General features: G+C 32.6%; 2 pseudogenes across 1 annotated transcript; both read right to left on the bottom strand.

Annotated features, from left to right (window-relative positions):
- Positions 1-38,198: 38,198 nt before the first annotated feature.
- On the bottom strand, positions 38,199-41,990 carry LOC149549674 (cysteine-rich receptor-like protein kinase 6; annotated as a pseudogene).
- An 8,219-nt stretch (positions 41,991-50,209) lies between these two features.
- On the bottom strand, positions 50,210-54,835 carry LOC149549673 (cysteine-rich receptor-like protein kinase 15; annotated as a pseudogene). Its single transcript, XR_016354288.1, has 8 exons — positions 54,795-54,835; positions 53,870-54,737; positions 53,051-53,182; positions 52,406-52,545; positions 51,716-51,926; positions 51,262-51,496; positions 50,907-51,057; positions 50,210-50,693 (listed from the first exon to the last, which is right to left on the bottom strand). The product of XR_016354288.1 is annotated as a cysteine-rich receptor-like protein kinase 15 (transcript).
- Positions 54,836-72,089: the final 17,254 nt, after the last annotated feature.

Here is a 72,089-nt window from a genome sequence, read left to right as displayed (position 1 = left end):
CCTAAAAGTTCTCCATTCTAATTTTAAAATATATATTCTTGAATAAATGAAAGAAAAAGAATAATTTGTTATATATATTGACAAAGAGAAAAAGTTTATAAATTGGATTGAGTTTCTACTATTTTTAAAAAAACATTGTAATGGATGTTCATTAATTGTAATTGATGCTTTTGATAGAAAAAATGACATGTTATTTTAAAAGTGATAAAATGTTTTAGGAAAATGTGAAGGACATTAAATTTTCACACTTAAATAAATTTATTTAGAAATCTATTATAAATCAAAGATCAATAAAAAAGGTAAAGATTAATAAAACTATGCAAAATATAAATATTAAGATAAAAAGTAAGTATATATCAAGATCGAATCATCATTTTGATAAGTACTACAAAGTTTTGGTCAATTAATGGATGTATATAGGTTAATTCATCTTTAGTTAAGTAGTTTCAACCAGAATCGTCAAAATTAGATGAAAGGTAGGTGAAAGTGAAATTCAATGATGACTCAACAAAGAATTTCAATATCTTTAAAATAGATTGTATTACCAAAGACTAGAAGGGTCATGTGTATACAAAAATTGGCTATTGGAACCAATAACATTACAGAAGCTAGATTTGTATTATTGGGGACAATAATGGAGAAATGTAGAAGATTGTCATATTTACATGTTTGTCAAGTTGATTTCAAATACATTAGTAACTCTCTATAATTTCAAAATCTCCCATATTAGGGAGGAAGACAACCAGATGACTTAAACATCACATATTAAAGCTCCATTCCTAGACTAAAAGTGTTAAATATTATTCAAAGTTGACTTTTCATTCCAAGCTTTATTTCTTCCTTAGTGTGTGATGTTTAAGGGTGATCGAAGACAATGTAGAGCTAGTTATTGGATCCAACATGTCAGTAACATAAGAGGACAAGGTTGACTCAATTGGTTTCATTGACTACATAAATGAATAGGCTAGAAATATATTTTTGAGGCATTCAAGCAAAGAGAAAAGTAAATGTCTTAATGCTCCACAATTATGTCAAGTTATTGATATGTAAGGCTATGAAGAGGAAAAATTTTGAGAAATGTATTTCTAATATTTCTCATCAATCTATCTATTTTGTGGTTGTGATAGAGAGGAGAATTGCTAAAAAGCAAGGTGGAAAAGTTGTAAAATGAAGAAGTTGGTTCTCCTTCACAAATGCCATAGGGAGCTTGACTATTGATCTTTGTATACCTCACCCTTTTCTTTGTAATGTAAAAACTAAACATTTTGATTCCTTATATGTCCCCATAGGTAGGTTGATATTGGTTTTGGAGGGCCTTGATAATGTCTTAGAGCTTGCATTGATGAATTATTCAAGGTTTGTTGATGTCTTATATGAACTTTTTTGGATGTATATATTTTACATAAATTATAAATATAAATTGTATTTATTGATTAAAAAATGCTACGAAGTATATTAGAAACATGAAAATTCGACATCCTAAATAAATTTTTCTAAAACTAAGCAAGAGGCAAAAACTTTATTCAAGGTTTGTTGATGTCTTATATGAACTTTTTGGATATATATATTTTATATACATTATAAATGTAAACTATATTTATTGATTAAAAATTTATACGAAGTAAATTAGAAACATAAAATTTGACATCATAAATAATTTTGCTAAAGCCAAGACTTTACAAGAAAAGCATTTCTCAGTAAGGTGGCATTGCTTAGACTTGAACCAAAGACCTTCAGTGTGTTAGACTAGCATGATAACCAACTACACCACAACACCTTTTTATTTTATGCTTAGGATTAAATGAAGTAAGAAAGAAAACAATGTTTTATTTTATTAGTCTAAAAAGAATAATATGCAAGTTTAATTGTGTGCTATGATAGCTCAGTTGGTTAGAGCACCCATTTATTAAGCAGGAGGTCTTGAGTTCAACTCTCAATCAAAGCACATAACCTAACATGTTATCAATGACATGTGTAATTACTTCAAGGATTTTGAGAAGATTACAAATGGGTCTTTCAAAACAAGGAAGAAGGATAAATGGGAACTTAGCAACAAAGGTTCATGTTTGCAAAGAGCTGCAACAAAATCCAATGTCTCCTCATGTCCAAAATTGTTGACAAATGTTAGTCATGAATATACCATAGATGATACAAATATCAAAATTTTTGAAGGGGAAATCATCAATGTTGTTTCAAGGATTTTATTCTTAGACATATTTTGGTCACCTCAATCAAACCAAGAAATGTGATCCTAGCATAGCCAAAAAATGGCTAAAACAAAATTGTCCTTGTGATTTCTTACAAGATTAGATTTGTAGTAGTGAGAAAGCACTTTTGAATATAAAATCGCCATCTTCAAAGGGATAATTTTAGAGGTAATGATTGCAATCTGTAAATTTTCTATGAGACCAGTGCATGTATGGGTTTTCAAGATAATGGGTTTGAATATGTGCTCCTCTATTTTGGTACCCATCTTCTTCTTTGAAATGATTTGGGAACATGGGAACTTGGGAATAGCGGTTCCATTATCTAAAATAGATTCTTATATTAGGAGCACAATTTTGACATAGATCTACTAATTGTATCTACCAATCAGATATGCTAATTTTTTTCTATTTTTTATGTTTTCATCTTTATAGTTGTATTTCCTTAGGGAAAAATTCACCCAAGATCAAGGAACTCAAGCAAAAGAAAAATAGTAGACCAACAAGGTATGATCAGAATAACAATATCCACAATTGATTTATTGCTATTCAATGTTATATATATATATATATATATATATATATATATATATATATATATATATATATATATATATATATATATATATATATATATATATATATATATATATATATATATATATACATACACACTAGGAGTGCCTATATATAAAGGCCTCTAAGATGCATCTAGAATGTCTCTAGAAGGTACTAGGAGATAAGAAGTGTAACGCCCCGCCAAGGGATCCAAAAGAATTAACCTAAAGTTTCACTAAGTTTGCTAAACATTTTTTTTTTTTTTAAAAGTAAGAATGTATAACATACACATCAAACACATGGTAGCGGAAGCAATAACATGTAATCATCGACAAACATTTAAATTTAATTAATTCTAAGTCTAACAATTACCACATACATATGAAAGAATAATCAGAAGGTCCCATGTCCATAATATACATTTGATCCGAATGCCTCTTGGCAAATTAATTCAGAATGCTCAATCATCCACTGTACAAGTCACAGGGTATGAAAGGCTTAAAAGAATATACATATGTAAAGATAAAGATACAACATCCTCAAATCCATGATACAAAGTACAATAAAAATATATGAAACTATTCACCATACATGATACACCCATACATCCATAATGATAAAACATTTATCATAAAATCTAACCATCCATCATAATAATCCAAGAACATAGTGAAGGTAAATGCCAACCACAAAAACTCCAGCCACGGTGACCACATAACAGATCTCAATGGTAAGAGTAAAAGCACTACCACCCGACCGCATGGAACCTAAATGGTCCACTCCCATCGCGCTGAGGAGATAGTCTCAAGTCCCAAACAAGGTATCAAAACACAAAACACAAGTACTCTCTAAGTCTGGAAATCCTAAAAGTATGCTAACTCAAGGGTTCCTAAAAAGATCGACATCTAAACCCAGAGGTACCACAAGACATGTAGGAAACCTAATATGCAAGCGAGAAAGTGTCATCGCAAAAGTCACGTAGAAGTTACCCGAGAAATCCCTTAGGAATCTCGAGTCCCTACTGATCCTTGCGGCCACTAGTATCCTCTCGTACTGATGAGGCATACTATGGAATGCAAGGTCATAACCAAGCGTTCTCTCTACCCCATCCTAGTCTATACTAGCACCCAAGGCATGGGAGAGAACATACAATTATCTTGTTAGGTTCATTTTCCCTCATTTAGTGTAAATATTTTCACTTATTAAAACAACTTACAATGGGTTACTCCAGGCAGCCTCTTAGGGCCCCGATCCCCATTGCAAGCCACTTCCCGACACTACACATAGATAACCTACCCTAGGCTCATGAAATCACAAATCAAGAATCATAACAAAATCACCTCAGTCCTATCCAAGCAACTAAAAAACATCATAAAAGATAAGCCACAAAATTTACATCAGTTCTTCATGAGCAACAGACAAGCATCAAATAATAATAATATGATCACGACAGTTCTCTATCAGCAACTAAAGGCATCAATGATAAATCACAAAACCAATGGTTCTCTAATGAGCAACCAAAAAGTATCTCAATAGTAAATTACAATACTGATCGAAGACTCCAAAATGGTCAAGTCAAAAACATGACATCATCAAGAACATAACAAACACTTGAATCCTCTCAAGTGACCGAAAAGCAATCCAAGTATAACTGATCGAGACTCAAAAATGGTTAAGTCAGGTATCTCAAATACATACATCTCAGCTTCACACAAGGAAACTAGAAAGCAATAACAAACAGTAAATACAATCATGTCATAGAGCACTTCATCACATTACCATGGTCAGGTTAAGAAAGATCGCGACCAAATCATCATGACATCACATTCACCACCCCGAGCCTCTAGTAACAACGTAAACTGGTCAACGCTAAACCAACCCCATAACACTCAAAGCACAAAGAAAACATCAAAGTCTCAGAGATTGGATTTGAAAGTATATTATTGAGTTAAGGTAAGGTTTATGTTTCAGATTAATGTCGAATTCAAGTAACTAGGTTTTCATAACTACCCCTTACAATTAACCCATTTCTATAATAACTTCCATTAAGTCAATATTCCAAATCTACCATTTAATCAATTAATATTCATTATTAATTAACTTTAATTAAACTAATTTTAATTAAATTAATCAATAATCATTTGTTCTACTTACTTATTTTAATCTATTTATTAATTGTTAATTTATTAATATTTAACCCAAAATTATTAATAAATTAATATTTACAAACTATGTTAAATGTATTATTATTTAATTATTAAATATTAATAAAGATTAAAATATTTATTACTTAATATATATTAAAAATTTATTAATTAAAAATTTTAATTAAAATAAAATTTGTTTAATTATAAATAATAATAAAAAATTTTATTATAAATAATAAAATTTATAAATATAAAAAAATGAAATAACAAAATAGCCTTTCAAACCCACGTTTAAAGCCCGTCGGCTCTGCCGTAGGTACTCTGTACCTGCCGTCGCAGTACCTGCGATGCAGATACTACTGGCTGTCGGTAGTGGGGGTGGGTATGGGGTGATTCCCTCCCCCCCACTTAAAACATTAATTTATATATATTTGTTTAAAAACAGCGATTTGTTTTTAAATGTATTTCTATAAATATATATATATATATATTTTTTTTTTTTTGAAATAAAATTTAATTTCGTTTAAACATAAATATATATATATATATATACATATACATATATATATACATATATATATATATATACATATGTATATATATACATATATATATATACATATACATATATACACACACATATATATATATACATATATGTATATATATACATATGTATATATATATATGTATATATATATGTATATATATACATATGTATATATATACATATATGTATATATATACATATATGTATATACATATATGTATATGTATATGTATATATATATATGTATATGTATATATATATGTATATATATGTATATGTATATATATATATGTATATATGTATATGTATATATATATATATGTATATATGTATATGTATATATATATATATGTATATATGTATATGTATATATATATATATGTATATATGTATATGTATATATATATATAAATTTATAAATAAACTAACTCAATTCCTCCCTAATATATAATATATAATTATATTAAAGAATTGCCTCTTTCATTAAATTGGTATAGAAATATAGTCGATCCGAACTTCTAATTTAGAATTTCGGTATTAGATTCAACCCTTACCCATTTAAATCTCATGTATACATAAGTTTATTGACAAGCATCTGATAAATTCCAATATTGTAATGTTAAACATTCATCATAGAGAATTCAGATTTACAAATCCCAGACACGAAGAAGACAGGAAAGAAAAATTGCGTAATAAATCGATAATAAAAAACACAAGACCCTACCTGATCCTGATGCTATTATGCAATCTCCAGGAACTGTAAGTGAATTCGCTTCCCTCAATATCCTTCCTCTGGAAAACTTTCTTGGTCTCAGCCTTCTGAAATTTGCTTCCAAAAGTAGTCTCCCAAAAATTCCCGTCCAAATACGTGTGTCCCAAATCCTCCCCCCCAAAGTTGTGATAAGCAATTTTCTCCTCAAATCGGGGCACTAATTGTGCGTTCACCCGAGAAGACTCTTTGCACAACTGAGTTAACTCCAAATTAACCTTTCTTATCTTTTCTTTTAATTTGCATTCATCTTTCGTGAACATTAAGTTGAATTATTAAATAACTTTATTTAATAGTCTACTTGACTTCTATTTTAAATTAATTTATTACTTTAATCTCATGTGCACTTTATGAAATTAAAATAACATTATTAATTTCTATTACTTAATCTTTTAATTTATTACTCAAATTCAAACTCATGCTTAGATCATGCGATCTAAAATCCTTTAATAATTTAATGTCTTTCAACTTTTAATTTATTTTAGAAACTTAATTGACAACATATTTAATTAATTTAAATAACAATAATATTTAGCATTTATTTAAAAATGAACTCCAAATATATTATTATTAAATTAAATAAATATTATCCTGTTCTAAATTTATCTTTGAACTTTAATTTCCGAATTTAATTCTTTTATTTAATTAATTTCTCAATTAATTAAATATTAAAGACAACATATTTATTCTCCATTAAATTAAATCATTAATTAATCTTTTTAATTAGACTTAATTAATAGAAAACACATCAAGGACTCATATAACAGCATACGAAAACCCATCATAGAAAAACACATACTAAATCAAACAAAAAGGGTTATAATCACGAAATTACATCCTTTGATGCATTCGGAGGGTACTTAACTTAGATACTTGTCCTAATTATCAATTAGGACAATTGCCTAAAGGGTTTAGGTTTTGGACTTAAGAGTTTATCTCCCCTCTCTTACCATTGAGACAATGCGATAGGGTACGCTCATCTTGGCAATTCAGGGAAGTCGATACCCGGTACCTGCAACCTACATAAAATCCACGCATGTACAAACACAATATTCTAAGCTAAATAGACAATGGTAGGAAGTGGTGCATCGTGTAGATCCCGACTAGCAGGTGACTACGACTCCCTTCCTTAACCACATCAGAAACACCATACATAAATAAAACAAACACGCACACCATACACATGTAGTATGGGGTAAGTATCCATAAGAAAGCACATGTGATAATAAACCATCTAACTAATTGTCATCGATAACTGAAAATATTGAATAATCATCATACATGCATGAAATATATAGTACCAAGTAATCTCATCATATAATAAATTGAGTGTAAACCAACATCTGATAATCTCTAAAATAATAATACTAATCATCAAACATAAATTGGCCTAAAAGAGTTTGGCAATGATAACAGAAATGCGACTTAGGGGCAGGCACTACATCCACCCCCCCTAGACTTAGGATTACTCCTAGAAGCCTACAACAAAAGAAAAGCTAAGGACTCACTGTGTGGGTCCCATTGGACCCTTTCCCCCTGTAGGAGGATAAGACTCCACTGAGTACACTCTCTGGGCTCTATCCATGCCACCAACTACAAGTTCTGAAGCTGCAGGTCTCTGGCCTGAGAACTGTGGTTTCTCTTGAGGGCAATGAGACGACTTGTGTCCGCGTTGTCCACATGAGAAACACTCTCCATTGAAGCTCCTCTGAACTCTAGGTGCACTAGACTGCTGGAAACTACCCCCACTAGGATAAGACTGAGCACTCTGAGATGGTTGGTCATACTGGATGTGCTTGTTGCGCTGAGCATTGTGATAGTTCCTAGTATTGGAACCACCGCCACCACTCTGTGCTGGAGGATAAGTACCTTCCTGCCACTGATTACCCCCAGTAGGAGGTTTCCTATTGCCACCTGTTCCCTGACCACCCTTCGATCCTGATGCTGAAGGTGCTCCTACAAAACCCCCATGTCCTAAGTTCACACTCTGCTCCACAAGGACAGCTCGATGTACCGCATCCTTGAGGGTTTTAGGTTCAAACACCTTAACACCCCCAATTAAATGGTTGTTCAAACCTCTAATGAAATGTTGTGCCAACTGTGCTTGGTTGTCACTGAATCCTGAAAAGGGCATGAGCTCAAAGAACTTGCGCTCATACTCTATAACAGTCATAGTGTACTGTCTCAAGTTATGGAACTTATCTTCTCTATGCTACTTCCATTCCTCTGGTAGGAATCGCTCACGGAAGCTCTCTAAGAATAACTCCCATGTGACACTGTTCATGGTTAAGCCCAGCTTCTTTTCCTCAATAGTCCACCAGGTGGCCCCAAAGAACTCTAGGTTGGTGATAGCAAACCTCGCTTTGACATTACTGTCAAAGTCCTGCATATCAAAAATCTTGTCAAGGGCAATAAGCCACTGCTCAGCTACATATCCAGAACCCTGCCCATTAAAGGGCTTGACCTTGGACCTCTGAAGGTCCTCCATCTGTGAAGATACAATGGATCTAAGTCGATCCCTCAGAGGGCTCCTAGACCTAGGTCTATGCTCTTGTCTAGCCTGATGTGCTCTATCCTAATCATGAACAGGAGGTAGGCAATCAATGATGGTTCGCATCATTTGCCTCATGTCAATCTCCTCCGAGTCAGCATGCTCCTCTCTATGGTTCTCTTCCTGATGCTCACTGACATGCTCTTCCCTATTCTCTTCCTGAATGGGGCTCTCGTGGATAGACTCATGAGCACTAATACCTCTGCCTCATCCGCGACCTCTGCCACAGCCAAGGCTATGGCCTCTAATGGAAGATCTCATCCCAGATACCATCCTACAATAATATCCAAGACACGAGATGCTAAAATACCCATGAAACATACTACTGAAACACATAGATAAAAGACACATGTTTTGCAACAAGATATTTTCAATTTTCAGTTTACCTATAATTTCAGTTTAAGTATAATTTGAGTTTTGAAGCCTAAGTGTTGAAGTATGAAAAAGAGGTAACTAATAGTTTGCATCGTGTTTCAGTTCAACTAGTTTCAAGTTTCAGTTTGAAAGAGATACACATGATAGTTTAAAGTTTTCATTTTTGTTCAACTAGTTAACACTAGTGGCGTTCCAATATACCCAGAGCTCCCAATGTAGAAACTCAGGCTCTGATACCAGATGTAACGCCCCGCCAAGGGATCCAAAAGAATTAACCTAAAGTTTCACTAAGTTTGCTAAACATTTTTTTTTTTAAAGTAAGAATGTATAACATACACATCAAACACATAGTAGCGGAAGCAATAACATGTAATCATCGACAAACATACATTGTAAGTTACATTTCTTAAAGATCCCAAGACGTTGAGTCACATTTAAATTTAATTAATTTTAAGTCTAACAATTACCACATACATCTGAAAGAATAATGAGAAGGTCCCATGTCCATAATATACATTTGATCCGAATGCCTCTTGGCAAATTAATTCGGAATGCTCAATCATCCACTGTACAAGTCACAGGGTATGAAAGACTTAAAAGAATATACATATGTAAAGATAAATATACAACATCCTCAAATCCATGATACAAAGTACAGTGAAAATATATGAAACTATTCACCATACATGATACACCCATACATCCATAATGATAAAACATCTATCATAATATCTAACCATCCATCATAATAATCCAAGAACATAGTGAAGGTAAATGCCAACCATGAAAACTCCAGCCACGGTGACCATGGAATGGATCTCAATGGTAAGAGTAAAAGCACTACCACCCGACCGCGTGGAACCTAAATGGTCCACTCCCACTGCGCTGAGGAGATAGTCTCAAGTCCTAAACAAGGTATCAAAACACAAAACACAAGTACTCTCTAAGTCTGAAAATCCTAAAAGTATGCTAACTCAAGGGTTCCTAAAAAGATTGACATCTAAACCCAGAGGTACCACAAGACACGTAGGAAACCTAATATGCAAGCGGAAAAGTGTCATCGCAAAAGTCACGTAGAAGTTACCCGAGCAATCCCTTGGGAATCATGGGTCCCTACTGATCCCTACGGCCACTAGTATCCTCTCGTACTGACGAGGCATACTATGGAATGCAAGGTCGTAACCAAGCGTTCTCTCTACCCCATCCTAGTCTGTACTAGCACTCAAGGCATGGGAGAGAACATACAATTATCTTGTTAGGTTCATTTTCCCTCATTTAGTGTAAATGTTTTCACTTATTAAAACAACTTACAATGGGTTACTCCAGGCAGCCTCTTAGGGCCCCGATCCCCATTACAAGCCACTTCCCGACACTACACATAGATAACCTACCCTAGGCTCATGAAATCACAAATTAAGAATCATAATAAAATCACCTCAGTCCTATAGAAGCAACTGAAAAACATCATAAAAGATAAACCACAAAATTTACATCAGTTCTTCATGAGCAACAGACAAGCATCAAATAATAATCATATGATCACGACAGTTCTTTATCAGCAACTGAAGGCATCAATGATAAATCACAAAACCAATGGTTCTGCAATGAGCAACCAGAAAGTATCTCAATAGTAAATTACAATACTGATCGAAGACTCCAAAATGGTCAAGTCAAAACATGACATCATCAAGAACATAACAAACACTTCAGTCCTCTCAAGTGACCGAAAAGCAATCCAAGTATAATTGATCGAGACTCAAAAATGGTTATCAAATATAACTGATCGAGACTTGAAAATGGTTAAGTCAGGTATCTCAAATACATACATCTCAGCTTCACACAAGGAAACTGGAAAGCAATAACAAATAGTAAATACAATCATGTCATAGAGCATTTCATCACATTACCATGGTCAGGTTAAGAAAGATTGAGACCAAATCATCATGACATCACATTCACCACCCCAAGCCTCTAGTAACAACCTAAAATGGTCAATGCTAAACCAACTCCATAACACTCAAAGCACAAAGAAAACATCAAAGTCTCAGAGATTGGATTTGAAAGTATATTATTGAGTTAAGGTAAGGTTTATGTTTCAGATTAATGTCGAATTCAAGTAACTAGGTTTTCATAACTACCCCTTATGATTAACCCATTTCTATAATAACTTCCATTAAGTCAATATTCCAAATCTACCATTTAATCAATTAATATTCATTATTAATTAACTTTAATTAAACTAATTTTAATTAAATTAATCAATAATCATTTGTTTTAATTACTTATTTTAATCTATTTATTAATTGTTAATTTATTAATATTTAACCCAAAATTATTAATAAATTAATATTTACAAACTATGTTAAATGTATTATTATTTAATTATTAAATATTAATAAAGATTAAAATATTTATTAATTAATATATATTAAAAAATTTAATTAAAATAAAATTTGTTTTTTTATGAAAAATAAAATTTATAAATATAAAAAAACGAAATAACAAAACAGACTTTCAAACCCACGTTTAAAGCCCGTTGGCTCTGCCGCAGGCCTGCGGTCGCATGGCCTGCGGCGGTAGGTACTCTATACCTGTCGTCGCAGTACCTACGACGTAGGTACTGTCGGCTATCAGCAGTGGGGGTGGGTACAGGGTGATTCCCTCCCCCCCACTTAAAACATTAATTTATATATATTTGTTTAAAAATAGTGATTTGTTTTTAAATAGATTTCTATAAATATATATATATATTTTTTTTGAAATGAAATTTAATTTCGTTTAAATATAAATATATATATATATATATATATATATACATATATATATGTATATATATATGTATATATATATGTATATATATATATACATATATTTATATATATGTATATATATATATATACATATATATAAATATATGTATATATATATATGTATATATATATGTATATATATATATATGTATATATATATATACATATATATATACATATATATATACATATATATATGTATATATATACATATATATATGTATATATATATATATATACATATATAAATTTATAAATAAACTAACTCCATTCCTCCTTAATATATAATATATAATTATATTAAAGAATTGCCTCTTTCATTAAATTGGTATAGAAATATAGTCAATCCGAACTTCTAATTTAGAATTTTGGTATTAGATTCAACCCTTTCTAATTTAAATCTCATGTATACAGAAGTTTATTGACAAGCATCTGATAAATTCCAATATTGTAATGTTAAACATTCATCATAGAGAATTCAGATTTACAAATCCTAGACACGAAGAAGACAGGAAAGGAAAATTGCGTAATAAATCGATAATAAAAAACACAAGACCCTACCTGATCCTTATTGCGAATTCGCTTCCCTCAATATCCTTCCTCTGGAAAACTTTCTTGGTCTCAGCCTTTTGAAATTTGCTTCCAAAAGTAGTCTCCCAAAAATTCCCGTCCAAATACGTGTGTCCCAAATCCTCCCCCCCAAATTTGTGATAAGCAATTTTCTCCTCAAATCGGGGCACTAATTGTGCGTTCACTTGAGCAGACTCTTTGCACAACTGAGCTAACTCCAAATTAACCTTTCTTATCTTTTCTTTTAATTTGCATTCATCTTTCGTGAACATTAAGTTGAATTATTAAATAACTTTATTTAATATTCTACTTGACTTCTATTTTAAATTAATTTATTACTTTAATCTCATGTGCACTTTATGAAATTAAAATAACATTATTAATTTCTATTACTTAATCTTTTAATTTATTACTCAAATTCAAACTCATGCTTAGATCATGCGATCTAAAATCCTTTAATAATTTAATGTCTTTCAACTTTTAATTTATTTTAGAAACTTAATTGACAACATATTTAATTAATTTAAATAACAATAATATTTAGCATTTATTTAAAAATGAACTCCAAATATATTATTATTAAATTAAATTAATATTATCCTGTTCTAAATTTATCTTTGAACTTTAATTTCCAAATTTAATTCTTTTATTTAATTAATTTCTCAATTAATTAAATATTAAAGACAACATATTTATTCTCCATTAAATTAAATCATTAATTAATCTTTTTAATTAGACTTAATTAATAGAAAACACATCAAGGACTCATATAACAGCATACAAAAACCCATCATAGAAAAACACATACTAAATCAAACAAAAAGGGTTATAATCATGAAATTACATCCTTTGATGCATTCGGAGGGTACTTAACTCAGATACTTGTCCTAATTATCAATTAGGACAATTGCCTAAAGGGTTTAGGATTTGGACTTAAGAGTTTATCTCCCCTCTCTTACCATTGAGACAATGCGATAGGGTACGCTCATCTTGGCAATTCAGGGAAGTCGATACCCGGTACCTGCAACCTGCATAAAATCCACGCATGTACAAACACAATATTCTAAGCTTAATAGACAATGGCAGGAAGTGGTGCATCGTGTAGATCCCGACTAGCAGGTGACTACAACTCCCTTCCTTAACCACATCAGAAAAACCATACATAAATAAAACAAACACGCACACCATACACATGCAGTATGGGGTAAGTATCCATAAGAAAGCACGTGTGATAATAAACCATCTAACTAATCGTCATCGATAACTAAAAATATTGAATAATCATCATACATGCATGAAATATAGAGTACCAAGTAATCTCATCATATAATAAATTGAGTGTAAACCAACATCTGCTAATCTCTAAAATAATAATACTAATCATCAAACATAAATTGGGCTAAAAGAGTTTGGCAATGATAACAGAAATGCGACTTAGGGGTAGGCACTACATCCACCCCCCCAGACTTAGGCTTACTCCTGGAAGCCTACAACAAAAGAAAAGCTAAGGACTCACTGTGCGGGTCCCATTGGACCCTTTCCCCCTGTAGGAGGATAAGACTCCACTGAGTACACTCTCTGGGCTCTATCCATGCCAGCAACTACAAGTTCTGAAGCTGCGGGTCTCTGGCCTGAGAACTGTGGTTTCCCTTGAGGGCAATGAGACGACTTGTGTCCGCGTTGTCCACATGAGAAACACTCTCCATTGAAGATCCTCTAAACTCTAGGTGCACTAGACTGCTGGAAACTACCCCCACTAGGATAAGATTGAACACTGTGAGATGGTTGGTCATACTCAATGTGCTTGTTGCGCTGAGTGTTGTGATAGTTCCTAGTATTGGAACCACCGCCACCACTCTGTGCTGGAGGATAAGTACCTTCCTGCCGCTGATTACCCCCAGTAGGAGGTTTCCTATTGCCACCTGTTCCCTGGCCACCCTTCGATCCTAATGCTGAAGGTGCTCCTACAAAACCCCCATGTCCTAAGTTCACACTCTGCTCTACAAGGATGGCTCGATGTACCGCATCCTTGAGGGTTTTAGGTTCAAACACCTTAACACCCCCAATTAAATGGTTGTTCAAACCTCTAATGAAATGTTGTGCCAACTGTGCTGGGTTGTCACTGAATCCTGAAAAGGGCATGAGCTCAAAGAACTTGCGCTCATACTCTATAACAGTCATAGTGTACTGTCTCAGGTTATGGAACTCATCTGCTCTATGCTACTTCCATTCCTCTGGTAGGAATCGCTCACGGAAGCTCTCTAAGAATAACTCCCATGTGACACTGTTCATGGTTAAGCCCAGCTTATTTTCGTCCATAGTCCACTAGGTGGGCCCAAAGAACTCTAGGTTGGTGATAGCAAACCTCGCTTTGACATTACTGTCAAAGTCCTGCATAGCAAAAATCCTGTCAAGGGCAATAAGCCACTGCTCAGCTACATATCCAGAACCCTGCCCATTAAAGGGCTTGACCTTGGACCTCTGAAGGTCCTTCATTTGTGAAGATACAATGGATCTAAGTCGATCCCTCAGAGGGCTCCTAGACCTAGGTCTATGCTCTTGTCTTGCTTGATGTGCTCTATCCTGATCATGAATAGGAGGTAGGCGATCAATGATGGTTCGCATCATTTGTCTCATGTCGAACTCCTCTGAGTCAGCATGCTCCTCTCTATGGTTCTCTTCCTGATGCTCACTGACATGCTCTTCCCTATTCTCTTCCTGAATGGGGCTCTCTTGGATAGACTCATGAGCACTAATACCTCTGCCTCGTCCATGACCTCTGCCACGGCCAAGGCTACGGCCTCTAACGGAAGATCTCATCCCAGATACCATCCTACAATAATATCCAAGACACGAGATGCTAAAATATCCATGAAACATACTACTGAAACACATAGATAAAAGACACATGTTTTGCAACAAGATATTTTCAATTTTTAGTTTACCTATAATTTCAGTTTAAGTATAATTTGAGTTTTGAAGCCTAAGTGTTGAAGTATGAAAAATAGGTAACTAATAGTTTGCATCGTGTTTCAGTTCAACTAGTTTCAAGTTTCAGTTTGAAAGAGATACACATGATAGTTTAAAGTTTTCATTTTTGTTCAACTAGTTAACACTAGTGGCGTTCCAATATACCCAGAGCTCCCAATGTAGAAACTCAGGCTCTGATACCAGATGTAACGCCCCGCCAAGGGATCCAAAAGAATTAACCTAAAGTTTCACTAAGTTTGCTAAACATTTTTTTTTTTAAAGTAAGAATGTATAACATACACATCAAACACATAGTAGCGGAAGCAATAACATGTAATTATCGACAAACATACATTGTAAGTTACATTTCTTAAAGATCCCAAGACGTTGAGTCACATTTAAATTTAATTAATTCTAAGCCTAACAATTACCACATACATATGAAAGAATAATCAAAAGGTCCCATGTCCATGATATACATTTGATCTGAATGCCTCTTGGCAAATTAATTCGAAATGCTCAATCATCCACTGTACAAGTCACAGGGTATGAAAGGCTTAAAAGAATATACATATGTAAAGATAAAGATACAACATCCTCAAATCCATGATACAAAGTACAGTAAAAATATATGAAACTATTCACCATACATAAATAAAACAAACACACACACCATACACATGCAGTATGGGGTAAGTATCCATAAGAAAGCACATGTGATAATAAACCATCTAACTAATTGTCATCGATAACTGAAAATATTGAATAATCATCATACATGCATGAAATATAGAGTACCAAGTAATCTCATCATATAATAAATTGAGTGTAAACCAACATCTGATAATCTCTGAAATAATAATACTAATCATCAAACATAAATTGGCCTAAAAGAGTTTGGCAATGATAACAGAAATGCGACTTAGGGGCAGGCACTACAAGAAGATAAGCATGACAACTAAGCACATGTCTTATCATTCATTGTAGATGAGAGGATAAGTATGACAAGGTGTATCTCATGTGGAGATGTTCTAGACACCATGTTCTTAATTAGAGTGCTAAATCCTATGTTGTAGACACCATGTACATTAAAAGAGGTGTGAACTCTTGTATTGTTAACATGACAACTCACAAGAGTACACATACTCCTAGGTGACTAATTAAAAAATATTAAAATAATGCATTAACCTAAGTAAACTTAAGTAAAGTGTAAATAGTAAATACGTATTTACACCAAACCCCCCCCAAGTGCGACTTAGGAGAATGCACTTAAGCTTACGAAAAATAGGATGAAATGCATAATGGGTCCCAATTATTAGGCCATGTTAAGTACCCATGTACAAAATGCAAATACAATCTCTCATAAAGTGGAGAAAGAGGGAAAACCTCATGGGAAAAACCCTCCCTGAGAAAGGGAGATGAAAAGATGTACGGATGGATAAAGTAATAAAAACCCCCCATTACGACATACATCAAGTATATACAATAGATAATTAGGAGAAGGACAAAACCCCTTAAGAGGAAAAAGTAACCCCCCCCCCCCCCCCCCCCCACCACCCCCCCCCCCCTCCCCCCCATAAAAAAGAAGGAGGAGACGAGGTAGTCCCCCCTCCAAATGTAGTGTGTTGATCAATGATAGTTGCTCCAATGTAGTGGCTGGTCCATGATCATTGAATAATGTTCCTCCCCTTTGGAAGAAACAATGGTAGAGGTACTTGTGAGATGCTTCCCTATGTGTAGAAAGAATCTTGATGATGAAAGTTTTCTCTGGAACCTACTCAACTATCCTTATGTCGATAGTGATGGCTGCTCCTTCCAATACTATTGAGAAGAAGTGTAGATCTAGCAAGGATGTCTGTAGAACCTATCCCAAAGAACAAAGTGCCTCCTCAAATTATAAAGAGACATCCTGCAACTACTGTACATAAGGATCCACAATCACATCAACCTTTGAAGACTAATCATGTAGAGAATGTACATGAGGGTCAAAGTGAGCCCTCATGACAACTAAAGAATATTTTTCTTCATCAAAGAGAAGATGTAGATCATCAACAATGTCTCCCAAATCTCCTAGGTGTGACTTTACGAACAAACCTGAAATATTTGTCAAGAAGTCATCCACTAGAAGACAAGGTGTAACCTACTATGTAGAAGTACGTGAATATATCATTGTGGCAATGTATGAAGTATCTGCCTCAACAAAGAGAAGACAAATATCATCAATGATGTCTCCCACATCTTCAATGCGAGACTCCATGAACAATTTTGATATGGCTGGAAGGAAGTCATCCCATAAAACTAAAGCAGGAAGACATGGAGTGTCCTACTACACTGAATCTGAAGCATCTATGGATGGAACTAGATCAGTAGTAGCAACAGGAGAATCTAGAGGTGTGATCTCATCTAGAGAGGATGCAACTACAACTGGAGGTAAAAGATCTTTTGGGAATGGAGGAATGTGTGGATCTCCATACAACGCCCAGAGATGAATCCAAAAATTATATGGATTAGTTGACTTTATGTTGTCAACTGAATAGATAACCTCTATATGCATAAATAGAAAGAGAGTATGACAAATGAGGGAAAAAGTGTCACCATTGTATGAAAGTCTTTTCGCATATGGTAGTGCATTGTGCTAACTAAGATATGTGATAACTAATTGACTCCACTGTAGATAGTTGTCTGGTGTCAAGATAATTAAATCTTCCTCTTCCATGATGTACTAATCAATGTAACCCCCAAAATGTTGAAAAAGAAAAATCAATCAACAACACCCCCCCCCCCCCCCCCCTCGCCAACAATGTATGGTTTGGTGCTTTATAGATCGTGTGTGTGGAAGAGGCCACCTGTCAAAATATACAAGGTTGACATCTAATTTTTCTATTACAACTACCTTTTGAGGCTTAAAGTAGGCACTAAGCATTGTAGCTCAAAGGTACAACAAGTGTGAAAAGTAATCAAAGCAAGATAATGTAGAAAAGGCCCTAATGCTAAAAGCAATATTTCTATCCACACAACCCCATAATCTAAATGTAGGTCTAGAAAGTAGATGAAAAATAACACAATTTCAAAAAATAGAACCTATTTTGGAATCTAGATGAGCCCGTACGGAGTGTTTCAAGTTGCAAAATGCAGGATTAAATAGGTACAATCACCAAAAGATGCAATTTCTAACAAATCTCTGCATCAAAACTAGAAAAGAACAGCACCACTAAAGAGTTCAAGAAATTTGCATCTGATTTGGAGTCCAGATGACTGAGTTATGGCCTCCCAAAGTTAGATTGTAGAATGAAAATTGAATCTAGGGAGGGGTCTGGGTAGAAAACTATGAGGTTAAATTTGACAGTCAAACAATCATCACATTAGTTGAAATTTCCCTGGAAATGATGGTTAGATGGTTGTCAAATTTAGTGTAGGGAAATGTTGATGTAAGAAAAAAATAGAGCCACTTGTTGTCATGGCGATGATGTCATGATGATGTCAGCACTATACGGCGGCTAAGTAGCATGTCGTGTGGATGTATGGAAGGCTGCATGTACTATCTATGTGGTAGGGTGTGCCATGTGTTTGATGATTTAGCGATGAGCTGGCGAGGGTTGAGTCTCTTTGTCCACGTATCGGTCAGAGGAGGTCACGTGGCAATAGACTTGGCTCTACATGTCCTGCTGAAGTGGTCTTCTGATGTAGGCTCCACGTGGGAGCTGGCATGTATGCATTGGCACCAAGTTTCAAATGTGCATATGTGGTAGTCTGTAAATGTGCCATGTGGTGGGGTTTAGACCCTATGGCCAAGAGTTATTAGGGAAGCGTTGGATGCTGTGAACTAAGCTTTGTAGGCACCGGTGAAGTCTATGATGTCAAGAATTTGAAAAGTGGCACGGTGGCTAATATTTAATGCCACGGTGGTAGATTGAACTATTGACAGTGCCAAGATTGATTCAATGACAGCAAGTGTTGGGATTTTAATCCCACATTGTTGTAGAAATATAACCTTGTGGTGTTTAAAAACAACAAGCACCATAGGTTAAAACAAATAGCTTGGTAGTCGGGTGATGGAAGGTGCCCAAAATTGTGAAGCCAATGCTAGCCAAATTTAAGCTTAAAAATATATGTACAATGTTGCCAATAAAATATCTCCAAATAAATGAGGAATATTTTGAAGCTAACAGTGAATATTCCCTATAGGGGCTAGGTGTCACTACCCAATTCCTACAAAAGAAAATCTCTACAAGACCAACTGGATGAGGAAAAAAATGGAAAATTAGAGAAATATTTTGACAAAAATGCAGATAAAAATAAATACTGATCTGAATGAAGAAATTGTAGATCTAAAGAACTATCATACTGGGTTTACAAATCAGGCTTTCGAGTGCCAGTTTGCAAAAAAAAAAATTCCTCAAATTTGACTATGGCCTAGGGTACACGAATTTATAGCTAATTTTCACTGAATTGATGTTCTGGATGCAATGGCGCGGTCTATTCTGGCTCTAGATGCTCCCAATGACTGTGATACTCAGGATTTGGGCCAAGGTGATGAAGTAACAAGATAGTCTTGAATGGCTATGTGAATAGAGACTCCACAAGAGCTTTGATACCATATAAGAATTTTCCTTAGGGAAAAATTGACCCAAGATCAAAGAACTCAAAGAAAAGCACACCAGTAGACCAACAAGGTATGATCAAAATAACAATATCCATAATTGATTTATTGCTATTCAATGTTCTATATATACATACACACTAGGAGTGCCTGTATATAAAAGGCTATAAGATGCATCTAGAATGTCTCTAGAAGGTGCTAGGAGATAAGATAAGCATGAAAACTAATCACACGTCTTATCCTTCATTGTAGATGAGAGGATAAGTATGACAAAGTGTATCTCATGTAGAGATGTTGTAGACACCATGTGCATAAAAAGAGGTGCAAACTCTTGTGCTGTCAACATGACAACTCACAAGAGTACGCATACTCCTAGGTTACTAATTAAAAAATATTAAAATAATGCATTAACCTATGTAAACTTAAGTAAAGTGTAAATAGTAAATATGCATTTACACCAACAATAGCTATACGTCATATATAATATGTATGGACATATTATGTGAATTCTATCAATGCTATTCAAATCTCAATTCATATCTAATGTAATGTATTAAACTTGTCTATAAACAATACTCAACAATGTCATAATATGAATATTTGAAATTTCTATATATTATAAAAAAATTATTTATGTTTTAATAGTCATCAGTACTATCTCCTATTAAATCTAAAAGTACTCCATATGTAAAAACCTTTCACCCTTCCTTCCCCACCCTGAAACAACATCATACCCTACATGAAATACCACATAGGTCCATTAAAGACATTAAAGACATTAAGATTTTTCCTACCTAGTGGATCATTCCATCATATACTATCATAGTAGTATGTAGGGAACACTCAAAAGGGTACCATGAACTCCCAAGAAATGTGCCTACACAATGTGAACTCACTACAAACATTATACATAGTCAAACACAAGACAACATGATGTGTTCCCTATGCCCCAATCAGCATGATGGGACAGCACTTCCATTCTATTACTAATAAGTTATCAATATTCAAGTTCATGGTCTTGAAAGATATCGTACTCATTCAAATTGATAGGTGAGAGTGATCTTGGATGTTAAGCTAAAAGTGTGTGCATCATCAAACAAAAGAGACTAGAAAGAATGACTTGTTCAATACAATTATAGATTGTTTTATCGAGAGGTTATAGTAGAACTAGAAGCTATGGAAAGGTTTGAAAAGGTTAGATTGGTAAGCCTATTCCAAGTAATTTAACAAACCATCATAATTTGATCTCAAAAGCTTTGTAGCCACTTTCAAAGCAACTTTACTACCAACTAACACTGCTAAAGCAATTTAAAAATGTGTCTTTCAAAAAAAAAAAGGTTCTATGGTTGGTGGTTCAATTCAAGTGTTTCTATGTTTTCTAAATCTCCTTCAGAGCTTGTAAAATCTACTTCAATTTCTTCCATTGAAACTAGCCTATTATATTAGCTTTGCATAACCATTTCTATTTATTTATTGAGTTTCCTTTTCAAGGACTTTTCTTCTTCCTCTCCATCTAGTAGTTCACATCCATTTTCACATATGCCGCATGAATTTAGTTATTCTTATTATAACAATAGTACCATCAAGTGTTTCATTAGTTAGTCTTGAAGAATCAAATCATGTGCCAATTGCACACTAACAAATTCATCTTTCTATTCAAAAGGCAATATCAATTAAAAGACAAGGTTGATGAGATCAAAGAATTTGAGAAGCAAACATAGTTAATTGAAGAAGTAAAGTAATCTAAATAACTTTAGAATAGATTAATTGAATCTATCAAATATTTTCTTTTAGCTACATTGATGATATCAATAAACATAAAAAGAAAATTTGATAATAGAGTCCAAAATCAAGTAAACAAGAAGATTAATGGAGCAATGTAATTAAATCAGATATAAAAGATATAAATAGGTGATTAAGGTATAGTACTTAGTGCAAAAGTAATCAAAGATCAAATTAAAAAACAGTTTGAAGAGTTAAAGGGGTTTATAATGAATGACTTATATGGGAAAAAAATTGTTGAAAGTTTTGCAAATGAAGTACTAAGCTAAGCATTTTTAATCTTAAAGGTAACTCCATGTTTAACCATGTTTGAGTTGTCATCTTACTCGATTGAATGGCAACCCTTGAAGGCCTAAAGCTTCACCTCTATGAATATCACCTAGATGCAATGAGGTCTAAAAGTTCTATCCATTCTCAATTGTGAAATGAATTCTTGTAAACCATTACTCATGAAACATAGATCAATCTTGCATTTTGCATTTTGGGAAATCTTCTTTATTGTAATTGAATTTCAATGAGAGAACATTAGTTTATAACATTAAATAATTAAAATCAGAAATCAGTAAAGTAGTGAACAATGATAGTCATAAGATAAAGACTGGTGGGATTGTTTTGCAGTAAAAGGTGAAGGAATTAACTGAGAAATGCCCTTCTGTGGTGTTTAACTGAGACCATTCGATAGCATGTGATGTATGAAATAGTGCCTTTAGACTTTTATAAGTTTGTCGCTGGCCATGAATTGAGCTTTGAGATAAGGAGAAACTACAGGTGTACCGATTGGGAGTTAAATTGAAGACCTATCCGAGCTCAACTAAAGTGCTCTAGCAAACTGAGCTATCCGAGCTAAAAAAAAATAACACATTGAATGTCTCCAGTTCAAGTCCAGGCGGCACCAATTGAAAACTTTCAAAATTTTCAGCGATTGAACGAACGAAAATTTTCAGCTCAAATTTTTGTTCTTCCTACACAAACCATTCTGGCACATAGCAGAAATAGACAATCTTATTCAGGACGGGGCCTCAACTGGCGGTTTCAATACAACAGTCTCTTAGTTCGGTTCTCCATTTCTTTTTGGGGCTGGTTATTCTCATGTACTAAAAGTCAAATTTTGTCTCCAAATTTTTCGTTGTATAGATTTTTTTTTTTTTTTTCAAATTATTAATTCTTTTCAATTTTAAGAGATGCAGATCACACAGAATAAATGCTGAAATTTTCAAAAAAATCTGTTGTATTTTCGGTTTAAAAAAAAAAAATAATGTATAGACCTTTTTCATTAATTAAAATATTATACATATTCACAAAAAAGGGACTGGACATACTGGATCACCCCACAAGTTCAAATAGCTCAAGGCTGGAAATTAACTATTCATCAAAAAACATATATAACCAAAAACATGAAACTTCAGGCTGCAAGAGCAATGTCAGCGGAAGGAGAGTCTTTATCATCAAAACACCATAAATCCTTGGAGTCAGTTCATGGCTCAGGAGGAGCCCAACTATCAGCAACAACAGTATCTTTATCAGCCTCTTTTTCTTCTTCAGCCCTGGGAGGAGAAATGGCAAGATCCAGCCGAGGGAAAGCCCACTTGGGGTTACGGGGAGTAGACGGCCAACTTGCATCGGCGACAGTAGGGGCAGCCACCGAGGAGCAGCCCAAGCCCAACCTCTAAGGAGGCAAGGCTGAGTGTTAACAGCCACAAAATCCACCACTAGGAGAGCACCGATGAAACTGCAACCTAGGGGTCTGCGAGCGGTGAGTAGAATTGCTCCAGCTTCATCGGCGACCACTGGGAGGAGTGCGGTCACTAGAAAAAAAATCTAGATGTACTAGGGAAACCGTACAAGGGGCATTTCCCTAGTAAGCAAGTAGCTCTTGCAGGTGACTCACTTCTAGCATGACCTTGTCAGTTTGTACTTGAATTTGCACCATGACATTATTACATATACATGATTTAGAGTACATTGCAACATGAATATCAAGAAAGTTGTGAGAAATAAAACAGCATTATAACATTTCCTGATTGTAAACAATATCTCCATTCTGAAAGCATGCCAAATCTGGACATATCTAAAAGGGAGTCTAGGAGCATCACCCAAAACTACCATATATCAAGTGAAGGCCTCTGGATGAAAAGGCCTAAAAAAATCATAAATCTAGAGCCAGTAATGTTGAGCTCTTCTGCAGAACCAAAAAATATGTAGAAAGCTTTTAGGCTGGCCACAAAAAGGGTATCTAGGATCCAGGACTCCCAAATGTTGAAGTGGAGGGGCCAAAGGCAAACTTGGAAGAGGAGACAACAAGCAAAGTGAGCAATCTTTGGCTTTGTGATGGCATGTCAAACAATGGAAAATCTAAGACTCCAAACATTGCAAAGCATTGACAATATTCTCCTCATCCTCAATCAAAGTGAGGAAAGAATCATTTGCAAAATGACCATTGACAAATTGAGTGGTCAACTCCAATAAAGAAATACCATGCACCAATCCTTGGAAAATGGCATTGGCCAGTCGGTAGCCAAATAGCTACCAAAACATACAGAGAAGGTGCAAGACGACAACCTTGTCAGATAGATCTGAAGATCCCAAAGGCTTTAGACTGTCAACCATTAATGGTGATGCAAACAGAGGCATCCCCAAAAAGAATCTACACCGACTAATAAAATATTGGGCCAAACGACTAATAAAATATTGGGCCAAAGCCTAGAGCTTGAAGCATAGCTAAAATAAAGGTTCATTCAATTCGGTCATATGCTTTGGCAAAATCAATCTTTAAGAGTAGGGCCTACTATTTGGAATGTTTGGTCCATTCCATCCCTTCCTAGACAGCAATAATGTTGTCCAAGATATACAAGGACTTAATAAAACAAGTTTGTTCAGGTCGAACGACCTAAGGGAGAAAATGTCAAATTTTAAGAGAGAGAGCATTGGCAATGATTTTGTAGGGACATTCAACAAAGCAATGGGCTACCAAAAAAAAATTTCTTTAGGATCACCAGCTTTAGGTATGAATTTAATATTCCCTTTCTTAATAATGTTGCACAATGACTTTGAGATGTATGCTCCATGATAAACATGAAGAAAATTGGGGCCAGTGTCATCCCAAAGCACCTTGTAGAACTCACAGGGGAAGCCATCACATCTAGGGGTTTTGTCATTAGCCATGGAGAGGATAACCTCCTTTAGATTTGTAACCATTAGCTTTTTCTCACAAAAGGCATATTGCCTAGGGGTAGGCCTATTAGGAGTAACATCAAGGCAGGCTCGCAGCACTTGATCATGCACAATAGAGGGCCCTTGAGCTATAAAAATTGGCTCATAATGATACAAAAAAGCCTGGAGAATATTTAGCAGGTCAGTGAAAACTTGCTGATCTTCTTAGATGCATTTAGTACCCAGTGCAGAATGTTGAGCCCTCAAAGTATTAAAAAATTCCTTTGAAGCCTGATCGCTGACTTCCAACTAGTGGAGGCGGGCCTTGATTTAAGCTCCTCGAGCTGCATAGTTATCTACAACCTGTTTCTGGTGTCTAACGTTGGCAAGCCAAACCTGGAGATTTGTATCAAAAGGATTCATGGCAAGAGCCTCAAAGGTTGTGCATAGATCGAGAGTAGTTGCTTCATAAGATCTCATGTGGTACATAGCTAGTTGTCTACCATAAATATGAAGAAACCTCGCAGTAGAGAGGATAGCATCATTCCACCATTGAATCCATCCAAAATGTGTATGGGATCGAGGCTCAAGATTATAGACACATAGAATGTGAGCAATAGTTGGCAAATGAGCCAACAAAGAGGTGTTGAGGTAAAACTAGGTATTACTCAACCCAGGTTAAGCTATTTACCAAGTCATAGAAAAGAGAATGGGAGAGTGGTTTGACAACATCACATTAGGTAGGGGAATGACAGTCGAGGCATGTTTTTGAGAAAAGGAGAAAAAAGACTCCACAAAATAATAGCCCTATCAAGTCTCTTTAGAATTCTATTAGACCCAGCTCAAAAATTGGACCAAGTGTGCCAAATCCCATCTGGGTGGTGGTGAATAACATTAGGATCAGAAGGCCTAATTTTTTCCGCATGTAAAACTAGGCCTCTCATTTGCCATCTACCCACCCAAATGCTAGAAGGCCTTCTTTGTCAGAGGCCAACTCAACCTTGTTGATGTCCCCACAAAAAACCCATGTCGCAGGTGGCAAATGATCTACCAACCAACGAAATAGATGTGAATGCTAACCAGCCTCATTAGGAGCATAAATATTAAAGAAATTCCAAAAGAATGATTTTGAAAAGATAGCAGGATCCAAATCACTCTGTGAAAAGGGTCAGAACCATCAGAAACAATAGATGAAATTAAATGAGGGGAAAGAAGAGTAACAACACCCCCTCAACTAGCTTCATGATGAGAAGCAAATATGGCACTATCCGGCCAAATAACACAACAAGCTAAGGAGAGAAGAAATCCAACAACTTTAACTTCTTGGAGACAAAGAACATGAAGATCAAACCAACATTTGGTATCACAGAAAAAATAGTTTCTAGGGAGGTCTATTAGCCCTTGCACATTCCATGAAAGGTAATTCATGGTAAACTAGCTTGCATATCATCCTTGTCCCCTAGAGAGGAAGAACTGTTATGCAAAAAAGAGGGAGACTCAAAGAGAGGTCATCAACAACTATGACGCTTCGAAGTTTCTCCCCATTGTCAAAAAACTCCTCATGGCATAACTTTTGTTGGGCAATCATTGATACTGCTTGCGGTGCGCAAGTCCAAAGAGGATGTGGATTCGAGGTAGTAATACCCATTGTCCACTAGCCTCTAGGGTTTGAAACATGAGGCAAAGGGAGCAATGGAGCAGAGGAGTCAATTGGTATCTGGCTTGAGCTAGGTTTACCATGATTCACATGAAAAGAACTTGCCTTAGCCATTGCCAAACCCTTCCCTTTTTTCACCACCATAGTCCATTCATCTTTTTTGGTGGCAAGAGTGTGCTTTGTTTCTAGAGCTGAGGGATGGTTATGTTCCAACAAGGGACAATCCTTAATCTTATGCTTAACTAACTGACACTGATAGTAGTTATTCAAAACATTAGGTATAACACCTTCTAAGAAAATGTGGTACCACCTATTTGAATATCCATTGAATCTTTGAGGTCCCTAGACAGGTCGACCTCAACACAAACCCTACGTTGGGGACAAGCATTGAAAACCTTGTCTAGTTCAAGGCACACAAGATTGCTGATGTTTTTCACAATAGTAGGTATAAAAGATCCACAAGGAATGGGAAGCCCAGGAAACTCCACCCAGATGAGCACCTTAAGCTTTCAATCATCGAAAACAACAAAATTGTGTGATCAATGTTGAAAACCCAAGAGGGATGACCTAACAGTTCAAGGCCCTCACACAAAATTTTTTTTAGCTTGGCTTGTGTTGCCAAAGTGAAAAAGAAAAAAGCCTTTGGTAAGGCTTTGAACGCTTTCATGGAGAACACCCTGAGCTGTCCAAACCTTGGAAACCCATTCCTATAGCCTATTTTAAAAAGGAGTATGACCCACAAAATACCCAATAAGGGTTTTTTGCATGCACTATCAAATTCCTTGACATTCAAAACAATATAAGGAGAGGAATTACCTTGTGAAACACCTTGGGAACAAACTTGTGTGGATGTTTGGTTGGCAGAGCCATTATTTCTAGTAGCAAAAACAATTCTAGCACTAGCATCAACTGTTGGGCCGAAGAAGGCTGAGCTCATTATGAATGAAATCTAATTCCCATAGTAAATGCAGTATGACAAGTAGTGAAAACTAGCAAGGATTTAGACATAAGTTGTACAAACCCTAGTAGAGCTCATCCCCCAGTTAGATCCATTTTTAGTTTTTTGAATTTCAGTCAAAGATGCATTTTGTCTAGAGGATAGCTGCTTCATTTCTTTTCAAATTTTGCATTCTTCTCCTTGTTGGGTTTCCCATTATTTTATTGTTCTTTGTTGGTTCCCTTGTATTGCTTAAACTCTCCTTTTGGTTTCTATTATGTCCTTGTTGGTTTTCTTTCTTTTATATATATAGAGATACACTACTTGTATATTTTAATTATTATTTTTGTCTTGTTTCTTTCTTTGTTTTTCTTTTTCTTGTTTCCACTCTATAGGTTTCTCTTAGTCTTGGGCCTTTTCATTGTAGTTTTCATGTGACATTGTGTGGGTTTCTAGTTCTTGAATGAGGCTTGCACTATGGTTTTTGTGGAATCTTCGGCATTGATGACCTATTTGTCCTTAGGGGATGAATTCTCAGTTCAGACTTTGGTGGCTCTTCTTTAGTTTTTCTTTATTATGGTTTCTATCTTGTAAAAGGTGAATGTTGACTTGAAATCTTCTTATACAATAATATTATTTGGTTGTGGCAAGCTATAGTGACATATTCTTTATGGTGTAGAAAATACGTGAGAATCTATTGCCACTACACATGCACGCACACCTTGTTGTCATTGGCATAGTATCCATGTTGCTTATTGTCATATTTGAGTACAATTACTCTCTTTCCTTCCTTTTTATGGTGTCAGTTTATCATTGTTAATCTTATAACATATTTGGATGGTGCTTGTTTAAAATAAGATTCCATGTCCTCTAGTTTTTTAATCTAATCTCGGGAGATGTTTTTGACAATTTTAGATATGGTTTAATAAATAGAAATGGATTATTAGTTAATGCTCTATACCCAATTCATAAACCAACTTGCTTCTCAATATATTAGGCTTGTTATTGTATTCTAAGCATTAGAGAAAGAAGTTATTCAACACCCTTCAAACTTTAGTAGAACACTTGTAGGAATTAAGGATCAATTACCAAAGGATTTGTATAATAGTTTGGAGGAGAAAAGGTGAATTTCCATTGAAGAAGATGAAAAGATAAGGGAAGCATCTATCACTCAAATTTCACCAGTGATGAGTAATGAGGAGATGGATTGTATGTTGAATAAGGGGGGAAAATTATAACTAGAAGAGAATAAATATGTTAATGGAAGGGACGAATGAAATTTCTTATTGCTTAAATATATAATATATTAAGCAGAATGATAATTGAGACAAGAGGTCATGAAAGTGTGCAGAAGAAAGGAACCAAGGACTAAGAAAAGGGATGATAGACAATTTTATGATGGTCCATTCATTTCTATAATTAAGGAACCATCACATTCTTTACAATCATCTCTATAACTATTGACAAACATGGTGACAATGACTTTTAAATGATGATAACAAGAAGGACTCATTTGATGATCCAACAAAATTTATTTGTAAGTGAGAATTTAAGGAAGTTACAACTAAGGTAGGACATAGGCACACACACCTCTATATAATTAATTTAAATAACTACAAAATATTTAACAAGCCAGATCTTTGATAAAAAATTATTAATCATAAAATAATAGTGTTACAAAATATTAAAAAGGAAAAACTACAAATTTTGAAAAAAAAAAATTCTAAGAGAGAAAATGCCTTTAGTAAATTCTATAGATGGGTATTAGTGAAATGTCTAGGGAAAAATAGCTAAGTGACTTGCAAGAAAAAAAATTAGATCAAATGGTGGTCTCCTAGCAACACAAGCCAACTAAATTCCACTAGGGATAAGAAAAAATGTATAATAATTTAATACATAATGACAAGGAAGTGCAACAAACTGCTTGTCAATTTATAATGGTTATGGACTCGGAAGGGTTGATAATAATAAAAATTCAAAAATGTGCGAAGAGAACATTTTCCCTTATAATACTACACCACAAGGATACATGATTAAAAATCAATGATTGCATTGTAACATGACAAAATTTATCAATATTCAAACCTCCAATCAATGTCATGATAAGAAACATGCATCCACATCATATAAGAGAACAAAGTTATAGAAAACCATACTATAATCCCTTGAAGAATGGTGGATGAAAGAAGTAGATGAGATATTTTTAGTGAGGAATGTATAAACCTAGACAAAACCCTAGTGTAGAAATATGTGTTTGGATGAATAAAAAAAGGCAATCCTCATATCTCACATCATTGTGCTAGTAGAAAGAAAATAAAATAAGTGTCATATAGTGGCATATACTTGTCATAGCTATAGTTAGAAAAAATTATTAAATTTATAAAATCTAAACTACTCTAATATACCAATTTATCAGTGTGATAAAGTGAGTGAAACATTAAAATATGTGATGGTTCATTGTTAACTAAATTATAAAATAGATTTCATTGTAAAAAGAAAAGATAACATTAAACTATTGATTAAATAATATGAATTGAAAAAATTTAAAAGATTTGTTGCAAAAATAATTTTGTTTCTATCTTTATATATATATATATATATATATATATAATATGCCCCCAAGATGCTTTGTTCCACCCTATAAAAGGAATTAGATTTAATGTGTAATAAAAATGAAAATGAAAGGGTTAATAAGATTTTATTAATCATAAGCATTTTATTATTGGCAAGAGCTCAACATATAAATAAATAAATCTAAATTCATCTAACTTAAATATTGATGTAAAATGATGCATCATTCTTGATAAGTCAATGTATAGTTAGAAATTATCGGGAAAATTAAAATATAGAATTTATAATTCATTAAATTATATATATTATCATTAAATATATGAATAAAATAATTTTAAAAATAATACATGTTATGTATTTCTATTAAAATTAAGAATGTGAAATTGATTGATAAAGGAGATAAGTTTTTCCAAAATTGAATAAATAGAACTTCTTTATTTTTTTGTATAAGTTTTAAATAGGAAATCATCTAAATTAATATATTAATAGTTTTTTTAATTTTTTTTAAATAAGAAAATTTAACTAAAATAGTAGCTAGTAAACTACTATACATATTAAGTAGCCGAGAAATAATTTTTTAGAGCAATGATAAAATATTATCAAAAGGTAAACAATTTGACTATGGTGGATTATATAATCATTTTTATAGATTTTCATTTATTAATCATACTTAATAATAATTAGGTTAGGTTTAACATTTCATGTTAATTTAATTGTTGCTAGTTATTTTAGCTAGTTGACTTTATTTGTAATGAATGTAATATTTTTGTAAAGTAAATTAATTACAAAAAATAACTCCCTAGAAACTAGCTAAATAAACTTCAATATGGAGAACCTCTGAAAAGGGCTCCTATTTAACACATAAATCAATCTAGCCAATCATATAATTTATATGATATATTAAATTCATAAGTGAATTAAAAAACTTAAGAATTATTTCAATCACAAAAAAATAATTAGCTTTCATTGGTGAAAATTAATTCCATTTTCAAAGAAAGTGAATGCAATAGTACATTACCTACACAAAGTACAATGACGGTAGAGAATGAAAGCAAAAAGAAAAACTTTTAGAAATCAAAACAAGACAATACAAATTTTATGGGATTACATAATGATATTGGAAATTTGGCATTATAGAGCATCAACAATCAAACAATAAAACATAAAATTGACTAATGGAAAAAAGTTCCCAAACACATTTATTACTACTATAGAAAATGATTTCTTACTAATAATCTGCAAAAATAAAGAAGTGAGACATGAAATATTCTATGGAAAGCTTATATTTTAGAGGGTTATTGTTTTCATTGAATAGACTAAATTTCTAATTTTATTATGAACCTATATATACTTAAAAGTGTTTCCAAAAGGTTAACAAATGTAGATATACTAGTAAAATAATTTTCCCAAGCAATAAGAAACAATACAGGACCCTTCATAGGATGTGAAGATATCCAAGAGAATGATTTAACAAAGGAAGTACAAACTTTAATTAACATAGCTCGCCTACGACAAAAGATCTCAACCCTTGGAGCTAAAAAATAGAGAAAGATTGTTGGTTCTTAAAGCCTAGATTTTACAATGGAAGGATAGATTAAACAGATTAACTCTAGAAACAAGATATGTACCAAACAATGCTCAACAAAAAAAATGAACCCAAGATTGGGAGTAACAATAGATATTGATGTTAATTGTAGTGCCTACCCTAGTTTACATTCTTCTAGTTACATTGTTTCTATTATTGCCGAACTCTGTTAGGCCATTGTTATGTTGATGGTTAGTAGCATTGTTTTGAGACTATCAAATATTGTGTTACAAACTCAGTTGATATATGATGAGATTACTTAAACTCTACATTTCATGTATGCATGATGATTATTACATTATTCTCAGTGATTGATGATGTTTAGCTAAATGGATTATTATATGTGTTGTCTTATGGATACTTACCCCATACTGCATGTGTATGGTGTGTGTTGTTCTCTTTATGTATGGTGTTTTTGATGTGGTTAAGGAAGGGAGTCATAGTCACCTGCTAGTCAAGATCTACAAGATGCACCACTTCTTGCCAGTGCCTATTTAGCTTAGCATATATATATTGTATGTACATGCATGGATTTGATGCAGGTTGCAAGTACAAAGTATCAACTTCCCTGAATTGCCAAGATGAGCGTATCTTACAGCACTAACCCAATGGTAAGAGAGGGGAGATAAATTCTCAAGTCCAAATCCTAAACCCTTAAGCCATTTGTCCTAGAAAGGTAGGACAAGTATCTGAGATGTTTTATCTACCGAATGCGTTGGATGACGTAATTCATGATTTTAACCCCTTAGACTAATTTTGTATGGATTTTTCTATTATGGGTTTTCATATTTTATTTTGGAAGTCTATGGTGAATTTTCTATTAATTAAGTCTAAAATTAAAAGATTTAATTAATGATTTAATTATTTTGGGAAAAAATTAATATAATATTATGATATTTCGATATCTTGTTTTTAACTAATCAAATGGGAAATTAATTGAGTAAAGGATTAAATAAAAGAAATTAATTTAATAATAATAAAATAATAAATAAATAATAATAATACTAATAGAAGAATTAAAATAAAAGTCATAAGTCTACCTAGGAGTAAGCACACCTCTTGAATGCACGTATGTCTACAACATAGGAGTTAGCACACAAATTAAGCACATGGTGTCTACAACCTTGTGACTCATCTAGAAGGTTGGAAAAGGATCATGCTTAGTTGTCAATGCTTATCTTATCTTCTAGTTGTTTCTAGAGACATTCTAGATGCTTCCTGAGAGGTCCTTATATTCAGGCACTCCTAGTAACTCGGGGAGCATTTTTGGGGTGGATCCACAAATGTTGGAGAAGGAAGGGACTTGCTCTGCAAATTCTGAGGAGAAGTGAATTAGCATCAGTGTCCAAGTAGACACTCATGATTTTTGCATATGTTATTTCGCTTCTTCCACTTCTTTTCTTCTTCGTGTTTTCTAAATGCTTTTTGAGGATTCCATGCGTGAATGTTCCAGTTGTATTTAATCTTGTCATGGATATTTAATTTTCTATATGAGAAACCCCCACATGTGTAGATCTGAGGAATTTATGGGTCTAGGGTTTAAATGCTTATGGACAAACCTATTACAAGGATTAAATAGGTGAATCTAAAGAATGATCATTATAAGGGAATTCTTATTTTACAAAAATTGGAAAATCCTTTTTGTTTAAAAATTATGTATATAAAAAATATATACATATTTACAAATCTAAAAATGTTTATTAAAAATGTTTATAAAAATAAATTATATATATATATATATATATGCCGCATTTAAAAAAAAAACATACTGGAAAAATGTTTTAAATGAATTTATTTATAAAAAAAATTTAAACTGAGGTGCTAGGAAAAACATTTATTGAAAATGTTTAATAAAAACAAAAAAAATTAATTTGAAATGGGAGGGACGAAACTCATGCCCCATGTACCTGTAGGTCGCAGGGTACCTGCCATCGTAGGTACTGCGATGATAGGGGTATTTTGTACCCACTGTCACCGTAGGCCCTGCAGTAGCAGGGTACTCTGTACCTGCGACAGGTATATGTTTTGTTATTTTTAAAAAAAAAAATTATGTTAATGTTATATGTGATTAGTAATATTTCAATTTTATTATTATATTGTTATTAAGATTTAACATCATTAAATATTAATAATTTTTAAATTTTAATTATTATATAGTTTTAATTATTAATTATTATATTTATTATAAATAAAATTTTATTAATAGTTTACTTCTTTTAATAATTAACCATCTTGTAGTATTATAGTTTATTAATATAAATTTAATTTAATTGGGTGTAATTTGTCCAGGATGAGGGATAAATATTAATGAGGGGGAATTATAATCACTTTTATTAAGTTTTCAATTGATCCATTGAAACACGATGGGGGTCATTACCAAAATAACGTATATAAAATATATCCCTAGAATTCTAAGGGTTATGGGAAAAACTTTTATCTATCAAAACAAAAATATGGATTAGGAAAAAATGTACAATGTTCTTCACTTGATATTAACTCCTAAATGGAAATGGAGAACCCCATATTTAATTCAACTAAGTTATTTTAATGAACCAAAACATGTGCTTGCATTTTGTGTTTTCTCTATGCTATCTGTTTTGAGTTTTTGGGTTGACTAGATTGTTGACCAGTTATAGGACATTTACCAGAGGCTCGAGGGTTATGATTTGTGATGTCATGAAGATGTCTTTTGATCTTGATCTTTTTATACCAACCATGGTTATGAGATGGCATGCTCTATGATGTGTGTGGTTTACTAATTGATATTGCTTCCAGTCTTCTTGTGTAAGCTGTGATATATGTAACCATTTATGAGTCATTGATCAGTTGTATTTGGATTACTTTCCAGTTGCCTTGATGGGACGAAAGTGTTTATTTGATCTTGATGATGTCATGTTGAGACATGTATGACTTGACCATTTTGGGTGTCTTTAAACAGTGTTATTATGAGATATTTTTCCAGTTGCTCGATGAGTACCGATGGACACTATGATTTGTCATTTGATGCTTTTCAGTTGCTCACAGAGAACTAATATGTTATTATGATCTTTATGATGCCTTCCAGTTGCTTGTATAGGACTAAGGTGATTTTTTGATTTTGTGATTTCATGAGCTTAGGGTAGGATATCTACATGTAGTGTCAGGAAGTGGCTTGCAATGGGGGTCGGGGCCCTAAGTGGCTGCCAGGGTAACTCATTGTAAGTTGTTTAATAAGTGAAAACATTACACTTAATACTAACTTAAATGAACCTAATAAGATAATTTTTTGTTCTCACCCATGCCTCGAGTGCTAGTATAGACTAGGATGGGAGTAGAGAGAACACTTGGTTGCAACCTTGCATTCCGTAGTATGCCTCGTCAGTACGAGAGGATACTAGTGGCTGCATAGGGATCACTAGGGGGTCAAGGTCTATAGAGAGACTACCAAGGTAACTCTAGCATGATTCATGTGATGACACTTTTTCGCTTACATAGTAGGTTCCTACATGTCTTGTGTGCCTCTGGGTATAGATGTCGGTTTGTGTTGGAACCTTTGAGTTAGTATACTTTTAGGATTCCTAGACTTAGAGAATACTTATGTGATTTTTTATCTTGTGATATGTGATTTGATATCCTATTTGGGACTTGAGACTATATCCTCATCACAGTAGGAGTGGGCCATTTAGGTTCCACGCGGTTGGGTGGTAGTGCTCTTTCACTCTTACCATTTTTGATCCATCTGAGACACCATGGCTAGAGTATTCTTTATTGGCACTTATCTTCATTCTGTTCTTGGATTATGATGATGGACGCATATCCTTATATTGATGATTAGCATATGATAGATGATGTTATTTACTTATAGAATCATCTTTTTCTTTCTTTTGCATGATTATATTTGTTATGTATATATCTTAGCATGTTAGATTTCCTTCTGCATATGTTGTAGTATGTTTTAGGAGTGACATTCCTACTATGATAATACTGATGATCTCTTCGATGACTTGGGATGTTATGCATGGAGGGATGGCTAGGGCCACAATTGTCTAATGATGCTATTTACAGTTGGGAGGAACCATGCACTTAGTTAATTATGTGTTATGATTCATGGTTATCTTTTATGATGGATGTTTATATCTTCTATGATGTATGGAATATGTTTTCATTTACTTTATTGCACTTGCATCATGGATTAGAATAGGATGATGTACTTTATTTTTACACATGTATATTCTTTTAAGCCTTTCATACCCTGTGACATGTACAGTGGATGATTGAGCATTCTGGAAACTAATTTACTAGCATTCTGGAAACTAATTTACTACGGGACATTTGGAACTAAAGTATATTGTTTAAGAACATTGGACTTTTCATTATTATTTCATGTGGATGTGGTGTTAGATGGAATCAATATTAGTTAATTTAAATGTGATTCAACGTTGAGGGATCCTTAAGGAATGTAACTTATTATGTATGTTTATGTATACTTTCAGTTGAATGTTGTTATTGCTTCAGCTACTATGTGTATGTTGTGAATGGTTTAACTTTCATGTTTCAAAAAAAAAAATTGCTACCAAAATTAGTGAAACTTTAGGTTAATTCTTTTGGATCCCTTGGCAAGCCATTACATTAATATCAAACTTAATGCAAAACTGGGAGGATTTGATGTCTTTTCAATGACTTGAATAAAAGTAAGGCATTGAAATTGATAACAAATCAAGGAAATTGTGAGAGTGGGAGTAGGGAATTAAAAGCTAGTTATTAGAGTCTTTATTGTTTGGTTTCAAGGATGTATTGTGTTTTAAATATGTTAGTTTAAGAAGATTTTGATATAATCTATACTAACTTTGTTATTAATAATACAAAAATAAAGAATAAAGCATGGTAGTTGTAACTATTGTCTAAGCATTGTCTAAAGAATCCTTGTTTGGAAAAGATTAAGAAGGAATGCTGATAATATAGTTTTATAACAAAAATCATGAAGGTGAGATGGATGAAGTTTCATGATCACCGCCTCCTAAAAGTAAGAATAAATGAACATAAAGATAGTTAAACTGAATCACAAAATTTAAAAACATATAGTCAAAATATATTTTTCATTTCTAAACAAAATTAAAATTCTTCAATGTAAACCCAATTCAACCCCTATCAATTTAAAGACATATTTTAGTAATCATATACTTCTAAGCCATTAAATAGTATTTTATAAGGATAGCTTATGAGTAGGTTGATTTATTTAACCCTTTTGATATGTATATTTATTTTGCAATTAATTTAAAGTATAGACTTATGTAGTGAACCAAAGAAAGTTATAATTAACTTTAAAAATTATACAATTGTGAAATATTTCATCTCTCTTTGGAATGGTTAGGTTCACAAATCTAGATAAGAGTTGTGATACAGATTACAGGAAATGTGCTACTAGTTTGTTTTCTTAATTTTGATTTCACCCCATTAAATGGACTAGCAAAAACTAGATGGTATCACTAGTGTCATGTATATTAGAATGTAGAGTAGTAAATTAAGTAAGAATTTCTTTTGGATCCAAAATATTTTACACATTTTGGTTTCACACAATATTTCACTTCCACTTTGCATTGTGATAATCAAAATATCACAAAGATTGCAAGTAATTAAAATTTGTATGAAAAAATAGAGGGTATTGAATTGATGTTCATTAAATTCAAGTTTCTAGTGAAGAACAAATAGTCAATATATTTAACACATCTATGATGGAAAAAAATATATTTCAAAGTATTTCCCTTTAGTTAATTTATAAGAAAATGTTAAGAAAAACAAGATTGTCTAGAATTTATTTTAAAAAATTTAAGATATTTTAACATTATAGTTTTTTTATAGTTTACAATAAAATTATATATACTTAAAAGTATAACCTTTTTAAAACTATAGTATATTAATTTTCCTTTGTTTGTAAATATGTTTTATGCACTTATTGTCATCCTCTAGACCATTTTAGGTAAATGTCCTTGAGAAATAGTTTAGAAGTAAGTTGTGGCTCTTTAAGTGATCATGTGATAATAGCAAACGATTGTGTGATAATAGCAAATGATTGTATGAAAATAGTCAAGGATCAACCATTCATAATAAATCCTTTAGAGAAAAATACCATTATAACTTAAGGTAGGTATTGTTTATAAGAATTGTAAATATAGCTACAATTAACTGAATAAAAATTATTAATAAATTAATTAAATAATATTAGATAAATAAAAATATCGAATCACAAATTTGTAGAGATAATATTATAGATATAAAAGAAAAAATAATACTTTCTCAATTTACCATTATTATAGAGCCCAAAAGGCTAATACAATTTTGATGGAATCATAGCTGAGACATGGAAAATATGAGAACAATGGCTAAGTATTTACAATATCTAGATGTATGATTCTCTCTTATGTTTAAGGCTTATTCATGTCAGCTTTGTAGGGTTTGGTAAATTGGTGAAAGAAAATTTTGAAAGCATAGAGTAGACATTGACCATTGGTGGACGAAATGATGGCTCTTCTTGTATACAAAGCAAGCCGACGTGAATGCATCTGAAATATTCCTCTACAAGACAATTTTCAACTATACCTTTGTCAATTACGTCTAAATAATTTCCTTTGTTGTAACATTCCCATCCCTGCATATTTTCCTTCAAGATAGTCAAAAATATAAATTGACTAATGGTTATTTGATATAATAAATAAATAAAATGACAAAGAATGACATCCATTAGATGTAATGCCTTACCAATTCTAGAAGGCCTCAAACTCCATTAGAAAGTTGAGTATCTACATTCTTTCTTCCACTTACAATTTCTAGAAGTATAATACCGAAGCTATACACATTAGCTTTTTCAGATAATTGGCCATGCATAGCATACTTTGGAGCCAAATAACCACTACATATGATCATAGAGGAGACACTAAGTCTAAACATTTTACAAAAGACTCAATGAGAATTCAAACCAAAAAGTATTCAAAGAAATAGTATTTTATTAAGTAGGTAGAGAGAGGGTCCTGACTATGTACAAAGAATCACATTACAACATCACAACATAACAATTATTTTGATTAAACATTTCAATAATAATTGAAATTCTTACTATGTTCCAGCAACTCGTGTGCTAACATGACTCTCATCTTCCGAAAACAATCTTGCTATCCCAAAATCTGCTATTTTGGGATTCATTTCTTCATCCAACAAACTATTACTTGCTTTAAGATCTCAATGAATAATTCATGGATGAGAATCATCATGTAAGAACAAAAGGCCTCGAGCTACTCCACCTATGATGTTGAAACACTTATGCCAATCCAGCTCTTTGCTCCGAAGTGAATCTGAAAATTCATTCTATTTTATTTTAGCATAACAAAAAATAAGGTAAGCTAACCATCTCTAAGTAATTTTTTGAAATTGAGTTGTAGATAAAATGGAGTTACCCACCAAATAGTATTTTGTCTAGGCTCTTGTTGATTAAGTATTCATAAACAAGCAAACTTTCTGATCCTTCTGTGCAACACCCAAGAAGATTCACAAGATTTTGATGTTGAGTCCTTGCCAACAGCTTCACTTCATTTTCAAATTCTTGCTTTCCTTGTGGAGATTGTGAAGACAACTTCTTAACTACTATCTCTCTTTTATTTGGCATGGTGCACTAAAATTAACACATTTGTTAGCCTATTTCTATCACACAATTTGACGCACTGAATATGGGCTATATAGATAATTGCATAAGTGTGAAGAGATTTCATTTTCAAGTGATAAGCATGTGCAAGAAGAATGAACCATATCTAGTTCAATTACTTGTGTAAAAACAAGTCGATATGTAATTGAAATAAAAAATAAATAAAGAGGTAATACCTTGTATACAGAGCCAAATCTACCCTCCCCAAGCTTGTTATCTTCGTGGAAATCTCTGGTTGCAACTCTTAATGTCTCGAAATTGAATGTAATTTGATAGAAAGTGTTGAATGGCTAGTCTTTTCTGCCTACCCATAGCAATATGAGAATATAATTACAGAGAAAAGAAGAGAGTTTTCAAATAGATTTGTAGGAGCCAAACGAGAATAATGACTATGAAGAGACAATTGCGTTGATAATTTCAACAAAAAGTGGGTGGGTATGGGTTTAATTTTTCAAAGAGCAATTTTCAAGTTTGATTATAAAAAATAGATAATCTATTGTGATATATTGTATTTGAGAGGGTTGCATTTTATTATAAAAGCCAAAGAGATTCCCTTTACCCTCCTTGCTCTAATATTACGTGAAATATTTTATCCATTAATGAATTGTCAGTTTTAACCACTTTATCAACTTTATCTCAATCCATTTGAAGCTTGTTATTTCTGAAGGAACCCTAACAATTTTTTCAGCAATAATCTATGGAACTATAGTATTGTGCTTAAGGAATTTTGCTATTTTAATTGTATTTTCAAATAATTTTGATAATAATATTATTTCTGGACAATATAGTTAGAAGAAAAGAGAAGATCATAAAAAGAATGGAAACATACCATATTATCGTGTTGTTTTTTCAATATTTTACTTTTTTAAATTTGTTTAATTTCAGTTCTTTACTTTTAAAATAAAAATAAAAATTCAATGTTCAATTTCAATTTCTAAATTATAATTACATTAAAATATAGGTACTTTTCTTTATTTAAGCAATTGCATGAAAAATTAAAGAATAAGATAACAACATACTCTTGTGCAACTTATTTTTGGTAGTAACAATCGTTCAACATTTTTATAATAATACTTTTCTGTTTTCTTCATATTTTAACCCTTTCTTTTCTCCAAAAGCTTACCCTATGTTCTTATACGATTGTTTAAGTGCAATTGAGTGTTCCCATGCTATTTTCCAATCATGAGAAAATGATAATTTGGAATATATCCTTACTTTTTTCTTTGAGTAGCCAGCACTTAAAATTTAAAAATAACCTTGTGTTCCCATGCAGCTATTTAAGTGGACTTTGTAAGCAGTTAAGTGTTCATATGGACATTTTAAATTCTTTAAAAAGGATAATATAGAATGTTTAGCTATTTTGATGGAGCAGCTAATTGTTGAAAAAAAAAGAGCCGCTATAGCCAAAAATGCCACATGCCTCCACAAACTCTTTTCCCTCATATAAAACATGAAACAAATCTGATTTTTTCATATTTCTAAAGAAGAAAAGAAAAGTCTACACATCTTGATTATCATCCTTTCCCTGTATTTCTTTTGCAGTCTTCAACTTTCTTCGCACAGTAAACAGCAATCCCAGCAATAACACAAGTGCAATCAAGCCGCCAAGAGAAGTCAGAATTACTGGTATCTTCTTTGTAGACTCTTCTGCATGTAATATCAGTCGTCAAAACAGATACTAAAAACAGTTACTTTTAAACATTACACACTACGAGGAAAAAAAATTTGATAGTACTTGATGAAGGCGAAAGCTGTGTTGATGGTAGCGGGCCGAGGGAGGCAGGGGAAGCAAAGAAGAAGGGGTACACTTCATAGATAACCCAGCAACTTCCAAACGACCCCGCGGCTCCAAGACGATATCCCCCTTCAGTCGATTTCAAAAGAGCCCTAATTCCCCTCGTCAAACACGCCTTGCAATTCTTACCCAAAATATCTCTTCTACACTGAATCAGCGCATAGATCTTTGTAACCTGAGAGTACTCAGAAGTGGAACCAGCGGCGTACATAATCGGCGACTCGTCCACTTTGGCAAACAAATCGGACAAAAGATTCTTGACGGCGGAGCTAAACGCGGTGGGATTCGTGGCGTTCCCGCCATTAATATCATACATCTGGGTGCTGTTGTCCAGTATTCCGATGAAGTTGAAGGGTTCGCAGCGCAGGTAGCATTTGTTGTTACACATAACAACTACGCTCAGCCCACGAGAACAATATCGCCTGACCGTGGAATTCAACTGGAGAGAACAAGCGTAGCATTCTTCGATCGTCAGGTCTCCCCTGCATTGAAGGATGCCGTATAACCGATCTGTGCTTTGGCCGTAAACGGTTGTGTTGTAACCGCCAAATGAGGCCGCGTGGTGGACAAGACTGTTGACTAGCGTGTTCCTGTTGTGCTCCAATGCGCTTCCATCCGTGAACCTCGTGCTGGTGTTGCAATACAAAGCCGCTGCCTTGCAGGGGACAATTAACAGCACTAAAATGGAGAAGCAGAAGAGAGCATAGCTGCACGAGGAGGAATTGAGGAAACTCATGTTTTGCCTCACTCGCCTCAAATTGTCATGGGAGATAATCGCCTCAAATTGTCATGGGAGATAATTGCGCTCTTATGACATGTTCTAATATTTATACATGAAATTTGTTAGCACAAACCAGGCCTAGTATTTGAGAGTCATGGTCAGGGCAAACTTCAACAGTTTAGGTATTCTATAGAATATTGCAACTTTTTTTACTAGGGATGGCAAAATGGATATTAACTAGGGGAAGAGATTTCGTAGTGAGTCAAACTAACTTCATGTACTTAGATCTATTATATCTTAAGTCGAATTATGTTGATTTTTTCGGTGTAGTAGGCGATTCAAGAGCTTAAAGTTAAGGTTTCAGCATTCAGGCATTTACAGATCTCTTAGTGGAGGTCGTGGAGTGCGAAGTGATCAGAAAGTTCCATTTAAAACATTCACCCAATGTCTATTGTGTTCACTCCCCAATAGTTTCTCACCAAAAACACGAGTACTTGTTGTAAAATGTCTCAATAGTCTTATGAAATGTCCCAATAGTGGTGCACAAATGAATCAATCACCAATCCAAAAAGTTACAAAAATGTTTGACTATTAGTACATGTGTGATCGGCTATTGTTGGGTATCTATGACACTACTGTATCACAGTCATTAAGCCTCCTAATGATGATTGGGTCTCTTCCCCTACCTACAAATAAGATTTGAAGGTATGACTCATCACACAACTTTTTAAAATAGCACATCCAGTGAAAACATGCCCAAACATGACTCTCTAGAGAGATTCGACAAAAACTTGATCTAAAAGTATCTACCAATGAATTTTAAAAATATCATTTGTTATTAATAGAATATCGTATAATTTATCTATATAAAATATGACATATGATATCATAAATATTTGTCATATCTAATGTCTTCAACAAAACATATTTTCATTGTTATAAAAATAACACACATATATATTTAAAATACAACTCATATCAAACATAGAAGAACCCACACTCGCTCTTTGACAATGTCACACATTTTATTTTTGTGATAAAGAAAAATTAGTAATGTGAAATACTATGCTATTCCAATAGTTGTACAGATAATAATAATAATATTTGTTTAAGTGAACATCTTGTGAACATATTATTTTTCAAATGACACATAATAAATAACTATGATATCTTATTCGATAATTCTTATTTATTTATTTCACTTATTCATGAATTTATATTTATGTAACTACAAATAATTAATATTAAATTCTTTAAAATAAAATTTTTCCTCTATATTAATTATGAAAAATATTTATATTACATATAAAACTATTAAATTGCAAAATTTTCAACAATCATATAGGGCTCAGAAAAAGGTCAATGCGACTGTCAAATTCCAGGTCTTTTCTGAATATAGTGTAATCATGGCTAAGGCGTATTATATGGAAAATCTGAAACGATTGTATAACTATTTACTTGAGACGACCATTGAATATTTAATATTAAATAAAAATTATTGAGAAAGGGAGGAAACCATTTTTCGCAGTGTGAAAGAGGACTGAGGAAAGCGGCTAATGATTTATTTCCGTGGAAACATCCTATTTTAAAATGGGTCAAAGTCTTTTTGTGCGTGATGTACACAAAAATCTCTCCGATTTCATTCATGTCAATCTCATCAAGTCATTAGAATCATTGTCAAAGTCTTTGATATAGTTTTTTTTGAATGTTTCAAATGTTAAGTTTAAATTAGTTAAGGGTACATAAGCATATTTACTATAATAATAATAATAATAAGTTTATGCAATAACATACATTGATTTGGAGGGGTAATCATGACTTTTATAACATTATAACAATTATCTATAACTATTTGTTATATTTATTTTTGTATTAAACTATTAGAAATGTGTTTAGTATGGATATAGAGTAATTTTAAAGTTATTATTAAATATTATAATATATTCTATATCAGTTATTGATAATTATTTGTTATATTTATTTTTCGTATTAAAATATTAGAAATATGTTTAATAAGGATATAGAGTTATTTTTAAAAATTATTGTTAAATATTATTATATACTCTAAAAAGTTAATGTCAACTTGATATTAGCATTCAAGAGAAGTTTCTCTTGAATTGAACTTATTAAATTTTCAATGAAGATATTTCAAAAAAGAATCTAATGATCTAAGACAAGTGAAGTTTCTTTTAAATGAAATTTATTAAATTTTCAATGAAGATATTTCAAAAAAATAATCTAATGTTCCAAACAAAAGAATACATGAGAAAATAAGTTTTGAACAAAAGTTCTTCAATAGGATTGGCTTATGTCACCCTAGAACGTTACAACAAAAGAAAAAGGTCCTAATGTAAGGTAATTTTTCAACAATCAAAGTAAGCTATCATGACCAAATATTTTTAATGGTCATATTATTTGAAGTAAAACTTGTAAAATTATATTTTACCGATAAGGAAGAAGTTTTAAATAAAAATTCATTGTTAGGGCCCTATTAAGTGACCCTTGAATTCCTTTACACATTATTTTCAACAAATAAATAAATAATTGAAGTTGATTTTTGGACAGCCAAATATGGCTATTTGAAGGAAAATTTGCAAAAAGTTATTATTTGTGACAAATTTTATTCAAGTATTTTCATATATTACATTAATGTTTCATCATGAGATGGTATATTTCTAAATTACAGATTGTCTAAATAAAAAACCTATATATATATATATATATATATATATATATATATATATATATATATATATATATATATATATCAAGGTGTTGATTTTTTTAATTTAATATTTTTTGTTAATTTGAATGACTAAAATATTAGTAACCTCAAGATACATCTTCACACACACACACACACACACACACACACACACACGCATGTACAGGTATGTATGTATAGACACATCTATGAAATTATGGTTATAATTAGGGCCTTCATAGTGTTTATGGATAGGTCTTAATCTATGGATAGTTAAGAGAGTTTTGATAGGGATAGCACTAGGTTTAGAATGATAGGCAAGTTTATGGTTAGAACTATGGTGATTGTTAGTATTTAAATTACTAGGATATTGCTATTAGGATTCAACTATTTAGTTTTTTTATTTAAACTCAATGATGTATGTTTCATAAATATCTTTTCATGAGAACCCATCTTTCATAAAAATGACTTAAATAGTTACTAGTCATTGCATCTAGGTGATGGTCGATTGTTACTAGCATATTAGATTTTAATATCATTAGATTTTACAATCCATTATTATTGTATGTGTTTTTGGCTTAGATTGTGTATGATAATTCATAAACAATCTATAAGCTAGAAACACATACAAGAATATTAGATTTTTCTTTCCCAAAGGATATGTTTATTAAATTCTATTTCTTCATTAATATCTCTTCTAAATGCTTATACTCCTTTGAATTTGAATCCTTAGAGTTCTCCCTCCAAAGGAAGGCAACCCTTTAGTAGACATAAGTGTATATTACATATCAAAGGATAAAGCATTTCAGGATTTTTTAAAATTAAATCCTTTGAGGGATTTTATTTTGATATTTTTACACTTTACATATGTTTATTCTTCTTTTCATGGAATTATGGTAGTGTGAAATATTTCCACCAAGTGATCTAACTATTAGTTTTATATTTGTAGATTTTTGTAATGCAATGTATCTAATACAAAAATATCTATAGAAACAAAATGGTAAACATTCAATAATCCAAAATTTCAGTCCAACAATAATAAATTTATATTTTTCCATATATATAATACCAAAAGAAATTTTGAAATATCATGATCAACCATAATGTTGGCATGTGATACGTAGATAAACAAAAGAATCTTTATCAAATTTGAAAATGAATTCCAATGTCTCCTCATCTACTTGAAATTGTTGGAATGTGTAATTTCCCCCTCAAATGAAATGTAAAAGCATAATAGAGCATTCTAAAAATTCTTGGAATACCGAATAGGGTTAGGTCAAATTAATATTTAGGTTTGTAAAGTTCTAAAAGTTATTTATGTTTAAATAGTTCTAGAAAAGTCTATTTACCCTATGTTGGATAATTTAGATGTTTTTGGAAACAATCAAAGACCTCTATAAATAGAGGCATCTTGTAATGTCATTGATATGGACAAAATGCAATTGATATGGACAAAATGGTTAATGAAATATATTAGTATTGCAACACATTGAGTATTTTTCCATATTAATTTATTTTGTCCATTCACCTTTCACAAGGTGTATTAGAGTTGTCTTGGGTTTCTACTTGAGTGGTATTAGAGCTAGGTTAAGAAAATCCTGTCACCATTTGTGGCAGACGAATCAAAGTCAAGTTAATTGGGAAAATCCTGTCACCTATTTTGATAGAAGCAGCTAATCAAGGGATAGCTGAAGAAGGAAGGAATTTTTTTGTCACTGTTTGTGATAGCAACTTAGAGATTTATTATTTTTCTAACCAAGGTTATTTGGAGAACCCTATCACCATTTGTGATAGATGAAGCAATTTGAGGTCTAGCTAAAAGAAGACATGAATTTGATCAAGGTTATTAGTGAATCCTGTCATTAACATTTATGATAGATGAGGCAAGATTATCAGTGGATCCTATGAAAAGAGGAAATCATTGGTACAAGATTCAGCCAATTGCTGACAAATTTTTGTGGAAATTAAAGGCTACAACCTTGGAAGACAAAAGGAGTCACACATCTTGGTAGATGAGGCAAATTGTAGTCATGTATTCATGAATGCATTAATAGATATGAAGATTATGGAAAATATGAAAATAGCATTTTAGCATCAAGCAAAAGAAAGGATATGCATTTGTATGCAACAACATTTGAGGTTGAAATTAGGAGGGAGTGTTGGAAAGTTTAATTTTCCCCTCAAATGAAATGTAAAAGCATAATAGAGCACTCTAAAAATTATTGGATTATTGAACAAGGTTAGGTCAAGTCAATATTTAGGTTTGTAAAGTTCAAAAAGTTATTTATGTTTAGATAGTTCTAGAATAGTCTATTTCTCCTATGTTAGCTAATTTGGATGTTTCTAGAAACAATCAGAGACCTCTATAAATAGAGGCATAATGCAATGTTAATGATACGGACAAAATGTAATTGATATGGACAAAATGGTTAATGAAATATATTAGTGCAACATCACATTGAGTATTTTTCCATTTTAGTTTATTTTGTCCATCCACCTTTCAAAAGGTATATTAGATTTTTCTTGGGTTTCTACAAAACAAGATGAAAACCAAATTTGGATTACAATATTTCAATGAACATGAACAAGTCTTTGCCAAAGAAGATTCATTTCTTGCCACTTCTCTTTTGATCGCATAGATATAAAGTCCACTATTTATGAAGTACTAGCATATTGGTGCAAATGCCATAAAAATAGAATCAGTTTTTGTGCTTGTCCCAAAATCATGATAGATTTCTTATAACTTTTTATTTGATGGGTGTCATTACAAACTCTAGCATAGGTATAACTTTTCAAAAATGATACCAAAAATATCTTAAATAGTTTATTTTATTTTTGGAGGTCTAATATAAATATTATGTACTAGAATATATTTCAAATCTTTGATGTATTTAAAATTATAAAAATGAATTAGCTCTATACATATGATTGATAATAGTCTATGAGATCATATAGATTAGCTAAAATAAACATGTCCAAAGTGATTTGTTACTTAAGTGAAAACTACTATTTCATATAGAAAATAAACATTTCAAGAAATATATTTTACTTAAAGATAAAATTATAGATTTATTTTGGACATAATTAAATTTTTTTTTAAAAATGATTAATCCAACACTTAAGGACCTTGGAGCTCAAGGGACTCTTAGAGTTGTATGTAATCTTAGAATAGTAATTACTATGGTTAATAGGTGAAGCAGCTCATCATAACATATTAGAGGATGAGTTGGAGAAAGATGTATATATATTATTTCATTGCATACACATGTACACATAGGAAACATTAATATGAGCATCATCAACATAAAAGACGATGTTAACATAAAAGATGATAAATTCTTTGCCTAGTTCATGATGGTTAACCAATGCCATTTGAATAGGTAGTTTGAGTGCCTATTTGGACTTATAGTAGGGAGATGTTGGAGAAGACCAAATTTTCTATAAATTCCACTCAAGTTCAGTTGGAAGAAAGAAATGAGAAGCACAATCTAAGAGGGAGGACAATTTGAAAATGGTGCCCACTAGAGAAATATCTTATTGATGTTCTAGCTTATGCTTGACCTTCAAAATGTTCCCCCTTCCTTGATTTGTTGAAGGAGATCAATGAATATTGGAAGGGGGTACCTTGTAAAGTCGAGTAGCTATTTTATCTAGCCTTTTTTTAAGTGCCATGGTTCTTTGTGTGGACTATTGATTTGGTGATATGGTCTCTAGATTATTTTTGTTATTATTCTTTGTCATGATATTTTTATTTTTGGTTAGTTAGTGATTTGAATTCATTTCTAGTGAATTGTATTTGTGTTTTCTCTCAAAATTGATGTTATTTTAATTATTTGGTTTAGGCTCTCTCAGCCTTGAATTAAGTAGACCATAAAAGTGATGTTATATAGCAGTTAGGGCAAAGATAACATGACCAAATCATTGACAATCAATAGCTTGAGGATATATCAAATCTCATATTTCCCAAGTTGCACAAAATATCTGATAATAGTTGAGTTAAATATATGTTTCATAGGCAAGGTGATGTTGATATTGTATATTATAGATAATCAGGTTTGAAGAAATTGAGTTTGTATGAGGTTGGACCAAATATCATAGTGTTCACTTGAATGTACATGCAATATCTAGGTGGATATATATACATGGATGATTAGAGATGATGATATGACCTAATGATCTTAAACTTCATCCGTGAGGAAACCATGATTGTTATTGCATACCATAATGGATGATCAAAGGACATGGACTATTTGAAGTTTGAGGATTATGTTAAGTAAAAGGAAAGTTATGTTATAGCCATCATGAAGACTACTAGGACAATAAGAGATTGAGAAGAACAGTCAAATCCATGACTAGAAACTTGAAATATAGAAATGATTTATATGAATAATGTTAAATATATAACTTAAATAATTTATATCATTAAACCTCAAGGAAAAGGGGATAAATATTATGCCAAAATATAAATAAATAAATAAAATAATTATGAATGCCTAGTTAAACTTTAACAAAACATATATATATATACAAAATAGAATCATAAGGATAAAATAAAGTTGATGACCAATAATTAGATCTATATAATTAGAGTCAATAAGTCTCTTTAAATTACTTTGAAGAGCTATATGGATGGAAGCTTGCAAGAAAACAAGGAAAAAACATTATAGTGATCCAAAGGGGTGCTAAATTTAAAAATTAATGAGGCATCTTGAGGAAACCCTCATCCAAAAAGAATGTTAATTTATTATACATATTTTGATGAAATTGAGTTGTTTGACCTATAGATCATGTAGATCAATAACCAAAAATACATATCCATTCATTGTAATATTTTAACAATGGAAATTCAAGGGTATAACATTAAATAAAAATTAAATGTGTCCTTCCATTTACATGCAATACTTCATAGGTGTCAACAACATGCTTAATCATCATTTTACTTTCAAACCAAATGTAACTCCCATAGTAACCATTGAAAATTGTAAGCTCGTTGGAAATAAAAAGACAATCTTAAATATTTTCAATTTATTTTAATTATTGTAATATATATTAAAATATTCTTAAATGAAATAAAAATGAAACAATTTTTTTAAAAAGAAAGCACATTCATTTTCTACATATTTATAAATAAAAAATATATTAATTTATTCAAAACAAGAACTAAACAATTACTTTAAATATACAATCATAAGCAAAATTAATTTTAAAAATATATTTTTGATTTTTTTATAAATATAAATAGACACTTTAAAATCAAAACAATTCTAAGAGTAAATAGATTTCCACAATCGATGAAATAATGTTATTCTTTTCTGGAATTGATTTGATTGTGTAGTCCTTTTCTTGCATCTATACAATTGAATCCAAAAAAGAATAGCATTAAAACAATTATAAATATATTGTAAAGTTTACTCATTAAATGAAAACAAATTCTTGCACAATTTTCTTAATAGAAGATAAAAAAATCATTATGTTAAATGATGAATTAACACTTTTTTTAAATAATAGATTTTATAAATTTAAGATCAACCTTTTAATACAATGCATTTTATAAATTAGAATGCACACTATCGATTTGGTACAAAAAATATTATGCCAACCTTTCTAGGCTTGAACTATTTTCTATAGCCAATAACCATATACTATAAATGGCTATTATACTTATCTAGCTAGCAACTCTGTAACAGAAGCATCATTGGTAGATGGTACAGATGATGATAATGATGTAGACAAATTAATTGAATTTGTGTGTCTAGATTCATGTGATATACTTCCTCCTATTATTTCACGTGTATCATTTACAAAAGCTAGCTTTTTAGGATTTGGCATGTTGGTGGACCAACTATTTGAAAGAATCGAACACAAAATTGACATAGCTGGACGAAGTGAAGCATCTGCTTGTGTGCATAACAAACATAGCTGAATAAATATTGTACATTGTTCCTTGGAGCACCACTCTATTATCACTTTATCAATCACCTCTTCAATGTTTCCTTCATTGTAACATCTCCATGCCTACAATATAGTCATAATGGGCCACTCTTAAACATCAAACACTAAGGACAAAATTAAGTTTGGAAAAAGAAAAGAAGCCAATTTTAATATTTAACACTTTTAGTCTTGGAATGAAGCTTAGTGTGTGATGTTTAAGCCATCCAGTCACAATGTAAACATAATGTTATATGAAAAATAAACTAAGTGCAAATAATGTTTGGTGTAGCATCTCACCAATGATAAAAGGTTTTGATCTTCTGTGAAAAGTCTTGAATCATTGTTCTTTCTCCCACTTAGAATTTCTAAAAGTAGAACTCCAAAGCTATATACATCAGCTTTAGTTGATAGTTGTCCCCGCATGGCATATTCTGGTGCCAAGTAACCACTGTATTGTGGAAATCAAGATACTTTAGTGTAAAATATCTAAGAATATATGATTGAACTTATAATGATCTTTCTTAAATATGATCATGCACTAGAAAACAATTAAGCTTGAAAAAGTAAGCCAATTTTGATTGTTTAACACTTTTAATCTATAAATCGAGCATATATGATATTTGATAAAATAATTGTTGCATAGAATTCTTACTAAGTTCCTGCAACTCGAGTGCTAACATGAGTCTTCTTTTCTGGAAACAATTTAGCTAATCCAAAATCTGCTATCTTTGCATTCATTTTGTCATCCAACAAAATATTGCTTGCTTTGATGTTACGATGAATTATTTGCAACTGAGAATCTTCATGCAAGTAGAGAAGTCCACAGGCTACTCCCGTTATGATGTTTAAACGTGTTTGCTAGTCTAACTCTTTTCTCCTTTCATGATCTGTAAATCGTGCCATAAAATATTTATCCCACAAAAGAAACCACTTTGCCATAGACAAGTTTAAATAGATCTATAACAATGCATTTATTTATATAGTAGGAATTGTATGATTCTATGCATTTTTATTATCTAATTGCAAACGTATGTGCGCTAGTTGACCAAAAGTACAATCATGATTATACTCTAATACAAATTCATTTAGTGAGTTTGACTACTCACTAAAAAGTATCTTGTTAAGGCTCTTGTTGGCTAAGTATTTGTACACCAGCAATCTTTCTGATCCCTCTGTGCAACATCCAATTAGATTTACAAGATTTCGATGCTGAATTTTGGCTACCAACTTAACCTCATCTAAAAATTCTCTTTTCCCTTGTAAAGATTTTGTAGAAAGCTTCTTCACTGCCACATTTCTTCCATCTAGCAAAGTTCCCTAAGACACAATCAAAGTCTATTTGTAAAGCCAAAGGCTATTTACATATGTGACATCATTAACAAAAGGAGATTTGAGAGGTAATGAAGAAAGATTTAAAAAAAATTAATTTGAAATATCATTGTTGATATGTGGTATAAAATGTTTTAACCATTTCAGTTGTAATCTATTTTCACCATTCAAATGAAGAGGCTGAAAAATAAAAATTCTTATTTTGATAAAAATAAATAAAAATAATCTTTTAGTCTTTCAAAAAAAACATCATAAGATCTTTATTTTCAAAAAATAAATCAGAACTTAAATTCCCTTATTGTTGATTTATTTAACTCAAGCAAATTCTAACCTAAGACCTCCCATATAAGAAGTTCACCATTTACCATTGTGTTGTAGACTCTTGCCTCACATAGAATCGAGTGTTAGACATTACTATAATATATAAATAATTGATATAGTCGTTTAAGAAATGAATGTTAATATACCTTGTATACAGGGCCAAATCCTCCCTCACCCAGCTTGTTCTCCTCATGGAAATTTCTGGTTGCCTCTACTAATGTTTCCAAATTAAATATTAGTAGGAAATCTTCACTGGTTACCCTGTCATTTTCCACGCGCTCATTCCCTGCATAGTACAATTTGCAAATGCATTACAAGCTTTTTAATTGTATAGATACAAACAATTTTTATGATTCTAATGGATCATAGACACTAAGTTTTTTTTTTTTTTATGTCAGCAAAGACTCCAACCATTTCATAGGTTTTTGTCTGATTTTACAATACGATTCTAATTTCAAAATTTTAGATTGAACAAAATTTCTGACCGTATAAAATAATTTGATAGTAAAACCTTGTTTTTCTTACAACCATTCACTCTGTGTTTATGCCCTGTGTTGCAGTTTCTTTAGTCCCTAGTTTCATACGTTCCTGTTCTCTACTTGAGATCTATAATAACTTTGCACTGTTAAAAAAGCATAGAAGTTCTAACACTGAGCTGTCTAATAATTGGATAAGACAATTTCCTATCGATTTCTAGATAATAAAACAAATTTCTTTAATCAACACTGAGAGAAAGCCAATTATCAAACACACCCTAAAAAAAATAAAACAAGGGCAGACAGTAAAGTTACCATGGCTATCATGCTTCCCAAATATTGCAGACTTCAATTGTCCTCGCAGGGCAAACAGCCCTCCTAACCAAACGAGGATTACGAAGACGCCAAGACAGCCCAGAATAACTGGGATTTTGTTTGAAGACTTTTCTGCACGGTTCATCAATTTTCAATGTCATGTGAAATGAAACAAAAAATAAATTCTCAAAATTCTACCAAGAAAATCAAACTCTAGTAAGAAATCAAATTGAAGGAAGAAAAAATAAAATCAAATACCAGGGGGAAAAATTAAAATATGTTCGGAAGAGAGCAAAATTCGCCAGGAAGAAATCCAAAGAAGAAAATCAAATTGGAGGAAGAAAAAAGAAAAATCAAATTCAAAGAAGAAAACCAAAATATACTAGGAAAAAAACCAAATTCGAGGAAGGAAACCCAGATATGCTAGGGAGAAAACCAAATTTAAGGAATGAAAAAGAAAACCAAATTTGAATAAGAAATCCAAAATATGTTAGGAAGAAAACAAAAATCGAGGAAGAAAAAAGAAAACCAAATTCAAGGAAGGAAACGAAAATATACTATGAAAAAAACCAAATTCAAGGAAGAAAACCAAGATATGCTAGGGAGAAAACCAAATTCCAGGAATGAAAAAGAAAATCAAATTCTAGGAAGAAAACCCAGATATGCTAGGGAGAAAACCAAATTCCAGAAATGAAAAAGAAAATCAAATTTGAAGAAGAAAACCAAATTCGATGCCAGGAAGAAAACCAAATTCGAAGATAGGAAGAAAACCAAATTGCGCTAGCATAAAATGTTAGTAGATGTAGAGGGCCTACTTACTTGACTCATGTAATTGGTTACCCCCATTATAGGGCGAGGCAAAGAAAGGGAAAGTATCATAACGAGCAGTACAGCTTCCACAGTAAACAACGCCTCCAATATTATGAGCCCCATTTGTTACCTCCACAAGCGCTCGAATCGCATTGTCCAAACAATTCGCACAGTCCTGAACAGAAATGTCTCTCCAGCATTGAACAAGCCCATAATCTTGGTAGACGAAGAGCGATCTACAGCCGCATCGGAAGAATAGAGATTAGACGATTTGGTCACTTTAATAGACAAATCAGACAAAAGGGCCTTCACAGTGGACCCAAAAGCTTCAGGATCCGTTGCATTCAGGAGATTGTTTTGCACAAGATAAGGTGTGGAGTCCAAATCCCCAATAAAATGGATGTGTTCGTAGAGCAAATAACACTTGTCAAGCCATACTCTGCCCCCAACGGAATTCCCACACTGTTGTTGAAGCGCTGTATTTGCTTGTATTGAACATGCTTTGCATTCTTCCTCCGTTGTGTCTCCCCTGCACTGAACAAGCCCGGATATGAGATCTTCACCTTGGCCTTGTATTGTCGTGTTGAAACCCCCGTTGGGGGGCGCGTGTTGAACCAGATAATTAATCACCGCATTGATATTTCTCTCTATTATGCTCCCGTTCGTGTAACGGTTACCGTTGCAGACGCTCTTTGCTGCACGGGACTCATTGTTGTTGAAAATGGAGATGAAGAAGAGGAAGAGGAAGAAGAATGTTGTGAAATTCATTTTGTGTTTATTTCCACTGCCCTCTGGAGGAGAGATGGGACATAATGACAGAAGGATTTTGTGTTTCCCATCACAATTATGATACGGCAAGTCACACGAAATTCTACTTCTGGTCACAAAACGTAGTCAGCTTTTAACTGCTACTGTGGTCCCACTACGAAAATACCCTGTTTCATCCTTGTTTGCTTGAGTCATGGAGAATGTCATTTCAAAGGTGACGCTTTTGAAATCTAATGTTGATTCAAGATTGTGTGGATGCAAGTAGTCCGAGAGATTGCCTGGTCTTTCATTAAGATAAGATGGGTTGACTACGAGCTGTGGGAAACAATATTATAAGAGATTATCAAAGAGGCAATCAAAATCTGAGGGAGATTTAATAGAAGATCAAAATAAACAAATCGATGAAGGTGGGGTAGCTTCTCTTGTCCAACTCTTTCTTAGTTGTTTTTCTTTCTTTCTTTTTCTAATGGATTATTTATGATGAACATGTAGATGGGATTGTTGTGGACTCCCTTCTATCTTCTATCATAGCAAACTTCTCTATGTATATGTATATGTATTTCATTATAGCAAATTTTTATAGCTGTATATGTATATGTATATGTATGTATACATACACATGCATATATGTGTGTATATACATAGATATATATGTGTGTACACACACATATATAGATACACATACATACACATATATATATTTTGTTGTCTTGCATAAGTATGAGGGTGAAACAATTGACATCGTACAAATGCAAAAATGAGAAGAATTGATGAAACTCATGTTTTACATAACTCCATCTCATGTGATAGGAGAGATATGAGTAATGCATCTTCTAACCATGTGAAATTTTTTCATATATTTGTGGGAAAAAATAACTTTGACAAAAAGGGATCTTTTAGCTTTGTCAAAAAAAAATTTCCTTCATTTGTGGGAAAAATACCCTTTCTTTAATTAATCATAAGTTTTTTCTTCTATGTGCTAAAGAGGTTCAAGGAAAAGAAGCGTGGGTCATACTTTATTAATCATGAGTATTGACTCTAGAGGCAAAAGTCTTAAATTGTGTAATATTCTTGAATTTCTCCTCTACTACTTTCATGTCAAAGTCATGAAGTCTTTGATCTAGTTTATGAATGTTCAAGGTTTATTTGTGAAGGGTTTAAAAATATTATGTTCAAATATTTGAATTGTGTTTAGTAAGTATAAAGAGAATATTGCTCTTAAGTTATTATTATTTAATATTGTCTTAAAAATTAAAATTAAAGAATAACGACATGTCTTATTCATCTAGAATTTCAAAGAAATGGGTTCTAGAATACAAAATAATCTAATATAGTCAAATAATAGTATAAGATTTGTCATTTGACAATAGAGTTCAAATGAAGATACCTCCAAATGAAATTCATTAAGTTTTGAATAAAGATTTTTGTTTGTAAATAATGGTTCAAGACAAAATAATACTTGAGAAATAAGTTTTGAATGAAACTTTTTCATTAGGTCCCCCTTATGTGACCCTTGAACTTATGTTAACATATTTTTGTAGAAAATAAAAGGACTAATTCAAGGTAATTTTTCAACAATCAAATTAAGCTAATATGGTACAAGATTTTTTATTCGACACATATTATTTGAAGTAAAATTTAAAAAATTAAGTTTTGCTACATGGAAACAATATTTGTATGAAAGTTCTTCATTATGACACCCTTATGTGGCCCTTGAACTTACATTCATATAATTTTAATAGAAAAAAAGATTGATTTAAAGTAATTTTTCAATAACCAAATTAAGCTAATATGACACAAGTTTTTTTAATTTTGATGATATCAAGCTCTTCAATATGGAACACCAACCCTCCTATTCTAAAGGTGCATAATCATGTCATTTCATGAAGGCCGAGGGCTTGCTGCTTGAATGAAGCTAGAATAATGCATGACCCTTCCCTTGCCAAATAGTAAAGGTAGGGGGAAATGCAAGTGCCAAGAAGATGAAGCATATAATCCTCATATAGTTAAAGGTATGTTGTGCCCTACCTATGGTGAATAGGACACAAAGAGGGTTGAGTTGCGTTGGATCCTCATACCCATAGTTCAAAATATTGTTTTTTGCCACTTATCAATGAGGCAAACAATGTTTTCTTCAAAAATATCAAAGATAAATTGATAACTTCTTTCGAAAATATTAGGAATTTTAAAAATGAGTTAAGTTAAATTAAAACTTCATTTTTTTTGGAAAAAAATCAATAATGAGATGCATCTAATGAGTCAATAAATGAGTAAATAAACAAAACCAACTGATCTACATATATATAAGTGCAATATGTAACAATATCACATACTCACATGGAATGTTGATGGTTGGTCACCATAGTCAAAGACTTGAAACTCTAAAGAAAATTAAAATTAGAAAATTTTCTTTGTAAAAAGATAAACAAATACAAATGTCAAGTACAATATGAAACTAGTCTACATCTTCCTCTTCCTCTTCCTCTACCCAATAGCTCTAGTTAAAAAAAATGGGAGTAGAAGGGATTCTAGCCCTAGTAGTCCTCCATGATGTACTTGTGAATTCAGATTTGCTTGAAAAAAGAGTGGAATCCACTTGCAATTGATCTATAAGGCCACAAAATATTGTTTCTCTCCTCCAAAACCCTTATCCTCTCCTCCAAAAACTCATAATACAAAATTGAAAATAAAATAAGTCAATTGCTAGGCGTCATAGTTTCACTACTTCCACCCATAAGAAGTCTACTAGTTATCATGAGAATTTGGTAAGAAATGGCAAATACAGGACCATGTTTTCATAGAGAAGTTCAAAACTCCTCAATAGGAAATGGGTGAATGCACAAAGTTGGGTCGTAATTCTGTGGAAGTCAAATCTGCAAAATGATATCTCATAGAAATGGGTACCCGATATTAAAAAGTAGGCACTGATTTTCGACTCGAGTACCCTACCCTAAATTTAAAAAATGGGCACCCATTTTTTATTTTCAAAAAATGGGCACCCATTTTTTATTTTCAAAAAAGGGGCACCCATTTTTTATTTTCAAAAAATGGGTAATCGTTTCTCAAAAAATAAAAAATTTGAATTTTTTAGAAATGGGTACCCATTTTTTAAAAGTAAAAAATGGGTACCCATTTCTAAAAAATTCATTTTTTAAAGTTTTAGGGTGATTTTACATGCCCCTTTTAGTTTTTCAAAATGGGTACCTATTTTTTGAATTTCAAATAACGGGTGCTTGTTTCTTACAACATGAGGTAGGATTTTTTTGACCTGCCTTAGATTTTGGTTTGGGACAAGCTTAGAGAGACCAAACATATGCCATGGCCTCTCAAGATTTGGCTAAGGCATTGCACTAACAAATTCATGCCTTGCCATAATTTTTAGAGGGTCTTCCCGACCAAATTTTTTTACAAAACAGAAACCCATTAGAGCTCTCATTGTCCTGATTTCAAAATAATAAATTTTATAGTGTTACGATTTTATTTACTATTTTTGTATTATTTTTTAATCAAAGGTGGCACCTGAATGTAAAATAGCAACACTCACTAAAACTTTAATAAATTTTTTATTTTATGATTTTTCTTAAATTAATTTATATGTCATCAATCTATATTCAATTCCTTTGAAGCTAAAAAAAAAATGAAAAAAGTGAAATTTTGATCAAATTATGGTGTTTGTACACGAGAAGTTTTAAAATTTACCTTTATAGCCAATTAAAAATTAATAAAAAAATTTTACTAAAAAATTCAAGAAAAATATTCTCATTAATCTTTGGTGTGTTAGGTAACTCCGTTTAAAAGGATTCACAAAAAATCATTTAATTGTGTCAAATTATGGTGTCCATACATGAGCGTGGTATGGTCTTGAAACATGCATTTTAAAAAAGTGGTTTTTAAAGATCCATACCAAAAAATTAATTTGTTATATGGGTATACAAATAAATTACATATTCAAAAAGAAGATCCCAGGCACTACAATTTTTATTTCTAAAGTTTTTTATATTTAATCTCTAAATGGCTCAAATTTTGGAATCAATTAACAAAATATTTCAAAATCAGGAAAAATACTTCCACTTTTTGGCCAAAAGTGAGACCCAACTTCTTGCACCGACCCAAATCTTAGTTAAAGAAACATGTTATTGTCATTTTGATAAGCTTCTCGTGAGAAGTAGAGATATCTGCCACTTTTTAGCGATAATTTGAACTATGCTCATACCATTAAGATGACATTCAGGCAATCTGTGGCCCGAATGAATGACTCTTATTCAATGTGTGGCTTCATCCAGGGTTGTGCAGTTTTCCCTTTCCCCAAAGTCATGATCCATGGATCTCCCATTGATGTGATACCTATATCTGATGCAGGAGCATCTTCGATCTTGAAGCAATCTTCCATCAACCAAAAACATTTCTTTACTAGTCCATTGTTTATAAAGTAGCATTACTGCTAGAGCCATATTTTTTGCATTTTATTTTCCTATTTCGGGAGATGTAACTAATTATCCTTAATGATTAAGAAGCTAAAAATTTCAAGGAATGAAGAGGACCTAGAATAATATCTATGGTTAGAGGCGCAAGACCTAATTCATCATGAGTTTTTCGATATGGCCATTTTTCTAACACATCAATTTTCTGCTAGTTTTTACATTAGATTTCTATGCATGACTTTCATGATGAATGCAAAATTATCCTTAATGAATCAAACTTTGCACACTTAATGGCTTGTATAGGACCTAAATTAATACCATCAATTAAGAGTTCAAGTTCTAATTCAATCAGAGCTAGGATATATCATCATTTTCCTTGGACATCAATTTTCAGGCTATTTTCATAGAAATGTGTGGAGTTTTCTATCTTGCATGATTTTAGATGATGAAATGGGATCTTTTTAAGATAGGGACATGTTCTTGGATCATGTGTGGACCTAAATATAACTTGGTATTAAGTTTTTTCCATATTTGTAATGGTTTTTTTGTTTACTCTTCCAAGGATGACCTATAATGTAATTAAATGCCTAACTAGTCAACTTGTGGCTTAACTAGCTATATAAGGAGCTTGGATTGATGTAAGAAATAATTATGAGAATAGGAGGTTATGATAGATCATGAGAAGATGCTAGAGAAGAAGGAAAGATGCGAGCTTGGACTTGACTTCATAATTCTTTGTATATGGTCGTAACTCGAAAGGCCTCACAGCTAGACATGTTTGGATAAGTTAATTGATTATATCATATGGTTGCGTAGAATCTAGTCTTTAATACTCTTTTTTTTATTTAATTGGTATGTTTCTTCTGTGTGTAACTCTAAGCAGGTGATTTTTGTAGGTTTAAGTTGGACTCATTCATCTTGAATCGCATATCCCTATGTCAGGTGGTATCAGAGTAGAGTTCTTTCTTGCAGATTGGATTGTGGAGAACCTTATTGGATTGGTTGTAGAGAAGGAGATCTAAAATCTATCCTATAACTTCTAGAAGGTTACAATCTTACAGGAACTATTGTCAAGATGGTTCGTGGTAGAGGAAATGTTGATAATGCTATAATGGACATGTTGATATAGATTGCGGCCAGACTTGAAGTTGTAGAGACAACACAAAGAAGAGGTGTACATCTTGAAGATGTTAGTGATGATAAAGCAGAAACACCTAATCCTGAACCTAGACATGAAGCTAAATAAGATGAGGAAATAATTTTGAGAGTTTTGTCTAAAGCTAATTCTAGAACTACTGTTGAAGTTTCTCACTATGATGGAAGATTTGAGACTGGTGCACATTGTTGGATTGGATCTCTAAGATGGAAAAATATTTTGAGTATGAAGGTACATCTAATAATAAGAAGGTTAATATTGTAGTCACGAAGTTGAAAGGTCATGCATCTCTTTGGTGGGATCATTTGCAAATTGATAGACAAAAGAGAGGAAAATAAAAGATCAAAACATGGATGAAGATTCTTGGAAAGATGATGAAGAAGTGTCTCCTAGTAGACTATGAGGTTATTTTTTTGAGAAATTTGTAAAATTTGAGACAAAAGAAAATGAGTGTGAAGGAATATACTGAAGAATTATACAAGTTGGATATCAGATTTGGACATATTGATGATGAAGTTGAGAAAGTGGCTAGATACTTGAATGGTCTGAGAGTATCAATTCAAGATGAGATTAGTTATGTCATGATGGATAGTGTGGAAGAGGCATATCAATTTTCTTTGAAAGCTAAAGAAAGGTTGTCAAAGAGACATGATCAAAGGCACAGAGGAAGAGGTGGCAGATTTTAAAGAAGTAGAGGAAGAACTTATGGAGAAAGTAGAAGATTTGATAGTACAATGCAAGATAAAGGATGGAAATATGAACCTATTAAGGAGGTTAAGATTGTAGTCACGAAGTTGAAAGGTCATGCATCTCTTTAGTGGGATCATTTGCAAATTGACAGACAAAAGAGAGGAAAATAAAAGATCAAAACATGGATGAAGATTCTTGGAAAGATGATGAAGAGGTTTCTCCCAGCAGACTACTAGGTTAGTTTGTTGAGAAAATTGTAAAATTTGAGAGAAAAGGACATGAGTGTAATGGAATATACTGAATAATTATGCAAGTTGGATATCAAATCTAGACATGTTGATGATGAAGTTGAGAAAGTGGCTAGATACCTGAATGGTCTGAGAGTACCAATTCAAGATGAGATTAGCTATGTTAAGATGGATAGTGTGGAAGAGGCATATCAATTTTCTTTGAAATCTAAAGAAAGGTTTTCAAAGAGACATGATCAAAGGTAGAGAGGAAGAGGTGGCAGATTTCAAAGAAGCAAAGGAAGAACCTATGGAGAAAATAGAAGATCTAATAGTACAATGCAAGATAAAGGATGGGAAGATCAACCTATTAAAAGAGGTAATTACTCCAGAGGTAGCTATATTGGTTAGTCTAGGAATACTAATAGTGGAAAAAGAGAAGACAGATCTTGGTTTAAAGGTACTTGTTACAAATGTGGTGAAGAAGGACATAGGGCCTTTGAATGTACTAACTCTAGATAAAAGATTGGAGGTAATAGCATAAATACTTTAGCTTGTGAAGAAGTTGCTAAAACACCTAATGAACCTAAAAATGGTGAGAACCTAATGTTAAGAAGGATTTTGTGGAATGAAGAAGCTGACGAGGAACCTATTTTGAGAAGAAGCTGACGAGGAACCTATTTTGAGAAGAAGTTTGTTCAAAACCAAATGTAAGATCACTAAAAAATATTGCAAAGTAATCATTGATAGTGGAAGTTTAGATACTTTTCCATCCGAAGAGCTACTTAACAAATTATAGCTACAGAGATTGAGACATCCTAACCTTTACCATGTTGCTTGGATCCAAAAGGAGCATAATTTACTTGTAAGTTAACAATGCCTTGTGAAATTTAAAATTGGGAATTATCATGATGAAGTCTTGTGTGATATTATGCCTATGGATTGTTGTCATGTTCTTCTGGGTAGACCTTGGTAGTATGATAGAAAATCTTTGCATGATGGTAGATTGAATTAGTATACTATTTGGGTGGAAGGAAAGAAACAAGTATTGTTGTCTTTGGTGGAAAAGTTTGATGAAAGTCAGTGTACTACAGTCGGAGTATGTTTGGCAAGTATGTTTGGTAGAGGGTAAAAATCTTGCAAAGGAAATGAAAGAACATAAAGTTTTTTATGTTTTGATACCTAGAAAGACTGATAAACAAGATGAATATGGAACATGCACTTGAGATTGAACCTTTTTTGACTAAATTTCATGACATTATTTCTGATAATGTACCCGATGGTTTGCCTACTATGAGAAGTGTAAGTCATTGTATGAATTTGATACCTAGAGCCAGTTTAACTAATAAAACACCACACAAATTGACACTTGATGAAAAGATTGAGTTGAATAGACAAGTGTAAAAATTTCTAGAGAGAGGTGTGATTAGAGAAAGTCTGAGTCCTTATGTAGTACCTATTGTGTTAGCACCTAAGAAGAATGGAGAATGGAGAATGTACACTAATTCTAGAGCTATAAACAAGATAATAGTGAAGTACAAATTTTCGTTGCCTAGGATGGATGACATAATGGATAGTTTGAGTGGAGAAAATTAGTTTACAAAAATTGATTTGAAATCTAGTTATTATTAGCCAAAAATGTCTTCCCACCAGAAAATTGATTTCAAATGTTGAGCCATCTAATGGTCATACTTTTTAAATGTTCAAATGATTAAATGTTTCAGAAGGATCTATTTTAAACTTTGGTTATGTCTTTTATCCTGAGTCTAATGACTTTATTTCATGTATGCCTTTGAAACATTTCAAACTTATGGCCATGCGATTTGCACAGTCGTGATGGGTTAGGTACTAACTTGGGTCAAGGTGGCCAAGGCACGATTTCTTTGTGTTTGCATCATCACAAATTTAGTTGGTTCAACCAAAGTCAGGGTCCCGACAGGGTGATTGCATTGTTTTCGCCTGGTCATAGGGTGAGTTTGGCATACTATGGTTTAAGTCACGATAGTGTAGTAAGGGAAAAAAAAATTTAGTGTTTCAGGGATGCATTTCACACCATTAGATCTTTCAGATCTATGGCTAGTGCACTATTCTAGCATGTTAAGAAGGAAGCTATGGTTAGAGTTGTGATCAAGTGATTTCTTTGTTTTTCTTGGTCACAAGGTTAGGAGGTGAACTTTGGGTCAAAGTGGAAATGGTGTGAATGTTGTCAAGATCTCAGTCTTCACAAGGTCATGGTGGTTAATGAAAGATGTCAAGGGCAAGTTGTGAAGTAGCGATAACCAATTGGTCATGATTTCACAAGAAAAAACTATTATTGAAGAAAGGTGGTTACAAAGCTGTGATCACAGACAATCAAACATAAGATATAAGGTTGAATGTTGGCAGTGGTAGAATGGTAAAAGATGTTTGGTCCATTTGGAAAGGCTTGATGGTTGACTCCAATTGACCAAATAACACAACTAATTTGGTGCACTTATGACAATGGAAGTTGCTCCTTGATGATGGATGTGATCTTTTTGATCTCCTGCAACTGGTTTCATCATTCCCCAAGTCTCATAAATGTAAAGGAACACTCCATTGCTTCCTATTGATCCATCTATTCAGTTAGAAGTTAATGACCACCTTTCTTGACCTCTCAGAGCTTTGTTTGGTGGAAAAGTGAATTTCCAACATCTAGTTTTGTACTAGGATTAGATATTTTCTAGATTTTTAATAGTGGTTGGATGTAGTGGTGGTGAAGTGGTTCTATCAGAAATATGTAGTTATGCTTAATCTATAAAAGCACTTTTTTGTAACTTCTTGAGGTAGATTCTTCTTAGTTTTCCTTGGCATGTTTTGCATGTGCATTGTAAATTTCCTTTTTCTTTGAGCCATTTTAACTCTCTATTGTATCTCTTTTAACAATTAACACAACGTGAAAGACTTATTTGCCTCTGGTTAATGTTCTTGTTTATATTCTATAATTTGCATGATTGTATCTATTTTGGCATTTAAATGATATTAAGTGAAGTTTCTTTCTATAGCATTCTTTTGTTGTCTAACCTACATGTGGTTGTTAGAGTAAACAAGGTTTGAATCTACATTCTTTAAAGTTATGACTGGTTAACTGTACATATATGGGAAGAGGTAGGTTCGAACACCCCATTTTGGTGCATCACCTCCTTAGGATAGATTAGGTACTTACTTTCATGTATTCCTTCTTCCTTTTCTCTTCAAGTATAGTTTGAGTGCATCCTGGTAGCAGAGGAATCTGGTCTTCTCCAGAGACTCAACCTCATAGTTCAAGTCCCATAGCTTTGAGGTTGTTTGCATGTTTTACAAGGTTTTCCTCAAGTAAAAAACTTTGGACAAGGGTGCAAGCTTTTGTGGCAATAATTTTTGGCATGTTTGGTGGGAGCACATACAAAAGATTTCAATTTCACTAGTGTCAAAGAAGAAAAGTTCCAATTTGTGTTAAGAAGATAGCATTTTTCTTAGTATTTTTATGCCTTCAAGAGGCTCATATCTAAGAACTTGGTGACTCTACTCCATTCCACATGTGGCTTCTAGACCAAGTTGTTGTGATTCATGCCCAAGGTTGAAACAAGGGAATCTTCCAGAGGTAAGTTCCAATACCAGAAGCTTTCATTTTCTAATCTAAGAAGAAAGGCTAGGGCATCTCTATCACCAATTAGGAGTGCATTAGTAACACATACTCCTATAAGATCTATCTCCACTCCTTCTATTGCTAGATCTCAAACTAGAATACCATCTTCTCATATCAATAAATCAATTGTTTATATGGCTAGAGCTCATACTTTCACCATCTTTAATGGTTGAAGTCCTCTACTATTAGGCCAAAGGCATGACATACTAGTATCAACTCTTAAAAGTATACCTGAGTTTACTGGCGAAACCTCTATCTCCCCCTTAGAACACATTTGAAAAGTTGCAAATGTTTGTAATATATACAGGATATCTGAGGATGATGTTGTTGTTAGGCTTCTAGCTTCATCCCTAAAGGGGAAAGCACTACAATGGTATAGAGGCTTGCCTCATAACTCTATTGCTGATTGGGATGGGCTAGGAGCAGCCCTATCCAAGCATTATGAGGAAAAAAGTGACCACCTATCACTTTTAGAATAGTTCACACCTATCAAGAGGGCACCACATGAATGTATGATTGATATTAATTATAGATTTCATAAGACATGAGATAGAATATCTACTTCAATGAAGCCTTCTCCTGGTAATGCATTCTTGTATTATCTTAGAGCCTTCAACAGTGACATTGCTACCACTCTGCAATCTATGGGAGGGGACACTCTACCAAATTCTTATGATGTTGCCATAAGAGAAGAAAATATCTTGATACAAGGAGGCAAGTTAGCTACAAGTCCCCCAATGCCTTCCTTTCCTAACATTCCCAATCACCAGCTTGTTGTATCCCCTATTCATACTTTGTGTGCAAGTTAGCCTCTTGTTGTGATCCCAATAGCCTCCACATCCTCTAATGGATTTGATAGGATTGAAGGCATGATGCAGAAACTAATGTAGAATGTGGATAGGAGGATGCATGATCAAGAAAAGAAGATGGAGGACAACAGTGCAATAGTGCAAATAATGGGCAATGAGTTGGTGAATATGAAGAGGCAGGAAGCTCAAAATAATAGGCCTCTCCAACTCTAGAGTCAAGATCCCATTCATGGTAGATCCCCAAACTAGAGTCATGTCCCCTACAATCAAAATAGACCTATTAGCCACTCGTAGACTACAAATACAAACCTAAATAGGGCTTTAGTCCCTTAGAACAATCTTGCCCAAGATCAAGATTTTTGCCCTTGTAACTACTACTATGGATATTGCATGTGTCAGAAAGTAGAATCTTACTTGGCATTAACAATGCCAAAGCAAGCAATTGCCCAACAACATAATGCTAATGAACTTACTAATACTTTTTAGTAGGATGGTTGTTCTTTCATGAACCACCTAGTGGAAGAGCATTGTAATGTAAACCAAGATTCATGTGCTTACAATACTAGGAGCAAGAGAAGAGTTGTTGAAGATGTTACTCCTCCTCTTAATTAGGCTTCAACATTAAGTGCAGTGCCTCATGTACAAATAGTTTCCCAGCAACACAATGCTAGTCAACCTGCTAATGCTCCTCGATGATAAAGACAAAATGATAGCAAAGGACATGTGAATGACCCTCAAGTTGTTCCAGCTCAACCTTCTACATATGCAACTCCTAGGGTTTCTACCAAGGCACCTAATGCATCTTTTAGCATGATAGATGAAATTAAGAATAATAATGTGAATATTTCTACGTGGGATGTTGTGGCTATCATACCATCATAGAAGAGGCTATTGGAGTAGGAGTTGGAAAGCATTGAACTCATAAATCAGCTGCTTATCATGGAGAATGTTGTGAGTTTGGTACAACCATCAAAAGAGGTAGAAGAAAGTAAAAAGGTTAGACCACCTCCATTTTATGTTGCTTTGATTATAGGAGATAACCTAGTCCATAGTTGCATGATTAATTCGGGGGCTAGCAGTTTAGTTATGCCCAAATTCTTCCCATTCACCTGCAAGGCAAAACTGACAAAATAAAGAAAACTCTGAACTCCTAAATGAATGCCATTTAGCTGATCCACTAATTGTATCATAATCATATCTTGAAGGGATATTATTTTCTTCAACTAGGTAGAAGAAATGTTTGATGTAGAGTTCTGACTTGATCCTATGTATAAATATTTGTTACACCATTCAAGAATCTCATATGCATTTTTGAATTTAGCTTTTTCCTCAAATTTTAATTGCTCTCTACTAAGGGCTCTCTTCATGCATGCAACAGCACCATCATGTTCTCCTTTACCATGTCTAGCCTCAAGAAAACCCCACACATGTTGGATGTTAGTTTTCCTATGTGTCCTACTCAACCAATAGAACATTCTAGCATTCTTGAATTATCCTGTACAATTATCTGACCATATCCAATGTTGTGTAATTTGAATTTGTCTCTCTTTTAAATTATCATAAAAGACCTTGAAACAATATTGGAAAAACTCAGATGAATGGAGTTTGTTATCACTTATATAAAAATGGTACTCTCTCAATATTTTTTGATCCTCCTCTGTAGTATCAAGTGCATGCCTATAAACTATATGAACATAAATTGTTACTTGCACTGAATTGTAATATTGTGGTTGTACCTCTTCTTGCGGTGCAAGCATGCAGTTCTGTACAAAGTCAACAACTAAAAGTATAGTACCAATTGAAAATGTATTCTTACATATGCAAAATTGTCCATCAAGACATCTACCATATTGAGAGTGTTTAACATATTTTGGTATGATCACACTCTTAAACTCATCCATAAATGCTTGACAACTAACTTTATTTGTAACTAGATCATACCTTCTTCCAATCTTCCCATCCTTCAATGGATATTCAATAGTTTTGAATCCTTTTACCTCAACTAATTGTTGTCTAAAAGTAGTCAAAGAATTTTCATGCAAACATTCATCTAATAAAGAAAGATTGTCGCACATATCACATGTACTAGAAAGACATGCATTGAAAAGAAAGTATTGATCATTAGGTGGCTTACAAAAAAAACCTGATATGGAATCTTTTATAGTTTGAGGTTGTATTTTTATACCACATTCTTGCAACATTTCTTTACTATGCATGGTACCATGTATAGATTGAAATACATCATAATGGTAATGAAATTGAATATGATATTTACAACAACATATGATTCTTTCCTTGTTAATCCTTACATACCATGGTTTACACTTTTCAAAATATCTTTGACTAATGGTAATATTTAATACCTTACCATCTACAAATTTTTTAAACAATTCAGTTTGAGTCATGTCCAAAAGGTGTTTAGGATGTGGATCATGTATTTTTTACCCAATTCTCAATTTAAGAACATCTCTTGAATTAGGTGATACTCTTGTATTATCACGCCAAAATTTTTCAATTAAACTTTTGACTTCAATAGTAAGTTTCATATCACATCTCCGGAGTCTACCACTAGAAGTCCATAAATTATTTGCTGGATCACATTCAAAGTTAACCCTTCTCTTTACAACTCTTTCTAAAGTCTTAAAATTCACATTAAGATATCCACTTATGTTGCTAATCAGTCTTTTTTCAGATGTTGATTTGTTAACTAAAGCTGTTGTTATTGCTTGTCATGTTGCATTCTTATCTTTAGACCAACTTCTCTTTTCAATAACATCAAAGGCACTAGCAACAATGGATACAATGTGTTTTAAAGACTAATTTTTATTCCTTGGTTTTGCATACATTCCCAACCTTGTCATTAATTTTCGCATTTTAGACATTATAATTAGTTGCTACATTAGCTGACATTGAAACCCAAATTTATTATTATAAAAAAATGCCCATACAATCTATTAGCATGTGTCCTAATTTGTCTCCATGAAACCAATCCCTCAAGATGATCTAACACATCATTAGGAATATGAAAATTATGTTCAGACACTTTACTATCGTGTTGACATGTTTGTTCAGTAGTTGGTGTTTCTATGTCTACATACATGCAATTTTTATTTTCAAACACTTTACTACTTTTACTGTTAATTGGGATTTCAATATCATTTTCAAATTTTCTTGGTATTTCTTTCGGGGCATGCATTTCAATTGGAGTGTTTTGTGCATGATCATTTGACAATTGCTTCTCAAGAAGAAAATCTAAATCATTTAAATCGTAATGTGCTTCTAAAAAATGACCAATTTCATCATGAGAGAAAATTTGAGGGTTTGGAGACAGACCTGTATTGAATGCATGATTAGAATGTGCACCTAAATTTTCTTGTATTGAATTCTCTTCTTTGACCTCTTCATCCATTGTGGTATCATTAATGTCTTTCTCCTTTGAAACATTGTTCAAGTCTCTAATTCTCTATCTTCTCTCGCATTGATGTCATGCTTCATTCTCTTTATTTGCTGCAATCTCCTCATCTGTTAGAACTTTTTCTTTCTTCTTTCTTCGTTGTTTTGATCCCATATTTGCACCAATTTTGAATTTGAATTAGTAGCTTGCAAATTGTATAAGAGGAAAAGAAAACAGAATAAGCATGATAGAATTCGTTGTTGCAGATCAAAACTATTATTCAATCATTTCAATCATTGAAACTTGGTCTATGGGGCAGCTTTGGGGCCCAATGGGTACATTAGAAATGAGTACCCGATTGCTTAAAAATTGTGTACCCATTTATAAATCGGGTACCTGATTTCAAAAAGAATCGGGTACCAAATTTTTAAACAATCAGGTACAATGGTTGAAAGCAATTGGGCACCCAATTTTTGAATTACAAATCAGGTGCTCGATTCTTGAGACATGAGTGGGAATTTGGTATGGCTCCTAATTTTTGTATGGGTTTTTTCCTTGGGGAAAGGCATGGCATAGGCTTGGTCCCACCAAGCCATGCCTTTATGATCCTTTTTTTTTCTAAGGCATTTAATCGACAATTTCTTGTATTGTCGTAATTTTTTAGTCTTTCCTATTGAATTTTTTGATGAGACAAAAAACCATTATAGGTCTTACTATTCTGATTCGAAAAATGTAAATTTTACAGTGTTATTAGTTCATTTGCTATATTTCCATTATTTATTAATCAAAACTATCTCCTAAATGTTAAAAAGTGACATTCACTAAAAATTTAAAAACTTTTTTATTTTATAAATTTTTTTAAATTAATTTATATGTCATCAATCTACATACAATTCTTTTGATGTTAAAAAAAAAAAAAAATTGAAAAAAATGAGATTTTGATCAAATTATGTGGTTCGTACATGAGAGGTTTTAAAACTTACCTTTATAGCCAATTAATAATTAATAATAATAAAATTATTCAATAAAAAATTAAGAAAAAATATTGTCATCAATCTTAAGTGTATTAGGTAACTCCCTTTAAAAGGATTTGCAAAAATTCATTTATTTATGTCAAATTATGGTGTCCGTACACGAGCATCGTATGGTCCTGAAATTTGCATTTTGAAAAAGTGTTTTTTAAAGATCCATACTAAAAAAATAATCTATGATATGGGTACACAAATAAATTACATATTCAAAAACTAGATTCCGAACACTAAAAATTTTATTGCTGGAGTTTTTTTATATTCAATTTCTAAATACCTCAAATTTTGACATCAATTGAATTTTTTTTACAAAAATAGGAAAAACACTTCCACTTTTTGGCCAAAAGTGAGACCCAACTTCTTGCACTGACCTGAGTACCAAATGATGAAGATTACAAGCCCACTAATAACAAGGAAATAGTGAACTCACTAAAAATCATACTTTTCTAATGTTAGTCCTTGCTTCAGTCCATTTGAATTTAAACAAGATTAACTTTCAATTTTAGTTATATGATTAGTTCAAATTGTAATATGTTTAAAACAATGACAACAATATATTCTTTGTGAAAAGAAATAGTAGAATATGACATATGCTGAGCTTATGAAGAGCATGAATGGACCTATTAGTATGAGTGAGATGTATTCTCCCATTAGTTTTAGCAATATGGATGGATCTGTTAGTGTGAGAAAAATTCTCTTCTTCTTCAAAGAAGATAATGTGGACAAAACAGATGGAATGCAAGTTTATAGACTTGCTCCTCAAACAAGTTCATCTTGGATGAAAAGGTGAAGGTGGTTTTAAAATAGAAGTGTGGACTACCATAGAGAGGATATTTAAAGCAATGATGAACTTGAATCTATCACTTGATCATTTTAAGAATAAGTTGAAATCATGGAAAGTAGTATATTGAGTAATGAATGACTTGAGAAATACAAGTGGGTTTTCTTGGAATGAAGCAACTCAAACTGTGGGTGTTGAGGATTCTATGTGGGATGACCTTTTGAAGGTAAGATATTTTGTGTACTCTTTTGATTAAAAAAATATTGCCTTCTTATTTTAATAATGAAAGAATAACAACCTAATCCATTTATTTATGTTGCTTACATGTAAAGGAGAGAATTCAAAAATGCAAAAATGTATAAGTGGTCACCCTTCTAGTATTTCAATGAGTTGGTTGTAATTGTTGGCAATGACATTGCTAAAGTGTACATAGCTACAACACTTCTTAATGTTGAAGAAGAGCACCATATGAACGATGCATTCCACCTACTTGATCAAGATGATATCGGTTGTAATACACCTCTTGATAGCCAACCATATTTGGATGAATAGTTTTATCATTCCAATTAGTCAAGTGCGAGTGGTAGAGGTACTCCTCCACCACCACCATCAAGGAGGGGAAAAAAGAAGAAGAAAACTCTGGTTGAATCATTGAATGTGATATATGAAACTATGAAGGAACTCAAAGATGGCCTCAGTAAGCCTCAGTTTGTAAAAATAGATAAATCTGAAGAGGATAATGTTTTGAGTGTCACATATACCACTCTCAAAGTCATCCCTAAACTAAGTCGAGGTGTTTTCCTTAAAGCACAAAACACCTTTGTGCTTCAACATAAAAGAGTCAAAGGGTTCTTGATGATGGATGAGGCAAAGAGAGTGGACTGGATTGCAATGGTGTTTGGTTCAACTTAGCAATTTTACTTAGTAGACAACAAAATATTACCTAGTTTAGTTCATTTTATTGGCATTGGCATGATTGGCATTTGAACAAATTCATGTTTATGAGTTGCCTCTATTCAATGGTTTTGCATTGATTTTTTATAACACTAAACTTGAACTCATTACTGAGCACAAATTAACTAATTTTCTAAGTAGACTAGTGAAAAACTATTACATAGTTTAGTTGTTCATTTTATTGGCATTGGCATGATTGACATCTGAAGTAATTCTAGTTTATGAGATCTCTCTATTTAATGGTATTGGATAGATCTATACTTAATTGATCTACCCATAGTTTAGTTGTTCATTCATTGGCATGATTGGCATTGATCAATACATAGTTTTGTTTCTCATTTCATAGACATTAGCA

This window comes from Cupressus sempervirens, chromosome 7 (genome assembly GCF_028749045.1).
Source record: "Cupressus sempervirens isolate cs-2001-9-10 chromosome 7, ASM2874904v1, whole genome shotgun sequence".
Lineage (NCBI taxonomy): Eukaryota > Viridiplantae > Streptophyta > Pinopsida > Cupressales > Cupressaceae > Cupressus > Cupressus sempervirens.
Note: the sequence above shows the minus strand (reverse complement) of the source record. Positions and strands in the feature narration are given on the sequence as shown.